At 42.0% G+C, this 72,089-nt stretch overlaps 2 protein-coding genes across 2 annotated transcripts; one reads left to right on the plus strand and one right to left on the minus strand.

Annotated features, from left to right (window-relative positions):
- Positions 1-9,757: 9,757 nt before the first annotated feature.
- On the minus strand, positions 9,758-13,471 carry LOC308366573 (Ig-like V-type domain-containing protein FAM187A; the record flags this gene model as incomplete). The annotated part of the gene is made up of 3 exons (XM_080840289.1): positions 9,758-9,766; positions 11,053-11,609; positions 13,420-13,471. 3 exons carry the CDS (start codon positions 13,469-13,471, stop codon positions 9,758-9,760), a joined length of 618 nt encoding a protein of 205 aa, XP_080696415.1.
- A 2,413-nt stretch (positions 13,472-15,884) lies between these two features.
- Positions 15,885-32,940, plus strand: LOC308367376 (integrin alpha-M-like; the record flags this gene model as incomplete). The annotated part of the gene is made up of 30 exons (XM_080841277.1): positions 15,885-15,921; positions 16,757-16,862; positions 17,092-17,195; positions 19,024-19,094; positions 19,230-19,344; positions 19,494-19,618; positions 19,724-19,866; positions 20,126-20,276; positions 20,532-20,682; positions 21,157-21,236; positions 21,852-21,975; positions 22,108-22,232; positions 22,437-22,583; positions 22,898-23,107; positions 23,956-24,089; positions 24,753-24,898; positions 25,639-25,787; positions 26,105-26,236; positions 26,658-26,731; positions 27,678-27,819; positions 28,147-28,245; positions 29,092-29,171; positions 29,464-29,550; positions 29,638-29,716; positions 30,538-30,636; positions 30,981-31,067; positions 31,931-32,041; positions 32,291-32,404; positions 32,595-32,705; positions 32,845-32,940. 30 exons carry the CDS (start codon positions 15,885-15,887, stop codon positions 32,938-32,940), a joined length of 3,429 nt encoding a protein of 1,142 aa, XP_080697403.1.
- Between the last annotated feature and the right edge of the window lie 39,149 nt (positions 32,941-72,089).

Consider the following 72,089-nt stretch of genomic DNA (forward strand, 5'->3'; position numbering starts at 1 on the left):
TGATACCATATACCAACCGTCACATAGATGTGCATGACAAGGAAGCGCTATACTGGATGCACCATTGCAACAATTTGACGTTAGGTTCTTTCTTGGGCTCTTTGAGTTATCCGTATTGTCAGGTAAGTAAGGCGGTCCTATAATAAGTATTGGGGCCGGTATGATTGAAGGAGGGCCGGCCCTCGCACGCCGAAATGTGGACCGGCCCTTCTGGCAAATGCCCGGTATCACAGATTACCAGTCCGAGCCTGATTAAGACACAGTTATGTACACAGGTTTTTTATTTCTGTGAGTGAGTTAGTTGGAGTGTGTGTGTGTGTGTGTGTGTGTGAGTGTGTGCGATTGAGTGAGAGAGAAAGAGAGAGTGTTGTTACAGTTATTTTAACGCCACCTTTCTCTCCTGTATTTACCCCATATAAACCCCAATGTGCTGCCATCTTATATTCACCAAATACATTTCAACCCCCAAAAAGTGTGACCTCATGATGGCCTGTGTGGCTCTCCACAAACAACACCAGACATGTTTCTCATTGTTTTCCCAAGCAAATGGGTTCTGGGAATAAAGAACCTCTTGTAATAGCGGGTTTTATTTTGTGTCCTAGTTACACTTTGAAATTGACTGTGGAGAGGACAAAGTGAGTACTGACAACATCCATCTCAACTTCAACTTTTCTGGGTAAGCCTTCGGTGCACACCTGTGGTCTGTGCACATCTGTGATGTACTGGTGAGACCCATGGTAATCAAGATGACTGTGTCCAGTCTAATCTTACATCAGAATCGCCCGACCCCCTACCATTTCCTTCTGTGAAGGGCATTGTGTTACCTTGATATGAAATGCGCCGTATGAATACACTTTGATTTCATTTGATTTGATTGATCAGAATCAGAGAGTCTAATGGTCTCGCATCCATCTCCTGCTTCTCCTTCCACTATAGAGGCCTCAATCAATCATGTTGGAATATGAACAAAATCTACTTCTCAGTTAATAATACCCCATGACCACATGATATAGGGGCAGTTAATAATACCCCATGACCTCATGAAATAAGGGCTTAATTCACACTGCCCTGTTTCAGCAAAGTGTCTTCCCTTCCTTCTCTTGCCATTGGCAGGTCCTCTACCCTAGAGGTGGGCATTACACAGGAGATGAGTGTGACGGTGATGGTGGAAAATAGAAAAGAAAACTCCTACACCACCCGTGTGTCTCTGTCCTACCCTCACGGCCTCTCCTACAGGACCTTCACCCAGACCCAGGTGTGTATGTGTTTGTGTGTGTCTCTGTCCTACCCTCACGGCCTCTGCGACAAGACCTTAACCAAGACCCAGGTGTGTGTGTGTGTATGTGTATGTGTATGTGTGTGTATGTGAGCGTGTGACTATATGTGTGTGTGTCTCTTTCCTACCCTCACGCCCTCTCTTACAGGACCTTCAACACGACCCAGGTGGGGAGATGATTAGAAACTATACTTTATTTCAGCGTTATATTGCTGCATCTAGGTTGAATATCTGATTATGATATCGTTCTGACTGCACAACACTTCATATCAACTCAGTCAGTTCATGCTGAAGTTTAACGTGGATGAATTACAAAAATAAAAGGAACAAGTTACAAATTACTCGTAAAACAGAAGTATTTCTGAAATATTTCACTACACAGTAGTTTTACAAAGGTAATGCTCTACAGACAGGCTAGGATATGCTTGTTTGGCAATTACAGGTCTGGAACTAATGCATTAAAGAGCCTTTTTACTGTATGAACTGTGATAGCATGTGAACACCAGTGAGTGGTGCTGTTAGCTTTCTGAAGTCTGTCTTATACTGCGACCACACTGTTCACCATCTATAGAGTAATGAAAATAGAGTAATGTGAAACTCTACTTTAGATGTGTACACACATGTAAACACACACACACACACACCACAGTATGCAGACAAGCACACACCTACACACAAACATGCATAGTTCTAGCGTGTATATATACAAAAACAATCCATAGGAATTTGCTAATGTAAAGACCTGGTCCAGATTGTCTTTATTTTTCTTTATTTCTATATTTTCAGGCTATCTTTGTTGTTCAGTATGGAATTTATGGCAACAGTCAATTTGATGACAGTCACCATACAGGCCCAGGCTTCAAGGTAAATGCTTAAGACTCCAGCTCTACACCCACAAGAAAGGAGCATAATAGCGTATGCGTTTGTTTAATACATCCTCAGATAATTACTTTCAATTTGATTTACATAGTGCCAAAACAATAAAATTGTCTCAAGGTGCTACAGAGCCCTAGGAGCAAGCACAGAGGCAACAGCGAGAAACAGGAAGAAACCTTGAGTCATGGGGGGGTGCGCAGATGGGTAGAGAGGTAGAGATGGGGGGGGGGGGGGGGGGGATTATAGGCTTAACTCTCCCAAAAAAATGTCTTTCATTATGGGACAGCGTCCCCTTGGCAACTTGCCCCTATTATGTTTGGTTCCCTTTTTTAACTACTTCTGCAAATTATGATGGTGTTGTCTGGGTTTATGGTGGTGCAGCTTAAGATGTATGGCCACCATTTTGTGTAATGCTTCTTCACAGTTTTCTTGTTAATGCTTAAGCTTGCAAAATGTCTGATATTAAATGCATGTAGAAACAACATTAAAATAAATACATCAACAGATTAAAGCATCCCACAATGGAGACAGTCTAGACTAGGAGGGGAAGAAAAGAGACAAAGTGAGCGGGGAGAGATCGGCTGCATAATATGCATAGATACAGTATATGTGGTTATGTGCCACGGAATGGCAGACGACACAAGGATTGCAGGGTGATGGAGTTTAATGAACCAGCCAGTACAGGGTTAACAGAGGGAAGCACAGACAAAACACGAAAACAACTCAGGATTCTAACACACACACTGCAAAAATGCTTTTCTAACCTAGTGTTATTACTCTTATATTGAGATGAAAAAATCTAGTTGGTCTTGTTTCTAGCTAAATTGTACTTACCTAGTGCTCTTTGGTAAGGTTATTTTTGCCTATTTCAAGCAAATATTACTTATTTTAAGAAATCTTAACAAGCAAATTTGGCTGCCAGTGCGTTAAGCAAATTTGGCTTAAAACAAGCAAATTTGGCTGCCAGTGCGTTAAGCAAATTTGGCTTGTTAAGATTTCTTAAAATAAGTACTATTTGCTTGAAATAGGCAAAAATAACCTTACCAAAGAGCACTAGGTAAGTACAATTTAGCTAGAAACAAGACCAACTAGATTTTTTCATCTCAATATAAGAGTAACAACACTAGGTTAGAAAAGCATTTTTGCAGTGCAGTAGATAGGTCCAAAAGGAGAATGCACACAAGTCTGACTGGGGACTGAGGGGAAAACGAGAACGCACAAAAGATTGACAGGGGAAAACTGAGAATAGCACTCACTGAGAAACTCAACTGCGTGGTTGCACAGAAGTAAACTAGGACTAATAAGACTGGGAAGTTTTGATAAATACGGAACTTTAACAGTGCCTTAGCGTGGGACTGGACTAGTGCTCGAACGACCTGGAGGTCGTGGTAATCATGAAACTGTGACGGAACGACCTTGAAGTTGCGGTAAACACTGGTGTGACAGCAGAGGTCGGGGATCCAGAACTCGTGTCGCAGGAGTACAACGAGCTTGATGCGAGAGCCGACAGGTAGTGAGGGGAGTGAGGAGGCTATATGGGTGATTAACAGGTGCTGTAGCCCAATGTAGTGTATTATTCCAAAAGCGAAGAAAGGGGGCGTGACCGGAACTTGGTTCAGCATAGACGTGACATTATGGTGATGGGGAACGGAGCTTGGTTCAGCATAGACGTGACATTATGGTGATGGGGAACGGAGCTTGGTTCAGCATAGACGTGACATTATGGTGATGGGGAACGGAGCTTGGTTCAGCATAGACGTGACATTATGGTGATGGGGAACGGAGCTTGGTTCAGCATAGACGTGACATTATGGTGATGGGGAACGGAGCTTGGTTCAGCATAGACGTGACATTATGGTGATGGGGAACGGAGCTTGGTTCAGCATAGACGTGACATTATGGTGATGGGGAACGGAGCTTGGTTCAGCATAGACGTGACATTATGGTGATGGGGAACGGAGCTTGGTTCAGCATAGACGTGACATTATGGTGATGGGGAACAATGTTTTCACAGTCATCAGCATTTGCAATGTGGCCCAGGGTAAAAATGAGTCTGACACCTTTGGTGTTACAGTCACAAGCGGCCCCTTCGAGGCCAACCATAATGCTGATGTGGCCCAGGGTGAACATTTGTTTGACACCACTGGTCTAGAAGAACCAGTAATGAAATGCACCCATGATCAGATGCGATTAGTAGGTCATTCAGAACTTTGGCTGAGGCTGCTTCAATGCTGTGGTGGGCTCTAAAACCAGATTGGATATCGTTTCTATGTAGAAAGGAATTGAGCTGCTTTGCTATTACCTTTTTCAAGTATTTTTGATAAGAAAGGGAGGTTGGATATAGGCCTATAGTGAGAGGTTATCAGTATCAAGGTTTTTGAGAGATGGTTTGATCCCTGCAATTTTGAATGATTCTGCAACCTATCCTTAAATTAGTGAATTGTTTATTACTTTAAGTAGTGTCTCATCTAATAAGGACAGTGCATGTTACCAATGGGTTTGAAGGATTCTAGGAGTACACCAGGTTGTTGGGGAGTTACAAAGGTCATAGTGCATCCTGAAAGGGTTACAGGGTCCTATAGAGAAGACTGAGATTTGGGCTCTGTAAGTCACCAAGAGACATTTTAAGTTGTTTTTGGCGATGTATAAAGTAAATAATAGTACCACAGCAAGGTCTGTGCTTGTTCATGTCATGTCAGAATCAGATTCCTGAATAGAACATTGCTTTAATAAGAACATTCCCTTCACATTACTGTATATAACTATAAACTATAACTATAAACTATGAACTGCATAAACTGTTATCTTTTTCAGTGATAATGATAAACATGTTCCTGAGAACCAGCTGTCCAAGACTGGACATTGGGGTCAAATACAGCATTTATGTTGTACTGAAAAGGTCAGTGTTCTTCAAAAACACTCTTAACATTTGTTTTTTCACAAGTTACAATGATGAATTTCACACCACCATTACTCTTTTTTCTCGTTTCTTGTACTTTCACTTAAAAACAGGTCTGAAGGCACAACAAACTACATTAATTTCACTGCAGGAAATAATCACTTGCAAAAACCAATGGTACAAAATGTAGAGGTAGAGTAGATCCTTTTATGCACACGCAAACACTAATGCTTTTTTCTCTCTCATGCCTTGTGTCATTGGGGAGTATTGTGTGTATACTATGTCTGAAACATAACAAAATGTGGAAAACTTCAAAGGCTCTGAAGATTTTCCAAATGCACTGTGTAAGGTGTGGTCACACATATACATTATACTGCTTGTGGAAACATGCCTGTACAGATTTATGCATCTATCAATCTATCAATCTCTATCTCTATTTTTATATCTAACTGACTCACTCTCTTTCAGGTGACAAATGGTCTTAGAGGACTCAATCTGACTCCAAGGCCAAGACATCTGGACAGATGTGGACAGCTTGCATGTATGTACATTCATCAATATCAACTCTAGAATACAAAACAACAAATGTTGGTAATTGTTAGAAGTAAACTTAGCTGATGTTCAGATATTTTTCAAATAACCCAGATAAGTTCTTCACCTCTTAGATGAATATAAATATTTATAATAATAATAATCAAAATCATGGGTTGAATTCCCTGGAGGCACACTGAGGAACATTTGTTTCTATGCTCCAGTGGCGGCTGGTGATTTTCTTATTTGGTGGGGCTATTTGAGCGGGGGGTCTGGGGGTTCTCCCCCATAATTTTTTGAATTTCGTAGATGTGATTTCCTGCATTCTGGTGCATTTTCGGGTGGCCAGCCGGAGATCCCAAATCATTCACAATGATACATTTGTTGTTCGCTAGGCTATTTCATGTAGGCCAATAAATTAAAAACGAGACGTGAGCTGTTGATGCAGAGAAGTGCTGCTCAGTTTTAAAACAGCCCCTTGCCTATACCAATAAAATAACTCAAACCAGTCAATACCAATGGTCTAAAGACAATATTAATATATCTGCCATGTAGAAATCAACTGTTTCACATGTAATGATAAATACATGTTTATTATGGTCCATGTCCAGATAGAAAGTGCCAACACATAACGATAAATTATACTAGGGAACAACAGTTTTTTGTTACTACAACAATTTAGTTTTTTTAAAGACATGTATACTGCAGCTGTATGAGTATGAGAAGAACGATTATTTTAACTGGTACGAAATAGTAACAGCTCAAAACTTAGAAACATCAAATTGCACTCTTGGCCGCACATGTTTTTAAACGCGTTCTGACCAATGCTTCAGTTCTGTCATTCCTGTCTGTGTCCACGAACTGTCTATCACACGCACCTGTTTTAAACAGCAGGCAAAGAAAACAAAAGATGGCATTGACATACCCACAGCTAGCCATGCCTTTCGATCGAACCAATCTCGGGAAAAGCTTCTGGTGTATGTTTTCCCCTTTTCTCGCGTCTGTTGGGTTATTTTCACTTCTGGCTTGTCTGGTCCGAGTTGTTTAACAATTAGCTTTTCCGCAAAAGTTCTTCTTCCAAAGGGATGCAGATGTAAGGATTTGACTGAATTTGGGGCTAGCTGAGCTCCCACAACTACATCCGACGTCGCCATGCTTAATAACACTTCTCTGCTTGAATGGAAAATACCTGTTAACAAGCAGTGGTGCATCTTGGTAGGGGCTCTAGCCTTCAGCGCCCGTAACCCATAAAATTCCTCGACGATGATTGGCGGATGTGTATTCTTTTTTGCCTAGCAACAGGGGAGCCATTGGCTTAAATACAGCACACACGGGCTGATCGACCAGGAGCCCCGGCAAGACATCCTATTGGCTACTACACCAAAAATGATAAACGTTCACGTTTTAAACGTGGAACTTGAAAGTGAATGTAATGTAAATATAATTTTGGAGAGTTCTAAATCCATTCTAAAGCAAAATCATCAATATCATTGTATTAACACAGGTTATTTTTTCAAAATGAGAGTTTATTTAAAAAAGAAAAGAAAAGAAAAACAGGCAGTCAGGTCAGCGGGGGGGCGGAGCCCCAGCGCACCCTATGGGCGAGCCGCCACTGAGTTAGATTCAGAGATAATCTATTTATGTGTTAAATGGTTTTAATGGGCCATGTATTTTGATCCTCTGTTAGATCCAGGGATGCACTAGAGGGGGTGAGAAGAGCCCAATCATCACAGACCTGCAGCACACCTTCAAAGACAACAAGGAGCCTGATGTGGTGATTAGCAGAACTTTATAACATTTCACAGGACTTCTAGGTCTAGCATTTTATTTAAAGTTTTTCATAAAAATGGTACTTGTAGTGTTAATTGTGATTAGGTGAAACAAGGAGTACAATGTGATGATCACAACATTTCACAGGACTCTCATGATAGATTTCTAGGTGCATTCCTCTGTGTGAACGTTGAAAATTTTACCTTCGCCTGAAGTGTACAGTATTTGTGCTCCCCGCTTCAGTGTTCTCCTAGCCTGGATACCACCCCAAACTCCGCCCACAACATTTTTGGTCTGGGAGATTGGGTCTGGCGTTGAGCTAGTTGGGGAGCGATATCAGAAGGCAGGATTCTGTCGGACCAATCAAATTGTCAGGGCGGGCTTTATACGATGATGGACAGATGATTAAGCGGTAGATTCGAAATCCTCCCAGGATGGCGCCGTATCGAGAGCTTGTAAGTGGGACATATTTTATGTAAATAATGCTATCTACACGACTTTTTATGTCTACATTGACTCGGTTAGTTGTATATGTGCAACACAAATGTTGCCGAGGATTGTATGTCTTAACTGAAGCGCTCTAGACCATTATTGATAGGTTATTGCTAACGCTTAGACAAAAAATCCATTGAAACACATAGTAGCTAGCTAGCCTTGCTGCTAAAAAGTACGTGAGCAGGCATATCTCACAGATATTGACAGCGCATTCATTTTGAAAGAGAAACAGAGAAACGTGATCAAGGCATTTGTCGATCGAAAATATGTTTTTGCCGTCCTTCCTACGGGATCCGGTAAAAGTTTTAATGTATCAGATGGTCATACTATGTTGCTCTGATTAGTTGTAGGTATCCAATTGAGCGGCGAGGAATGTTTTTTTCCTGGTTCGGTTAAACACGTCCCATAATTACAGCCCAATGGCTCAGCATCAGACTCATATTCTGACTAGAATTATGAGTATGACATCGTCAGGCTTCTCCTCCTGATCTCCCTCTCTCTCTTTCCTCCTCATCTCGCCATCAGAACTGCTCCATTGCTGTGTGTCTGGAGTTCAGGTGTAACTCATTCATGATAAGGGATGATAAAAGCCGTTACAACGTCTCAGGGAATGTGCACTCAGGATGGATCGAACAGGTGGTAAATCAGTTCCGTAGCCGTTTTGAAGGGTTTACCTGCCGTCATGCCAGAGCAGTTAACCCTCTTGAGCTCTTTCTCTAACCTGATCATTCACCTTCTTCCTTCTGCTCTCCATATTTCTCTCAGACGGGGCTGCGTTCAGCTTCGTTCCATTTGGTCACCTCCAGCTTCGTTACATTTGGTCACCTCTGCCACGCTGGAGTACTACAACAACAAATACATCTTCTACTCCTCAGACTCCTCACGCCATGCACCTGTTGCCAGGGTAACAGGAGAAACCACATCACATTCTGAAAGAGTTTAAAATGGTGTTACAGAGTTAGGTGTAAAATATAATAGTTTTGATTTAGGTCGGCATTACTACATAGCTTTTTTTTTAAGTTGTGTGTGTTCCCTGTAGATTGAGACTCTTCTGGAGGTCTACGAGGAGCCAAATCTAACTAAGGAGATCATTGGTGGAGTAGTGGCTGGTCTGATCCTATTGGCTCTCATGACAGCTGGCCTGGCCAAGGTAACCAATGAACATTGTTCCAGTGTACACTTGACATGTCTCTTGGTCCTGTGGCTGGCATTTGGTTCTGTTCAGTCGCACGTCCAAACGTCCAAAGGATGTTCGCTACCAAAAATATCACATTCTTTCCTCGCCACTGCTTAAGGTGCTTCATGTTAATCGGGGTTTCGCAAGAATCTGAAAGAATATTTTGTTATGTTGCCAATTTTCACTAGTTGCAGGCAAGCATGATAGCTCCATGATAAATAAATGAATACAAATCTTCTCAATTTCAGTCGGGCTTCTTCAAGAGTCAGTACCAACAGAAACTAGAGGAGGCAGGAGCACAAGGCGGAGAGGAACCACTAGGAGCCGAAGCAGAATAACAGCTGTGTGTGTGTGTGTGTCTGCGTGTGTGTATGTTTGTGTTTGTGTGTGAGTGTGTGTGTGTGTGTGTGTTTGTCTGTGTGTGTGTGTGTGTGTGTGTGTGTGTTTGTGTTTGTCTATGTGTGTGTGTGTGTGTGTGTGTGTGTGTGTGTGTGTGTGTGTGTGTGTGTGTGTGTGTGTCTGTGTGTCTGTGTGTCTGTGTGTGTGTTTGTGTGTTTGTCTGTGTGTGTGTTTGTGTGTTTGTGTGTGTCTGTGTGTGTGCGTAAATGCGTGCGTGTTTGTGCGTAAGAGAGAGAGAGAGAGAGAGAGAGTGAACTGTGACTATGTGTATGATTTTTTTTGCAAGAGGGAATGTATATGAATATAAACATCCAGTTTTTGTAAGAAGAGCATGTCACTGTAACTTAAAACAGTATGGACATAAAATAAATATTAGTATTAGTATTAATACATATTAGTATTTGTCCTGGTCTGAATGTTTATGTCTTGCTTTTCTGTACTGTTAATATTACATCACTCTTGAAATGGAAAAAATGTACAGTACCAAGTAGGCCTAATATACCAAAAAATGATTTGGCACATTTACATTGACATACATTTCCGTTATGTTGTGATGGAAATTGGTAAACATGTTGCATTACAAAGTAGTTTGGTTCTAATGTTTGTAAACCTTAGGGGAAAGGGGTGGGGGTCCCTTGTGTGTTTACATTGAGTACTTCCCATTTGTACTTTCCATATGTACTTCCCATTTATATGTCTTCATTTTATTTGTATACACTTCCTTATAGGTTTTCATCTTTGTTACAGACTTTATTTGTTTTTTTTCTTGTTGTGTCAAATATCTCTAAATGTATGCGGTTCTTGGTGTATGTTTCTGCTTTCAGCTTTTGGGACTGCCTTTGTGTGTGAAAGATACTGTCACTGATACTATTCCATACATTTTTCATTCCGTAAGGGTTGTGGAGAGATGATATAAGGATGGGGAAATGGGGTCTGTGAAGCTGGTGGTTTTATGTTTTTATACGTTTAGCCAAAACATACTTACTTTTATAATGATAGCCTCATTATATGTTCATGGCTTCTGTAATCTCAATAAAATCTTAGTAGTGTGAATAGTTCCAATACATTGTTGAATGACTTTCAGAACATCGACAGCGATTAGAACCACTATCGAAAGTTCACTTTACTTTAAAGGCACCCAGTGCAACTTTCGAGGCTTAAAAATAAACATTCAATTTCTAGTCTTTTTTACACGTAGTAAGTTTCAATAACTCCATACCATTACATACCGACATTCAAGCAGCAAAGATGAGACGTCGTTGTGTGGTGAGAACTGATAGAAAATCGATAACAACAACAATCGCCGCCATTTTCTTTATTTTTTTTTAACCTGCAATAAATAAAGCAGGCTTCCAGTCAATGGAAAAATGGCTTCTCCCCACCGGCGATTGTTGTTGTTTACGATTTTCTATCAGTTCTCACCACACAACGACTTCTCATCTTTGCTCCTTGAATGTCGATATGTAATGGTATGGCGTTATTGAAACTTACTACGTCTAAAAAATAGTAGAAATTGAATGTTTATTTTTCATTGAATGTTTACATAAAGTTGCACTGGGTGCCTTTAACTTTCAGTGTCCTCCAAAAAAACTGCCCCAAAACTATGAGGAGAAACACTGCCGTGAGCACCATGTAGCACATGAGGATGACCTTGAGAGCGTACATGGACTCTGGGTCTGACAAGAGACGCCGTTGACCCAGGCGCAGGTACACTCCCAGCCTTATCTCAGCAGCATACGTTCCCTGCAGCCAGCAGAAGTAGGAGCCCTTATCCTCCAGTTGCACGGGCTGAAAGTGCAGATGATGGCCTGTGTCGATGAAGATGCGTGCACTCTGGTTCAGGCCTTCCATGTACTGAGAGCGATAGAGAGGCATGGAGCCTCTGTCCCAGGCCACTGCATGTTCCGGCCTGGCCCCAGGACAGGACAGGATGAGCAGGGTGTCTGCTGGGTGGTTGTGGTAGTAGACCGGAACAGTGACTGATGGTTCATGCTCACTGTAGCCGAGGAACTCGAGCAGCGCTTGGTGTTCAGGAGAGGAGAGTGTTTTTGGTGGGCATGGGACACTGCAGTTCCTCACCCCCAGCTCAGCTCCATATTTGTCTTTTACCAGGCCCAGACCCTTGGGCACTGCCGAGGACCCACAAGATGCACTGGGTGCCTTTAAGGGGAACTGAAAGCACCAGACTGTGTACAAAGATAACAAAATACATTTAAAGTGTTTCAGATCTGGAAGATAAAAGATAATTATCTTTTGTATCTGTGTATTGTTGGTATGCTATATTAATGTCCAGCTTGTTGTCAAAGTGACAAAGCCAAATTACACTTTATATCTGGAAGTTGTCAGAACATGCACAGGACAGATTTTGTCTTCAGGCTATGGTTCATGGCTATTTTGGTTAAGTTGTTGGCTATGAGTACTTGCGTGTGACAGTGAGAGGACTGGTCGCTGTTGGAAGCCCTCAACCAATAGCACAAGAAATTGAGCATCTTTTCCTGTGCATAACTAAAATGACTTGAGGTAGAAATGAAATACAGTGTGTGAGCACATTTGATTACACAATCATAAACATATAAATGCATTTATTTCATAACCATAGACTTTAATTCAGAATATTATTATACACACGTGGCATTTGCATCGCGATGATAAGCCAACTTTCAGAGCAAAAAACCGATATCATTCTAAATATCCTAGGTTAATAATAATAATAATAATAATAATAATAATAATAGGCCCACGTCAAACAAGTCAAACAAAGTTGTGGACCAAGGACTGAACCTTAATTGAACTGAACTGAACACTGCACATGCATAGGCCTACATTTTGGTAGTCTACAGTTTGACAGTCATTAAACTTGTGAGCATGCACTTCTAGCATCCCTGTATAGGCATTTGTGTAAAACATGAAGATTCCTCCCACGGACTGCAGCAAACACGCCAGTGAACTGGGCTCTTGCTTTTGCTCTTCACCCGCACACGCACTTTTTGCCACCCCGCCACAAACATGAATCCGGCACCACTGGTCGGAACAATGGCATTTCGGAACAGAGGGTTTAATTTTGTGGGAGAAAAGATATTTTGGAACATTTTATCGGAATATTGAGATTTCGGAATATTGGGCTTTCGGAACACTGGGCAGTCCCCGCTCCTTCTGCTAAAGAATCAGAATCAAAGAGGAGTCAGGCTTACGCTAAGTAAGACCAGTCCTCACTGGTTTAATAGTTCACTTAGTAATGTGATAATTTGAGCCATGTTGACTCTGATCCAAAGGCAGTCCTCCAAAAAGAAACCATGAATGGCAAATGAATCAGCACTGAATCAGCATATGTTTATATGGTATATCATGATGGTAATGATGATGATGGTGGTGATGATGATGATGATGACGATGATGATGAACATGTATAGTAAAAGAATAGAGAACTGAGGGTACTACTTTACAGCTGGTATTTCTAGGGTCTGTTTCTCCTTAACCGTGCTCAGTTAAAATTAAGTTGAACTAAATCCAGTGACATTTTAATGAAATGACTGCCAGAGCAGATAAGAGCAATGGAACCAGTCTTGCACTCTCACAGTCTTAGTTCCCACGCCACACTAATGGGAACTGAAGCAAGCGCTTCAGGTCTGGCAGATACAAGATAAGTGGCAAACTTATCAACTTCTCCTTTCTATTTCTGGTATGTTAGATTATTGTTCAAGTGTTCCATCACCAACTTGTGTCCTGCAAAAGCGAGTGTAAAACCCGATGCATCATCAGCTTGATGCCAAGGTGACAAAGCCTAATGACACTTTATTTCTGGAAGTTGTCAGAACATGCTTTGTCATTTTAATTCAGAATATGTAATGACATAAATGTATGCAAAAAAACGGACCTGTTCTTCTGATCAATGTTACCTTAAATAGGCGTAGGTAAGCTTGACATCATTCCAGCTAGCATTACCCAAGTCTTATTAAGCTGTCTCCAGAGTCCAGACTGATAAGAGGGGGATGGTACCCCCTTCTGAGGCGGTACCAATTTTCCCTTCAAAGAGCTGAGACTGCCACATTACACTAAGAACTTACGTCAGGCGTTATAAAGCATTGTTAATGTTTTATAAACCCTGAGAAATTATCACATAATGCATTATCTATACTCGCTTCAGTAATATTCTATATTTCATAAAGAACTGAATGGTAACTTTGGATGAGTTATTGCTAAGATAAAACTACACAGGGGTTTACCATTTTTTAGGTATGCTTTTGTAGGTAAGTACATACTTCAAAGGTAAGGTAGGTGTAAGGGTCCGAGCGGTCACCCCACGTTTTTGGGTTGTGGGCGACTGGAATTGGTGGTGAATATGGGGAAGACCGTGCAGGAGATGGTGGCTTCTTATACACAAAAATATTTCTTCTTTTATTTAAAAAATGAAGGAGGAAGTTATTGTTATTGTCCCCCTCTTTGTTGATCTGTATCTGCCTTCCTATGCATATTCCCCGTTTGTTGTAGTACTTGTAATGTTTGCAAATGCCTCTGTGCCATGAATCAAAGTCATCTGTGTGTAGGAGCAGGTTTGTGGTAGTCGTCTTGCTTCCTATTTGAGCAGTGTCTGACCATAAAGTCTCTGGATTCTGCTTGTAGGTTGCGTTCTTAACTGTTTTTGGCTACATTATGGAATATGGGAGGGGGGCCCTCCACTAGAGGCTGTTGCAAGAAGTTGAACTTTAAAAAAGTGTAAATCTTTTAAGAGCTCTGGGTGAGCATGACTGTACAGAATGTTGTCATAAATGACACCTTAAAAGGAGAGGGAGAATGGGAGGGAGAGAGAGAAAGGGAGAGATAGAAAGAAAGAGGAAGAGCTCTCTCTCTGTCACTTTAACTCTCTCTCTCTCTCTGTCACTCTAACTCTCTCTCAAATTCAAATGGCTTTATTGGCGTGACTTTGTTGGCATGACTGTTTACAAAATATACAATTGAAATTAGCATAAATAAATAAAACAAACAAAAAGCAGTAACAGTACAAAGAGCATGCAAAACAAGAGGAAATATAGATGGTAACATAGGATATAAACATATAACAAGTTAATTCTTAATTTCTCTAAAACTCTAAGACTTCTGTATTGGTTGCAATGAATTAGGAAGTGCAGCTCTGTCTCAACTGGTTACAGTAAGAAGATAACCTTTCCTCTCTGGGCAGCCAGGTCGGTCTGTGCAGGCCGTGGTGGGCGACTGGAATTGGTGGTGAATATGGGGAAGACCGTGCGGGAGATGGTGGCTTCTTATATACAACAATATTTCTTCTTTTATTTAAAAAATGAAGGAGGAAGTTATTGTTATTGTCCCCCTCTTTGTTGATCTGTATCTGCCTTCCTATGCATATTCCCCGTTTCTTGTAGTACTTGTAATGTTTGCAAATTCCTCTGTGCCATGAATCAAAGTCATCTGTGTGTAGGAGCAGGTTTGTGGTAGTGGGCTTGCCTCCTATTTGAGCAGTGTCTGACCATAAAGTCTCTGGATTCTGCTTGGTTGTTGCGTTCTTAACTGTTTTTGGATACATTATGGAATGTGGGAGGGGGGCCCTCCACTAGAGGCTGTTGCAAAAAGTTGAACTTTAAAAAAGTGTTAATCTTTTAAGAGCTCTGGGTGAGCATGACTGTACGAAATGTTGTCATAAACGACACCTTAAAAGGAGAGGGAGAAAGGGAGGGAGGGAGAGAAAGAAGGGGGAGAGAGAGAAAGGGAGAGATAGAAAGAAAGAGAAAGAGCTCTCTCTGCCACTTTAACTGTCTCTCTCTCTCTGTCACTCTAACTGTCTCTCAAATTCAAATGGCTTTATTGGCGTGACTTTGTTGGCATGACTGTTTACAAAATATACAATTGAAATTAGCATAAATAAATAAAACAAACAAAAAGCAGTAACAGTGCATAGAGCATACAGAACAAGAGGAAATATAGATGGTAACATAGGATATAAACATATAACAGGTTAATTCTTAATTTCTCTAAAACTCTAAGACTTCTGTATTGGTTGCAATGAATTAGGAAGTGCAGCTCTGTCTCAACTGTTCCCTGGTTACAGTAAGAAGATAACCTTTCCTCTCTGGGCAGCCAGGTCGGTCTGTGCAGGCCGACTTATGGTCGTGGTGTAATGACCTGAGTGGTTGATGGTTCACCCAGTCTCTCTCTCTCTCTCTCTCTCTCTCTCTCTCTCTCTCTCTCTCTCTCTCTCTCTCTCTCTCTCTCTCTCTCTCTCTCTTTCTGTCACTCTAACTCTCTCTTTTTCACTGTCTCTCTCTCACTCTAACTCTCTCTCTCTCTCTCTGTCACTCTCTCTCTCTCTCTCTCTCTCTCACTCTAACTCTCTCTCTCTCTCTCTCTCTGTATTTCTGCCCTCCCTTTCGTTCTCATTTCCTTACTCTCTGCTATATAAACCACCCAACCATAGCCTTGTCTCACAATTCGCTTCAACTTGATGACAAAGGATGCTTGCCTCATTTTTCAACTTGTGCTTCTTTCCAGGTAAGTTGTGGATATAACCATCATCTCATTTCTTTGTATTGAAAAAATAGATAGGTCTGTTGAAACCACAGCTACCACAGCTACAGCCATTTGTGTGTTTAAAAGGCAGAGAGCCTGTCTCATGTCTTGAATATATACTATTGTTTTCATGACATGTTTCACTATGGAGAAAAAAACGTAGGCTTCTTAAAATCTGACTGAAGATGCCTCAAATGTACTCAATTTGCAGATAAAACTCTGAGCCATACATCCAACTGAAGTGAGAGACAGATGTGTGTCTTGGACTTTTCATTTTTTTTTTTTACTTTGTCTGTTCAAAGTTACAGACTTTAAAGTTGAGAGACTGAACCATATTTAGATAGATAGATAGATAGATAAATACTTTATTAATCACGGGGGAAATTCTGGGAATCTTGCAGCTCTCTCATATTTACAATAATTACAAACAATATATACAGACAATTTGATACAATACAAACAATCCAATTCAGCTATGTAGGATGAAAATGACAGGATGTTGGTGTGGTTGGGCTTTTCTCATCTTTTACTTTATCAAAGACATGTTTCTTCAACTAAGAGCACAACTTCTTCTAAACCATTGATTTACTTTCAAAAGGCTGTGAATAACAGAAAGGAAATGAGGGAGCTTCATAGAGACATAAGACATACAGTTATTTCACAGTCTGTCTCTCATCAATACTTCATATTTTATGTGAATTATTTAAACGCTTACATGAAAACTATTTCACATCAAGACAGCTCTACCAGATACCCATGCCACCTATTTCTTTTTAAAAGTTTTATCCTGATTAATTGTTGTACTGTTTCTTATCAGCATTTCAAATGGTGGCATGTTTCAACATTGAGTCTACTTCTTGGAGACACATCACCCAATCAGCCGAGGGCTTTGGCTACAGAGTGATCCAGGATAGTGCATCGCGGTACGAATGGCAGCAATACCCAGAAGATGCTCATACAGCATAATCAATGACGTTGCTAACATCATTTATACGATCTATAATACTTCCTCTTTATCCTCCTATAATCAATGATTATGCTAACATAATTTATATGATCTATAATACTTACCTCTTTTTCCACCTGTAATCAATGACGTCACTAACATAATTTATACAATCTATAATACTTCCTCTTTATCCTCCTCTATAGTCTGCTGGTAAGCGCCCCTCTTGAGCAGCAAAGTGTGGATAGGAGAGGACAGGTTTACCAATGCCAGGTCTCATCCAGCTCCTGTTCAATGCTACCTATAGACGGTATGAGATATATGTTCATATATATGTGTATGTATCTAATTATCTCAGATACTGATGTGTACTGAAGAATTTTATCAAATTAAATATACTGAACACAACAAGTATTGAAAACAGATTTTTTTTCTCAGCTCATCTAATGAATCAGGGCCTCGTTTCCCGAACGCGCACTTAGCCTAAAAAGGACTTGAAATCGGTCGTAAGAGGGATCCTACGTTGCAGAGCGGTTTCCCGACGCGGCACTTAGCTTAAGTTTATCTTTCGTTGAGAAGAATTCTAAGTGTGGTCAGGACCAGTAGTAACTTCACACTTAGCGATGCAATCCAGTAGTAACTTCACACTTAGCGATGCAATCCACCAGGGGCGTCGTTCGGCCTATTATGGAAGAAATACAAACGATGTTTCTGTGTATAGCACATCATGAGAATGTCATTGTTTCACCTGCATATTCCCATCAAAATAGAAATAAAGAATATTGAGTATTTGAAAATAAAGATAATAATAATAATATGTTATTGAACTAAGGAGATGGCTTTTCTGACTGTGTAGTTAGGCTGCAATATTAGGAAATTGACATGTCATTGAGCGCGGGGGGCAGCTTGCTTCATCAGTGGTAGCGCCTGTGCCTGAGATGAGTAACTTTGAGTTGTTTCCCTGAAGGCACTGAAGCCGTTCAACTTGTACATAAGAAGCCTATGAGTTTTTTGTTTTTGTTTATTTTGTATTTCTACTCTCCTTGGTAACTGTACTAATAGTGCCTAATTGTACTGTGTCTAAAAAGAGAGAGATGACTTTCTTATAACGCGCCCTTTTGTAATTGTTTTTCAATAATGCCCAATTATGCCCTGAGTGATGTTTTTTATTTGATCTTTTCTAGCCTATATATATTTATTGAGGTATTGTTCTTATGTCGACACTTGTTATATTGGAACTTCATTCATGAGCCTATACATGGGTTTCTTATATACAAACATTGAAGGCTGCGCGCGCAAATCCACGGCAGAAAGCCATCTACCCTAATACAAATGAATACAGAAAGCCCAGTTTAAAGGTATTGTTTATTACTTATTTAGCCTACCGTTCCCTATTCTGTTGCCATGAATGCTTGCACACACCCTCAACATATTCCCAAACGTAACCTTGTACATTGTTGAGCCTTTTTCTATATTTGATTTGATATTTTATTTCCTGGCAAACGGATGCTTCCTCCTAGGTATACTAAACATCTTACCAACTCTGTTAGAGCAGTTCACCACACAACAACTCCCTGTCATGTTGCCTTCCTCCACAGCTTTCTCATCCACTTCAATGTTATCTTGCTTCTTTCTGCCGCGAGATTGCGCACGCAACCAGTGATGACGTAGCCGAGAAACCCATGTATACACAAGTGAGAAAATCGACTCGTCTGACATCATCTGCTATACTTTCAGAACCACTGTGATGGACAGCTCCACCCTAAGAGATACTTAAGGACTCGTGCACGGTGCGCTCGTGCACCTGTGCGCTCTTGCACCTGACTTTAAGATGATGTTCGGGAAACGCTCGTAAATAGAAAGTGTTACTGAGTCTACTATGTCGCCAAAATCCACGTAGAACGTTAAGATACGTCCTTATCGGAAAACGAGGCCCAGATCCCTTCATTATTTTCTACAGAATTTTCCAAATTCATTAAATATTAAATAAAATACAATCTTGTTTAGTCTTGAGTTAGATTTACCAAACTTTTGCTAAGCCTAGAGCTTCTCACATCAAAGATTTTTGCATGTCGAGTTGCCTTTGATAGCATTGTTGAGTATTTCCTTGTATGAATCTTGTGTGTGATCTGCAAAAGTTCCCTCAGATGGAGTGAATATGTCCCTTGGCCTGACGATGAGCAAGACTGAGACGTCCCCAAAGACAGTGGTAGGCGACCCCTCCCCTCCCCTCCCCTCCCATCCCATCCCATCTCTCTGTCAGTATTTCTCCTTGCCAACACTCTTTTTCTCCTGTGCTTCACTTTCTTTTTCCTTACTCTTTCTTACTTTTGTTGTCCGTCAGGTTTGTGGTCCGACTATCCCTAAAGAGTGTGACAGCATCAATCTCTATGGCGGGATGTGTTTCAGCATTAGTCCATCACTGCAACTGGATGGACCGCTGCCATCTTCTCTTGAAGGTAGGACTACACACATCCATCTGTAAGTTAGTATCAGGACACTTCGATCAGTTTAATTGTATTTGTATGTTCAGTTTACTATGTCCAGACATATAAGAAAACTTGAATTGAAGTTAAAAAAATATTTAAAAGAAATGTTTCCTCTTCAGAGTGCAAGGCTACAGATATTGCCTTCCTTCTGGATGGATCTGGAAGTGTGAATTATTACCAGTTCATTACTATGAAAACGTTTGTGAAGAATCTTATCAGGAAACTTCTGAAGCAGAACACCAAAGTGAGCCTGACTCATTTCTGACCTTGCATAACCTTATTTAAACAGTTCCATGTAGATTTCCAGTTGACTTCTGGACTGAGCTGTTTTTGTTCTTTTTTCCTGCAGTTCGCCTTTGCCCAGTACTCCTGGGATTGCACCATCCACACACACTTTAAACAGTTTCAGAAAACAGGATGGGAACGTCAGGTGGACAATATCCAGCAGAAAGGAGGAGGCACGTATACTGCCAGAGCCATCGAGACAGTTGTGTAAGTCTTAAATGAACCTGAAACCTTCAACCGTTCAAATTTGCCCCCTGGTCTAGTTCCTAGACTAGACATTCCTCTCAAAATGGTACCACTTTCTCTTCCATATTAATCCTCGATCATTTAAACTGTTAAAAAGGCACTGGGACTTTATGACTCAGTTATAAGCACTAAATAACTGTCTGTTGTTCATGAAGAGCTTATAATAGTATATGATAATCTGAGGTATATATCATAAACCTGTTTATGCTAATTTGCACAGGAACAGTGTGTTTGATTCCTCTGCTGGAGCGCGACCGGTTGCCAACAGGATTCTCATTGTCATCACAGATGGGCAGTCCGCTGACTCCTACCAATATCCCTCTGTCACTGCACTGGCTGACACAAAGAACATTATTAGATACGCTGTTGGGGTATGAGGTGCTATATGATCCCTTTTTACATGTATTCCTTTAGCAGATGCCTGATTCTCATATGACATTTAAAGTCCAGTCCAAATATGCATATGCAGTATATTGTTAATTATATTATTGTTGCCAGCACCTTGCGCTTCTAATTGAGCATCATTTTTAAATACATTTTCAAAAGCTAACTTACTACTTAGGCTCTGGTGTAAGAAGCTAATTCTCCCCTTATGTCAGATGCTAATTCTCTTTCTTATGTGACAGGTTGGCAACGCTTTTAACAGCCAGAGTGCAAAAAACGAACTCATGGGCATAGCATCCTCACCAAAATCAGACCACATGTTTAAAGTTGACAGTTTTGAGGCACTGGACAAAATTAGCAATGCCCTGGAAAAGAGCATCATTGCCATTGAAGGTATGGGTACATTTAGATTTGTCAGCACTTGCAACTTATCTTACAACCAGAGGAAGAAATACTTTTATTAATAATAATACTATTACTACTAATAATAACAATAATGCATTATTCTTTTACCTAATGAGTAATTATTGACTTTTGTTATACAATTAAGGAGTTAATTTAACTGCTGACAAACTAACACAGCCCATTTGGCAGTGATAGAAACTAGTCAACTTGTGTACTGATGATATTCAGTGATATAAAGTAGACACAACTGGTGCATTCATCTTTCTCTCACATGTTAGTTAGCTTGCTATCCTCAAAAACTCCCCCAATGCCTCTGAATTATAAACCTGCATAAAATTGCTTGAAACTCACTCACAAACTTTTCTTTTGTGTCAGTAAGACACTGCAGTGGAAGCAAAGTGGTCAAGTCATATGCAGGAGCATGTTGATGTTATTGTTTTCCTCTCTCTCTTTGTAACCCAGGAACCCAAACCACTGGTGACTCCACCCATATGGAATTTGCCCAAAATGGATTTAGTGCTGCTCTTGTGTCCAGCCCAGATGTACGTTCAGCTTTTTGAAATGATTGTGTTGCTACTTTAGTGAGTTTTTAAATGATTGTGATTATGGGTGATAGTGGTTCAGGAGGTAGAGGAGTCGTTTAGCAAACGGAAGCTTGCTAGTTCGATACTGTCTCCCCTTCACCAAGTGTTAAAGGGTCTTTGAGCAAGACACTGAACCCCCAACCTCTCCCGATGTGCAACTTAGATAGGAGCCACTGACATCGGTGTATGATGTCAGAGACATCCATCTGTAAAGCGCTTTGAGTGCTCTATAATTAGAATCGCTATATAAATGCAGTCCATTTACCATTTATAAACGAGACAATTTCAGATTTTAAAAGACTTCTACGATATTGCTGACAACACTAATGTAATGCTATGCATCATATATAAGGAACACGACGCTTCATTAATATACTATATTTGTAGCTATTTGGGAACATGTTAATGGGAAAAATGTGGACCTAAACAGGAAATATGGTCTAGGTAAAAAAAAAAAATCCTGAAATTTCCTTTTAAGACATTGTTATTAACTAATGAAACAATAAATGTATATGTAAGGCTGGAACTTCCTGTGGTGTGTAAAAGTGAGCTTCTATGGTTTTTCCCTTGCAGGAGAGGTTTCTAGTGAGTGTGATTGGGGCAAATGGGTGGAGGGGGGGTTACCAGAACATCCCTCTGTCCAGCAGGACGCCCAGTTTTAGGAGGGTTCATGAGGTCACTCCTGACAGCTATCTGGGTGAGAGACTACTCACCTTGGCACTGAAATATTTTATACTCTGCCATCTTGAGCTTTGTGTGTCTAATTTACGTAGTGTCATGTTAAAAGTCAGTTATGTTTCTGTTGTCATATTTACTAACCCCTCTCCAGGCTATTCGATGGCGGTAGCAAGCAGAGACAGACAGAACTACATCGTTATGGGGGCCCCCAGGTATAAACACAAGGGGTTGCTCATGGTTTTCTTTCCTGGAGATGACGCAAAGATGCTCAAACAGGTACTGAGGTCACTGTGATTACAACTCATATATTATATAAATGCAAAAACGTGTGGCGCTCATTCAAGCTTGGCACAAGTTTAGACTGTGATATACACAAATATACAAAGAACAAATTAGCAAAGGTGCCAATGTTACCTAGCAACCCTTTAAACGTCACCAGCTTCATCATTATCACCATTAACAACATAATCTCTCTCTCAGTCTCAGATCGGTGCTTACTTTGGAGCAGAGGTGTGTGTGGTGGATTTGGATGGAGACTCCAACACTGATCTGATTCTGGCGTCTGCCCCCATGCACACAGAAGGAGGGAGAGAGGGGAAAGTGTTTGTCTATAAATTCACCAAGGAGGTATGAGAAAAGTCCTCGTGCAAAATCCATCTAATGAATAGTGATGAATTATGAGAGCATCACAGACAGTAGTCAAAGATTTCATAATATAATTCATGTTGTACACCCATACATAAGTGGCCTGTTGGGCATGTTTAGTCATGTTCATGTGTCTTATTTCTACCATAACTAAAAGAATAGTAGTGTCTTTGATGGACTTATTTCATACGTATGCCAAGACCAAAGGTAAAGGAACATGCCCATAACGCTGCCTAAAATCTCACACCATGAGGAGGCAAATACACAGATAGGCTACTTTCCTCTTTTCCATGCAGTATTTTCACATGGTGTCTGACACTGGTGTGTCCCTGCTGGGGATGGAGGGTCAGAGGGGGAGGTTCGGCTCGTCTCTGGCCAGCCTGGCAGACCTGAACGGGGATGGGATCAGGGATGTGGCAGTGGGAGCTCCTCTGGAGGACAATGGACAGGGCAGCGTGTACATCTTCAACGGGCGGAGACAGGGAGTGAACCCCAACTACTCACAGGTGAGAGAGGGAGAGATATTGGGTGAGATAGACAGAAAAACATGAATAATTAACTGGTAGTCATGGTAGTTGTTGGGCCATTATAGATGTATACTGCAGCATGGGCCCGTACAGAATGTCTTTGTGGAAAAAAGGGGCAACAAAATATATTTTTCACCGCCGCTGCCACGCCCCCGTCATGTAATCGCAAATTTTCATAATATAATTTTAAACTCTCACTTGCCGCGGCTGCCACGCCCCCGTCATGTATCGCACATTTTCAAAATATCATTTTAAACTCTCACTTGCCACGGCTGCCACGCCCCCGTCATGTAATCGCAAATTTTCATAATATAATTTTAAACTCTCACTTGCCATGGCTGCCACGCCCCCGTCATGTAATCGCAAATTTTCATAATATAATTTTAAACTCTCACTTGCCGCGGCTGCCACGCCCCCGTCATGTAATCGCAAATTTTCATAATATAATTTTAAACTCTCACTTGCCGCGGCTGCCACGCCCCCGTCATGTAATCGCACATTTTCATAATATAATTTTAAACTCTCACTTACCGCTGCTGCCACGCCCCCATCCCCTGATAGCAAATATATATATTTCCTTCGGAGGGGCAACTTCAGTCGAAGATGGCAAACAGGCAGTTGCCCAAGCAACCTAAGCACACTCCTGTGCACGTCCCTGGTCATAACTGAAGAAAACAGCTAAGTGATGTGTGGTTATATGAGTACTTCTGTTTAACCTTTCAGGGACAGAGGCCTGTTTGACTTTCTTAGGAAGTCTCACATGCCATAACCGGTGGTTAACTGTCCCGGTAGCGTTAACTCTCTTTCTGTCGCGTTGTCCATGACAGAGGATTGCAGGTTCATCTGTGCGGTCCGGTCTGCGGTTCTTTGGCCTGACTGTGGCCCAGTCCACTTTGGATCAGAGTGGAGACGGACTGCCTGACATTGCAGTCGGGTCCAAAGGAGCGGTTCTGCTGCTCAGGTTAATTATATTAACGGCACACTGCTTGAAGACACTAAATACACACACACAGGAGCATGCATACACTATATACACACACACAGGGGCATGCCTACACTACATACACACACAGGGGCATGCATACCCTACATACACACACACAGGGGAATGCATACACTACATACACACACACAGGGGCATGCATACACTACACACACAGACAGGGGCTTGAATACACTACACACACACAGGGGCATGCCTACACTACATACACACATACAGGGCATGCATACACTACATACACACATACAGGGCATGCATACACTACATACACACATACAGGCCATGCATACACTTCATACACACACACACAGGGGCATGCCTGCACTACATACACACTCACAGGGGCATGCATGCACTACATACACACATACAGGGCATGCCTACACTACACACAACCAATGAGCTTTCAAATATCCAAACTAACCTGTAAAACCAATGGTCTTCAGTGTGAGTTTAAAGCACACATGCAGATACGTGCGCTCATACATATTCACCCACACAACCTTACTGTTGCTTGGTGTGACATAAATAATTGTGTGTGTCTGTATGTATGTCAGTGGGTATGCATGTGTGTGTTTCTGTGTTTCTGAGATGATCGTTGTATTGTGTTCTGATGGTCAGGTCCAGGCCCATCGTATCCATGGTGACCAGTGTGACCTTTACCCCACCCAAAATCCCCACCTCTATCTCTGGCTGCAAGGATTCCCAACAGATCACAGCATCAGTGTGTTTCAGCATGACCAAGGCCACTACTGACAACTTCAAAGGTACAGTCATCACATGCTCCGTCAAAGCATCATCTTCAAAACATGCACTGTGTTCAATATTCCTTACTCATTTTGTGCATGTCTGGAAAAACAAACGTTCAATTCAATAAGTAGTTATATAGCGCCAGTATCGATTGAAATTGTCTCTAGGCACTTTATAGAGCCCAGAGCCTGAACTTAGAGCAGGCACTTAGGTGTAATATTCCCTTTTTACAGGAACCTTGAGCAGAACCTCTGCACAAAAAGGGGAACCCATCTGCTTGAGAGGGGACAGAGAGATAGAGATGTAATGGGGAATGGGGGGCAGAAGCGAAGGGAGGAGAGAAGGAGAAGAGAGAATCAGGGGCAAACAGATGGATTCATTCACGTATCAGATTATATAACATATGTATGTGCGATTTAACATATGCACATGATACACACGTGATTACAAGCAACATAGAGAAAATAGAGTCGAATTTAAACACTGTTCAGACAAGCCAAGTTCAGACGGTTCAGACGCAGCAAGTTCAGACCGTTCAGGTGTACTGTTTGAACACACTCTAGAGTTGACTTTATTCTGCAATGAATGCTATCTTATATCCACTTCCAGTTCTTACACTGGAGTTTACTGACTAGTATCCTCACCATGAGATTGGCGATACCAAATCCTCATCAAAAGAAGCCATCGCTGACACCAGAAAATGTGTGACTAAGAGGTGTAAGAGATGGCACTGAATGAGAGCTTGTTCTTCTTTTAGACCTGCAAGCGAAACTCAGCTACACCCTGAAGCTGGATTATGTCCGACAACGGACTCGTGCCTACTTCACGGACAAGGAAAAAGAGAAAACCTTCCAGTCCCAAGTGTCACTACAAAATCACTGTTCCCCGCAGCCTTTCTTCGTGAAGGTTAGTTTGTAGTCCTTATAAAGGGCAACTGCTTTGGGTCTGCTTTGGCTATAACAGTGAAAGGCAAACTACTATGTTAACCATTGTCAGGACAAAGGCCCTCAAACACACTGAACACATTTATGTAAATACATTTGATATGAAGGAATTTTTGATGTGGGTCAAGACAATCACGTTACATGTGGTATACATAGCTATCGCTAAATGTGATATATTTATATGATAAATATCGATTTGCATCCTCTTATTTTCATTGAATCTCACCCACCATGTTTCCCTCCATCCTGCCTCCACCCCCGGTTCCCTGTCTCCTCCAGTGCTTACCTGAGGACGCTCTGAGTCCTGTGGACGTCCAGGTGATCGTCTCCTTTGAGGGGGTTCCTATACAGACTGCAGACGGCCTGGTACCACAGCTGGCCAGCGGCCCCATTAAAGTCACAGACCACAAGGTGATAACAATTGTTTTTTCATAAATAGACATCATTACTTTTTGTTGTTTTTGAAGCTAATCCTACTAACATGGCACTCTTGACTAAGGTTTTTATAATGTTTCGATGTTTTTTAAGAAGCTCTTGAAGACCCAACTCTTCAGAGAGCACCTCCCTTCCTAACTTTACTTGCACTTACAACAGTAACATTAACTGCACTTCATGTCTATTTCTCATGTAAAATAGTATTTATTGTTACACTAGGACTCTATTGCTCGAGGCTTGATTGTTCTCTCCCTTGAACGTCGCTTTGGATAAAAGCGTCTGCTAAATGTAATGTCTTTGCATGTGTGTGTGTCCAAGTAACTTTTTCAAGGCCTGTTTGTTGTCATTTCTAATAGCCTAATAAGTTGTCTGAGCCCAACTGATTTATGTGCCGCAGTTACATTTTGAGATCGACTGTGGAGAAGACAAAGTCTGTGAAGACGACATACGAATTGACATTAACTTTTCTGGGTAAGTCTGCAAAAGATCAAAGAAGGCTCTTCAATAACTGTGTAAACCTTATATACCTTATGTGGATCATCAATCATTGTTGCATCTCATAAATAAGATGTGTACCTCCATCAGATGGTGTTACTGACAGTTACATTCGTATACATTTGTGGAGTGTTCAGTTCAGTTCTATTTATAAAGCGCCAGTAGCACTTGAAATTGTGTGTAGGCGCCTCAGAGACCCCAGAGCCTGAACCTCCCTGGAGCAAGCACTAAGGCGAGAATAAGAAGCAAGCCGATAAGTTCATACATGCATCAGTATAACTAACATTTGCATACATGCTGTATATACTGTATGTATACATACACTCAAGGAAACAACAGATTGATAGTGGATAAAAAAGCGTTGGAAGTATTGAATGTAGAAATGCTCAGTGGGAACATGAAGAGAAACTAAAGTAACAGGTAAAGATCTGGTTCTGTAGCAGCCACTTTTAGCGAATGAATGACCACATTTAGAAAGCGGCGACGCTACCCACTGAACCACCACTAGCAGCCCTAAGCAACACGAAGTAGAGAGAACAGAGACACTGTAGATGTTGCAGCTGTGAAGGGTTTACTGACACACTGCAAACTCCACAATCAGGACGACCAATGATACTCTTACATTATGGGATGTCAAGTGGAGGTATTTTTCCCCCAGATGTAACAAAATCAGTGGCTCAAAATGCAACATGATCATGAAACCAAAATGAATATCATGACGACACTCTCACTGGGGGGTGAAAACATCATTCAAAACTGATTTGAAAGTAATTCATATTGAGGATGTCATAGCCTTGCACCACACACATTTGACCAGCAGGTTAATCTGTTGAGAAGAACCATTTTTTATGCAAGCAGTTCCTTTTTTTGGTAAAGACTCCTCGTAGAAGGGTTCTTGAGCGCTGTTGCCTGGTTCCAACAGGTCCTCTACCATAGAGGTGGGCATTGCACAGGAGATGAATGTGACAGTGATGGTGGAGAATAAGGGAGAAAACTCCTACAACACCCGTGTGTCTCTGTCCTACCCATATGGCCTCTCGTACAGGACCTTCGCCAAGACCCAGGTGTGTGTGTGTGTGTGTGTGTGTGTGTATGTATGTGTGTGTGTGTCTCTGTCCAACCCTCACGTCCTCTCCTACAGGACCTTCACCAAGACCTAGGTGTGTGTGTGTGTGTGTGTGTGTTTGTGTGTGTGTGTATGTCTGTATGATTGCGTGACTATATGTGTTTGTGTCTCTGTCCTACTCTCACATCCTCTCCTACAGGACCTTTGCCAAGAATTGTCTGCTTGTCAAATCCCTTGTCATCCATTATCCTTACATATGATATTACTGGTATTATATTGAACAGTATGTTCACTACTAAGCTTGTGTATGTGTTTGCTGTGACAGGGCAGAGTGGAGTGCAGTTCTCTAGACAGTCCAGATGGATCCACCCAGGGAAAGACTGACTGCAGCATTAACAGACCCATCCTAAGGGCTGGTGAAAAGGTCAGAAAAACTAAGTACATGCTCTAATTTTTACTGTATCAGTGGTGATAACTGGTCAACCCCAGTGGAGGGCGCTGTTCACATCTGAATTGTATTTTCAACTGAGCCAAATGTTTTCATCACAATAGAAAAGACTAAAGGCTGACCTCCATTTCTAGTATATGAATCTATTTTTTATTGATTTTATGGTGACTTCACAAACCATAAAGGAGCTCATACACAGATGGAGACCCCCCCCCCCCACACACACACACACACACACACACACACACACACACACACACACACACACACACACAGACACACACACACACACACATACATACTCATACAGTACACACTGTCCTTTTACATATACAAAATAGACTAAAGGAATGTGTAAATGCAAAAGCCTAGTCCAGATAGTGTTTTTACATTTTATTTTAAAGAAGCATTTTGCAACAATTGTACTTCAGGCTTAGGGTTAGGTTAAGCAGTTTTACCTTAAAATAACAGCTTGAAAAAAATTGGGGCGCTACAATGACTTTTAATATGGAGAATCGCCACCATGGTCCATAGGCATATTACTGCTAAATGTAGGATTGCCTGAAGCCGCCCGGCTTTTTACTGTCGAACTAATAAGTAGCTTATTTGCCGTCTTGCTTTGCGTTGTGTTGCACTTGCTTGATATTTGACTGTGTTAGGACAGTTGTTGACTAACTAGTTTTTCATAATGTCAAAGTCAGCACATTTCAAGAGATTTCATTAGTTTTAGTCGCTAGCATATCGTAAGCGATTAGTAACTATAACAATAATTATTTCATTATATTTTAATTATAATGATAATATTTTAATTATATTTTTCAGGTTGTCTTTGGTGTTCAGTATGGAATTGATGGCAACAGTCAATTTGCTCACAGAGTCACCATACAGGCCCAGGCTTCAAGGTAAATTCTACACCCACAATAACAGGCCCAATGTGACTACCGTTCAAAGGTTAGGGGTCACTTAGGAATTTCCTTTTTTTCGAAAGAAAAGCAAATGGATGATTCTTTGACAAAAGAATATTTTGAAGGACACAATTATTATTTAAATTTAATTTAATTGACCCCAAACTTTTGAACAGTAGTACAGGTTGACCATATATTTTAGTACATCTGTTTTTCACTACCCATGTATTGAGATGTTAGGTTATAGAGCCCATGCTGCCCATTGAGTCAAACTATGATCTGTTTTTAGTGACAACGAGAAACACGCTCCTGACAGCGAACTGTCCAAGTCTCTGGACATTGGGGTCAAATACAGCATCTATGTCATACTGAAAAGGTCAGAGTTCTTTGAAACACTCTTAAAATATATTTCTCTCAGGCTGCAGTTTTGTTTTTAAATCTATTTCATTTCTTGTTCAATCAGATTTGATGACACAACAAACTACATTAATTTTACCGCCGGTAATAACGACCTCCAAAGGCCAGTGATGCAGAATTTAGAGGTAGAGTAAACCACTGATACTTGTACTTGCATAACACTACACTTTGACATTGTAAAATTGTGTTAATCTCTGTTACTTTGTAACCTAATAAGTCGGATTAGATGGACTATATACTTAGTGGTATAGTTGCATTGGATATATAAACATTGGATGTATAAAGAATGGCATGATATATTTATCATCTTTATTTCTATCACATACCTGGCATGATATATTCATCATCTTTATTTCGATCACATTCCTAACCCATTGTTAGCATGGAGGGGGGCCAGGTCTGGGATGCCAAACACTACTGTTGAGCCTTCAGGGGGTGTTATGGGTCTAATTCAGTGAAACACACTACTGTTGAGCCTTCAGGGGGTGTTATGGGTCTAATTCAGTGAAACACACTACTGTTGAGCCTTCAGGGGGTGTCATGGGTCTAATTCAGTGAAACACACTACTGTTGAGCCTTCAGGGGGTGTTGTGGGTGTAATTCAGTGAAACACTGACGAAGGAAGGTGTCCATTGATAACCCCAGTGACATGCTCACGGAGGTGTTGTTGTTGTTGTTGTAAAGTATGGCTATGGGCATGATGGCTGCAGTGCATCCTGTTGGGTTATAAGCCATAGGCTAGGTTGGAGGGTATCAGTGCACCCTGCATCTTTTTAATATCTTTTCCTGTTTATAACAAAACAAAAACATGTACAATCATATCCACAGAGATTGAACCAGCTCTCATCCACACTATTTAGTTCATCTCCCTATTTTCCTTCCTCTGCCTCTCTGTCTCTCCCCATGCCCCCTTCTCTCTGTTTGTCTGTCTCTCTTTCTATCACAGGTGACAAATGGCCTTAGAGGACTCAATCTGACGACCATCATACATGTTCCAGTAAAACTGAAAGGCAAAAACATCTGGACAAATGTGGACAACTTAGATGTGTGTACTAATTAATATTCACACTATTATAATTGTTTTATAATATACATTGCAGTATATAATAATATATATATATATATATATCCTGTAATTATAATATAATATAATATAATATAAAAACATGCAGGCCACTGTGATAAGTAGCTGCAGATGATGTTCATGAAAATTGCATATATATTGAAAGAAAATAAGTATATTGATATTTTTGTGAAGTTTCTGTGTACTGAATGTAATTCCCGGGGAGTACAGGGATGTCTATTTTCATTGCCCATTTGATCCAGAGATAATCCGTTTATGTTTTGAATAATGGTTTTAATGGACTGTGTATTTTGATCCTCTGTTAGATCCAGGGATGCACTAGAGGGGGTGAGAAGAGCCCAATCATCGCAGACCTGCAGCACACCTTCAAAGACAACAAGGAGCCTGATGTGGTGATTAGCAGAACTTTATAACGTTTCACAGGACTTTACTTTACATTACATAGAAACATCTAGTATTTTCTTCAAGTGGCAAAAGTGGCAGTTTCTTGAAGCGTACTCATTACATGCTCACCGGAAGCATACTCATTACATGCTCACCTGAAGCGTCCTCATTACATGCTCACCTGAAGCGTGCTCACCTGAAGCGTACTCATTGCATGCTCACCTGAAGCGTTCTCATTACATGCTCACCTGAAGCGTACCCAGTACATGCTCACCTGAAGCGTTCTCATTACATGCTCACCTGAAGCGTACCCAGTACATGCTCACCTGAAGCGTTCTCATTACATGCTCACCTGAAGCGTACCCAGTACATGCTCACCTGAAGCGTACTCATTACATGCTCACCTGAAGCGTACCCAGTACATGCTCACCTGAAGCGTACTCATTACATGCTCACCTGAAGCGTACTCATTACATGCTCACCTGAAGTGCACCCTAGAACATGCTAACCTGAAGCATACCCTAGAACATGCTTACCTGAAGTGTACTCATTACATGCTTACCTGAAGTGTTCTCATAATATGCTCACCTGAAGCGTAACCCTAGAACATGCTCACCTGAAGTGCACCCTAGAACATGCTTACCTGAAGTGTACTCATTACATGCTTACCTGAAGTGTTCTCATAATATGCTCACCTGAAGCGGAACCCTAGAACATGCTCACTTCTTCACTATCCACCTCTCTGCCCCCCTCTTTTCTTGTTTCTTTTTACATAACATAATGCTTTTTTTTCAACAGTTTTTCCAGTTACATATTGTTGACATTGGATGTGATCTTTGTTACATTGCTGTTCATCTGTCATCTTCATCAGAACTGCTCCATTGCTGCGTGTCTGGAGTTCAGGTGTACGTCATACATGACTAGAGACGCCCGCAGAGTTTACACGATCTCAGGGAACGTGAGCTCAGGATGGATTGAACAGGTGCTGACTCGGTTACTTTAAAGGGTTAAAATGATTTATCTTTGTTTAATAATGTGTGGAAAACAGGCACAGAATTTCATTGCTTATTATTATTATTATAATAATATGCATTATGTTCATTATAATCTCCTTCCTCTCCTCTTTATTATTATCTCCTTCTTGTCCTCATTATCATTATAATCTTCTTCCTCTCCTCATTATTATTATTATAATCTCTTTCCTCTCCTTCTTTCTTGTTGTTTCTCTCAGACTGGACTGCGTTCTGCTTTGTTCCATTTGGTCAGCTCTGCCACGCTGGAGTACGACAACAACAAATACATCTTCTACTCCTCAGACTCCTCACGCCTCGCACCTGTCACCAGGGTAACAGCAGAGCACATAGTCAAAAAGTTGCAGTTGCATAATCAAACAGTTTAAGTTTAGAGATTAAAATGGTGTTGCTGAACAATGTTAAAGAGATATGATTATGTTTACACACAAAAGGGGAACAGTCTTAGTGAATTTGTTTTAGGTTGCCATGAGTACATTGCATTGTTGTGTGTGTTCCCTATAGATTGAGACTCTTGTGGAGGTCTATGATGAGCCAAATCTAACTAAGGAGATCATTGGTGGAGTAGTGGGTGGTCTGATCCTATTGGCTCTCATGACAGCTGGCCTCTCCAAAGTAACCAATGAACAATATGGAATTTTACAATTATTCGATTTAACATAAATCTTCACTATGTCTCTCTTTTATGCCATATATTTACCTGCCTGTTGTCTGTCTGTCCTTTCTTTCCTTCATATTTGTCTTTCAATTTCAGTCAGGTTTCTTCAAGAGTCAGTACCAACAGAAACTAGAGGAGGCAGGAGCTGAAGCACAAGGAGAAGAGGAACCACCAGAAGCTGTAGCAGAATAACAGCTGTGTTTGTGTATGTGTGTGTGTGTTTCTGTGATGTGTGTGTGTGTGTGTGTGTGTGTGCGTGCGTGCATGCCAGTTTTGGCAGGCAGGAGTGTGAAATAGCTTATTCTTGCACAGCCAGATGCATATCTACATACAGCCCATAGTTCCCCCTACTTATGGATGTAGGTATTTTGTGTTTATATGCTCTGGAAAATACAGGCAGCCATGAGAGCTTGCTTCATTATTACTAGCGTCATTATTAATAACGATTTTATTTAGATTTTATTCAGCATTGTTATTTCTGTGAGAGAAACTAAATGTATTTAACATGTGTGTATATTGCATTGTCTTCTGTAACCCTGATCATGAGTGAGACAAAACCACTGTTCATTTTTTGTACCTGTTTGATGGGATCACCACCCATAGAAAAGGAAAAAAAATGGTCAGACATTGACAGTTAAGTGGCGTCAAATACACCATTTTGAGACACCATGTAGATTATCATTCTCATGATCAGTTAATACAGTATTATCAGCCTTCATATTAGTGTTTCAGTACAGAATGTACAGTAGAGTTAAATGGATGCTATAGCTTTTCAAAGGGTAATTTTCCTCTTCTTAGTTTGTATATATCTTGGTGAGTTATGGTGAAATATACAATAACAAATATTAAACAAACATAAACATTAAGTCCTCATCTTGAAACTAGCATTATTCAAATGGGAATTATCAACCCGCTGAAAGACTTGCCGCAAATCAATGGCCAAGGCTTGAGATAATGGTGTCAGGATCACTGTATGAAATGTTCTCCATCAGAACTCCTCCAAGGGTATCATCCTTTTTATTCAGAAATTAAGACTGAATTATACCAGGGCATTATCAGGTCCAAACCATTGATATGACCAAAGTACTGAGGGCCTCATCAAAACTGAAAGAGAAACATTCAGAGAATAAGGACATAACCATAAGGGATGATATACCCGCTTTTGAGGATGCATTGACATTTTACATTTACATTTGCATTGAATAGTTTGGCAGATGAGAGTCAAATAAATTATGACATTGGTGCAGATATTGCAGATGCAACTGATCTAATGGAGACTGATACATGGGAGGAGTGTGACGTGACAGACACAAGAGGACATTCAGGGACGAACAGCGCATGCAATCAGCCAAACAATGAAAATGAGTTAAATGATGACCAGGATTCACCTGACACTGAGCAGGACACTTATCAGCAGAATGGTGGATGCTCAATAGGTTCATGCTAACAGCCATCTGATATTGCGCAGTGTAGCGAAGAGGAGAGAGTCGTCACACCAGCCAGACTCGAACACGGGTCTACAGGGTGCAAAACCTGCACTTTGACTGCAATGTCAAAGAGCTATGCTCGATGGCATGGGAGTCAGAGCGCACACTCATGTGTAGTGACGACACATCATCACACTGCCCTCCCCTTCGGGAAGCGCACCCTTGTGCTTCACGTACAAACCCACCACTGCCACCAAATGTCAAAGGGTTATCGTGTCAAGAGTCTTTTACGGTGCAGATCCATTCAAGCGATCTGGGCAACGCGATCTGGGCGACCCCATGCATTTCAACGGGAGCCAGCTCCATTGTGACGTAGACCAGCGATCTGAGCGACGCGACTGATGAAAATTCGAACATGCTCAAACTTATGCAAATGAGGAGCGATTTTTCTCGTCTTTGACGGTTTGAAAAATCACTAGTCCAGTCTATTTCCACACGCTACACCACGCCCACTCGAAAGACGTGTTCGCATTCTGATTGCATATATATTCTCATTTTGATTGCTGTAGTAGTTGCCAGTGGTAGGCAACTACATACTACAGGTAAAATATTCCTGATATCTGCCATCATAGTGAAACAGCATGCATTTAAATATTTAAAATATGCACCAAAACTCAACCGAAAGATATTTTCTCATTCCGATTACTGTAGTAGTTGCCAATAATAGGCGTTTACTTACTACAGGTGACAAATCAAATAGAGCAGATATATAATTCAGCTATATGCCTCAAGACAGCTCCTTGCTAAATTTTCTCTGGTATACTACAGTATAGTAAAAACACAGTGTGCAGACAATTGTCCTTCCCAGTACAGTAAGTGAAACCACAACACATGATTCTAGCACAAGAAGTGTCCGGCAGCCCTAATGCTTATCCGTGGTGAAGATACTTTAGAGATACCACTTGAGTGTGGCATATTGAACATGTTTGATCAGTGGTTCAGTGGTTAAGTGGTTAGTATTCTTGAACAACAAGTAGTTAACTTGGGTTCAATTCCTGAGCAATACAAGGTGCTATAGAAAGTGACTTTTGATAAGGATAGGTTTGTTGTAGTTGAATTTTTGGGTCTCTTTGTTTAACTGATGGCCCATTACTTACTTATACAGCAGTAATAGTGGAAAAATGTCTTCAGCGACACCTGCATCTATATTTGTCCTTCATACATGCATATTTCAATGCAAATGCTGTACTGCACCACTTTTGTAAAGTTGGTAACAAGGCTGCAAACAGCCACAAAAAAGTAGAAAACTGAATATATTTTCTAGCCTGGATACCAGCCTGAACTCCGCCCACAACATTTTTGGTCTGGGAGATTCAGTCTGGAGTCGAGCTAGTTGGGAGGGATTAAACGTTTCGAAAAAGTTGAGAAAGCAATCTAAACCAATCAAATTGTAAGGGCGGGCTTTATACGTTGATGGACAGATGACCTGATGATAGATAGAATATACATCGAACGAAGATGGCGCCGTCTCGGGAGCTTAGTGGGACATATTTGATATGATTTAAGCTATCTACATGACTTTTTTATGTCTACATTGACTCTGTTAGTTGTGTATGTGCAACACGAATGTTGCCGAGGATAGTAGCTCTTAACTGAAGCACTCTAGACCATTATTGATAGGTTATGCTAACGCGTAGACAAAAAAAACATTGAAACAAATGGTAGCTTCTAGCCTTGAGTGCTAATTAAGTAACGTGAGCAGGCATATCTCAACAGATATTGACAGCGCATTCATTTTGAAAGAGGAACAGAGAAACGCGATCAAGGCATTTGTCGATTGAAAAGATGTTTTTGCCATCCTTCCTACGGGATCAGGTAAAAGTTTAATCTATCAGATGGTAATACTACGTTGCTCTGATTGGTTCTAGGTATCCAATTCAGCGAATAGGCATTTTCTTTCCTGGTTCGTTGAAACACGCCCCATAATCACAGCCCAATGGTTCAGTCTCAGACTCATATTCTGACTAGAATTATGAGTATGACATCGTCAGGCTATATATTTTCAGCAAAAATTATAGAATACTGACATTGACAACTATCATAGAGCTTCCTTTTCTCTGTGGACTATTTTCTTCAGTCTCATGTAACTTTAAACAAGTGTGAAAATGATTGGAAATTACTGTAGCAATGAACATAACAATTTATAAAATGACACCTTTTACAATAATCTGGGCAAATATCTTACCTTAAATGATTCCTTTATGTCCTCAACTCACACTGACATTGACAACTATCAGAGCCTCCTTTTCTCTCTGGACTATTTTATTCAGTGTCATGTGACTTGTGATGAGAAACATGATTTACATGTTAATGGGTCTTATCTTATCTTACCTGGAACACATTTCCAGGTCAAACACTTTGATCCTCATGTTCATTGACCTCGCATGCCAACACAAATAAATGCGTTGGCTCAACATAAAAAAATGTACTCAACAGTTTGCATCAATCTTTTTTGAGTCATGACAACTCCTAATGAAATGATGTTCAACCAACGAGCTAAATTGAGTTAGGGGAACAGAATACACAGAATGACACAGGGTCAGACTGGGAACTGAAATTCTTACGACTAGGGGGGAGAGAGAGAGGGGTGAAAACTATTTTGTTTTGTACACATCTGGACTGACGTTTGTAGTGACAGGGAGGGGATCAGAAGTGAACTAAAAAAAATTGACTTAACCTAAAACCTATGTGTGGCCACCAGATGGAGGCATAGAGGCATAGAGCAGGATCTGGACCAGAAGGAGAGGAGAAGGATGCAGCAGTGATGCTGATGCTGATGATGGGGGTGCTCTACGGGTTATTGCTTTGAGTATCCCATTCGTGTTCTGAATAAAACACTCAGTGTGGTTTTAAAAAGAACAAGTGTATGTGTTCCATCACAAAAGCCTCACGTTATCTGCACTGACTGCAATGTGAGGGGTGGAAAAGAGGTAAGAGCGGGGGAGAAAGAGGGCCTATCTCTACGTACCATCTACGTCGTCAAACTGAGAGACCCTGCAGAGTAGACTAACCGAGCACCCAGCCAGTAACAAGTTCTCAGAATTGGGGTTGCGGAGAAGCCGTGGAGAGCACGAACAAGGAGAGGGAGGAAGTGGAGGACAGGGGAGAGAGAAGATAAGTGCTATTTGTCAGGGATCAAAACCTGGGTCGTTAGATCTGGCGAACCAGCGCTTAGCCCAGTGTGCTGATGAGGACCCAGTAAATGAAGCGTTCTTTGGTTTCTAAATTGCTTTGAACAAGGGTCTCTTCCAAACAGCGGTTTCTCAAAACAGGGAAGAGATTCCCAAAAAACACAGGAGGTATTCCAAAGAACAGAGGATGCGACAAAACAGGTAACTGTCCAAAACACAGGAGATGTTCCAAAACGGTTTAAACACCAAAGGTGTATTATAATGCAAAAATGCAGTGATTCAAGAAGCTACTAACTGCATAGCTATCATAAGTAACTAAGTCCTAACAGCAAGAGGAGAAGCTACATTAGCAACGCGACACAAAAGCGACGAGAGCCGGAGGAGATACACATCTCAATACTCGCGCTAAGCAAAGAGAGGAAACTCTAACAACCCAGTGAGGGCCAGAACAACTAGCCAGGTATTTATACCCCGGCTAATTGGGACTAAGTGGCTTAGTGGTAACCATACAATGTGACACAGGTGAGGGCACATAATATGGAACAGGTGAGAGCACACAACGGGGAACAGGTGAGGGCACACAAAGACAACAAAGGCACACGTGGACACAAATGAGTTCATGATGTCCTTTGGCCACCAGAGACCGCCAATGTGCCATCACTGCCCGAAGTCGTGACACTATTTAATTAATAAATGAGTGAGAAGAGAAAGGGGGGGAGAGATAAAACAGGGGAGGGATGTGACACGGAGCAGACAGAACAGTTGCGCTGATGCTGATAAATGTGTGGGCACACGACATGTATGGGATACTGTTTTTTGTGCTTTTCTAACTGAAGTTAAAATCAGAAGTGTACCTCAGAAAGCCAACTTTCAAAAATACACTGTGCTGTGTTCACTGTCCACTGTATGGCATCCGAGTCCTCCAATTTAAAATACTTTTGTTTGATTTCCGGTAATTATTAAAAGCCTGAATCAATTTAGGTGTCTCATATGGTAGACCTGGTTGGTCATTAATCAGGGCAACAAAACACTCTCGCTACCGGGAACTGGATGTTGGCAGCTCTCAGATGTTAAAATATAACCTTACGTATGGTGGCCTCAGAGTTGGCACGGTTTAGTAAGCCCAACAACAAGATGACTGTAGTCGAACAGGGGTCTGGCTGAGGCGTCTGACTAATGAAGTCTGCCGAATGACGAATGTGCGCACCTGGAAAACTGTCAATTTGCAAATGTATGTCTTGCCTGGAGGGAATTCTGGACAGATTCGAGTCCCCAGGGAAGACAAAGGGTTTGCAGATCTGGATGGACCAGTGTACGAGTCAGTGTGCGAGTGCGAGTACGCTGGGTTTCGCTATGTCTGACCGGTTCCCATTGATTTGGGTCTGAAAATGGATGTTTTTTTCTTTTTCAACAGGCTTAAGGATGCAGCAGTGATCAGGGTTACTCTAAAGGATGGTGAAGTCGTGGAGAGCACGAACAAGGGGGAACGAGGGGTGGAAACAATTGTGTTTTGTACACATCTGGACTGACGTTTGTAGTGACAGGGAGGGGATCAGAAGTGAACTATAAACTATTGACATTAACTAAAACCTATGTGTGGCCACCAGATGGAGGCGGAGAGGCAGCAGGATCTGGACCAGAAGGAGAGGAGAAGGAAGAAGTGGAGGCGTTTTTTTCTTTTTCAACAGGCTTAATCTGTTTCTGCCTACAGGTGGAGATGGAGTGGGGGCTCTGGACTGGTGGGACACAGCGTGAGCTGGAGCTACTGGGGTAGGGGCTACTGCAGGCAGCTAGGGGCTACTGCAGGCTAAGCGGCATGGGAGAGGATGGTGGAGAGGCAGACACATCGCCAGATAAGTGGGGGGGGGAGGAGGAGGAGGAGGAGGGAGGGGGAGCAGGGGTGGGGGCAGAGGGTCTGTGTGGAGGATGGGCTGTCATTGAATGAGATGTAGAGGTGAGAGGGGGGGTAGGGGGTTGAGGTATGATAGCAGTGTGTTCTTTTGCAGCTAACGCTTCATTGCTACCATTGGTGATGGTCTGCTGTTTGGACCCGGTGAGCGCTGTCCCACAGGGGAGCTGGATGACAGAGGTGGAAGGGACTTCAAAGTGGACAGAGCTGAGTCCAGGGAGGAGTGCTCTTGTGAGTGGGCTGTAGGATTTTCCCTGCGCTTAATGCGCTGTGGCAACTCAAGCTCTAGCTCAGAGGGGTTAAAGTGGCTAGACCAATCAGTGTCTGGTAAGGGGCAGGGGTCGGAAGGTAGATGGTTAGGGTTAGGGTTAGGGGCAGGTGGCTGGTAAGGGTTAGGAAAAGAGGTAGGGGTAGGTAGATGGCTAGGGTTAGGGGCAGGAGCAGGTGGCTGGTTAGGGTCAGGAGAAGAAGTAGATGTCCTTATGGTCTCATTCCCACCCATCACTAACTCATGGCCAGGCAATGATACTTTTACCAGTAATGTCACCAGGGGGGGCTCCATCTCATTCTGACTGTAATTGTTTTATATGACCAACATTCATGTTTCCAATATATTATCCAAGATTTCACATTTTTAAAGTAAAACTCTAAGATATGTCAATCACTGAAGACACCATTTTGAGTTACCTGAAGTCACATGAGCAGCTGCCTGTTTATTTTTTAGTTGATAATACCAAGAACCTGAAACTTGACTTGTCTCATGACAGGAGGCAGGTGCTTTGCAGCAATTCCCTTCACCCTCACACAGATCCACATTCTTTTATTAAAGTAACAGCCCTACCCCTGACCTGGCCCACGGCCAACAGCAGCTTAACGTAATCATGACATGTGCACTCAGTAAGTAGTTTTTAGGTGCTTCTGCCGCCTATCCATTGTACGAACATACCACTATGACTGTTATCCCTCTTTCTCATCTTTGCTTTTTCTCACCTTTTCATTTGGATTTTTCCACCTTGGATTATCACAATGGAGCCATTTTTACAAGCTTGAAATAAATACCCCCTTTATCAATTTAGTTCAGAAAGGCAGAAAAACCCTAAGCAATCATATTTCATAGTGTGTATTAGTATTCTCATTAAATAAACCAACCAGTCAGTCAGCTGGTCTCACTGGTTTTCTATCTGTCCATCCATCCATATGTCCTTCCACTATTCCCAATAATGACACTTCACTGGGTGTCACTACATTACGTCATAAAGACACTGAACCCAACCAATCATACTTGACAGGTTTCCCGTAAGAACAATGTTGAATCAAGCATTATATTTTCTATACACACATAGTGTCAGGGGTTCGGCAGGAAAGGATCCAATCGCAGACCAGACGCATAGAGGAACTTCAGGATTTATTTGCAAAAAGGTTAACGCACAGAAGATCCAAGGCAAAAGCAAGAAAATCCAAAAACAAACAGAAACATAGAAGGAGAGTCCAAAACAGGCAGGGCAAAAATATCAGAGCTCAGAAGCACGGTAGAGACAGAACACACTGAAGCACATAGCTAGACAGGACAGAATCTCTCACCATACAAACCAGGAACACTACAAGGACTGAACTGACAACAACTAACGAACCGACCAAGGACACAGGAAACACTGAACTTAAATAGGCAGAGGGGGAGATGGACAACGAGAAACAGGTGAAACAAATCAAGCAAACAGACAGGGTGATATTGGGAACAGGTGAGGGATGGAGAACGACAACAAGGGAGCACATGGCAACATACAAACAGGAGGAAGCACATGGACAAGACACAGGAAGTAAACAAAGGCACATGTACAAAAAAACACAGGAAGCACAAGTAGAAACCCCAGTTGGCGGCCTCTAGAGGCCTGGAGGTCCCAACTGGTGACACAGGGTGTCAAGACGTGACAGTACCCCCCCTCTAAGGGCCGGATCCCAGACGGCCCAAAGTCAATCAAAATGTCCATATAGGGTGGGTGGAGGGGGTCCAGGGCAAGGACGGTGGGCAGGCAGGGACCAGGCTGAACAGGGAACAAGGGTCCGGCAGGTGGGTGGCAGAAGAGGGGTGGAGAGTCTGGTGGTCGACCGGGTGGGCAGCCAAGCAGGGGTAGACCGTCCGGTGGCCGGCCGGTTCGGTGACCAAGCAGGGGCAGAATGTCTGGTGGCTTGCCGGTCTTCCGGCCAAGCAAGGGCAGAGTATCTGGTGGCTGGCCGGGTGGGTGGTCAGACAGGGGCAGAGTCTTTGGCGGTTGGCCAGGTGGACGCCCCGAATGAGGCAGGCGACTGGGAGCCTTGTTGGGGGCGAGGAGGTCACAACACGCCTCCTCGACCAGGACAGGAACACCTGGGACAGGGGCGCCTGGGGGGCTCGGGACAGGAGCGCTCGGGACAGGGGCAGGAGAACCTGGGACAGGGACACAGGTGCCTGGGATAGGGACACCTGGGACAAGGGCAAGAGAACCTGGGACAGGGGCACAGGAGACATGGGCACTCGAGACAGGGGCAGTCAGGGCACTGGAGACAGGGGCAGTCAGGGCATTCGAGACAGGGGCAGTCAGGGCACTGGAGACAGGGGCAGTCAGGGCACTGGAGACATGGGCGCCTGGGACAGGGGTAGTCTGGGCACTCGGGACGCTGCGGACAGGGGCAGCCGGGACGCTGCGGACAGGGGCAGCCGGGACGCTGCGGACAGGGGCAGCCGGGACGCTGCGGACAGGGGCAGCCGGGACGCTGCGGACAGGGGCAGCCGGGACGCTGCGGACAGGGGCAGCCGGGACGCTGCGGACAGGGGCAGCAGCAGCAGGAGCTGTAGGAGAGCGGAATGGCTCAGGGGCTGAAGCCCGACGAGGCGCAGGAGTCAGCCGGGCATCTGGAGCTCGAAGAGGTGCAGGGTTCAGCCGGGGAGCTGGAGCTTGAAGAGGTGCAGGAGTCAGCTGGGGAGCGGACGCTGGACGAGGAGCAGGGGTTAACTGGGGAGCTGGAGCAGGAGTCGTGTCCGCCATCTCCAGCTCATCTGTGTAGATGAAGTGCTGATCACGCATGAAATAACCCCCACCGATCCACCCACCGGGCTCACAGTGGAGTGTTGGAACGGGGGTCCGGCAGGGTGCTGGCACTGGCACTGGTGTGAGAGGTGCAGGAGGTGCTGGAGATGGAGTCTTAGGTGCGGGAGCAACGGAGGCGACAGCGGTCATCTGAGCAGGGGCGGGAGCTGTGTCCATCTCTTCCTCCTCATCCGAGTCATCCTCAGAGCCATAGGCCTCCCAGTCATCAGCACCGGCTGGCTTCTCAAAAAAGCGGTCCCCCAATATAAAGCCCCCATCGATCCACTCGCTGACATCCTCCTCAATATCATAAGGGGGTGCTGGAAGCGGAGGGGACGAGAACAGAGGTGGCGTTCTGAATGGGGTTGGCCGGATGGCCAACCGACTACCCGCAAACAGAGCGTCTCGGCTGGGCCCGGGTTCGGGCTCAATGACGCCGCTCTCAGACCACTCACCCTCTGAGAACTCGTCATCGGTAACCCAGTCCTCTCCACTCGCTGAATCACCATCCCAAAAGATCTCCCACGGGAGCAGATGTATGGCCTCATTAGCTTCAAAATCAAACGATGTGTAATACGGGTCAAAAGGTATCCGGTCTGCTGGGTCCATCTTGGTCGGTTCGTTCTGTCAGGGGTTCGGCAGGAAAGGATCCAATCGCAGACCAGACGCATAGAGGAACTTCAGGATTTATTTGCAAAAAGGTTAACGCACAGAAGATCCAAGGCAAAAGCAAGAAAATCCAAAAACAAACAGAAATATAGAAGGAGAGTCCAAAACAGGCAGGGCAAAAATATCAGCGCTCAGAAGCACGGTAGAGACAGAACACACTGAAGCACATAGCTAGACAGGACAGAATCTCTCACCATACAAACCAGGAACACTACAAGGACTGAACTGACAACAACTAACGAACCGACCAAGGAAACAGGAAACACTGAACTTAAATAGGCAGAGGGGGAGATGGACAACGAGAAACAGGTGAAACAAATCAAGCAAACAGACAGGGTGATATTGGGAACAGGTGAGGGATGGAGAACGACAACAAGGGAGCACATGGCAACATACAAACAGGAGGAAGCACATGGACAAGACACAGGAAGTAAACAAAGGCACATGTACAAAAAACACAGGAAGCACAAGTAGAAACCCCAGTTGGCGGCCTCTAGAGGCCTGGAGGTCCCAACTGGTGACACAGGGTGTCAAGACGTGACACATAGAGCCATAATGTAGACATCAGTGACATGCAAAATTCTTTCTCTACTCTCCACTTTATTTATTTGAAATTTCCCCGAAAAGACAGTTAACACCATAAAAGGATGTAATTTAATCAGCAATAAACCATGCTCAACAAGGAAATAGCATACATCTATAGCTTAGCAAGGAAAAAAATAGAATAGCTCTATAGGGCAGCAAAGAAATAGTATACCTTTATAGCCCGTCAGGAAAATTGTGAATATATAAGAAATATATGAACACAGTTTATGTAGGTCTTTCCCAGACCCAGGTGATTGTCTAGGTATGTTCTCACATCAATGAATATCAATCAGCAGGACACCGTGCTCTCCTGTATGTTACCACAGAAAGGAAATGGTACAGCACTGTCAGATCATATCAGAGATGACCATCATTGAGGCCAATGGTTAATATTTAAAGAAATAGGCCATACATATTTGCACATATACAGTAGGTTCAGATGTAGCCAGTGTGGCTGGAAGAGTTTTTTTTTTTTTCTGGCTGTGTTCTGTGCTACAATGAATGTTGGTTTTTCGGGGCTGGGTGATTGTGTAACTGTGTTCTATGAAAGCTGTGAATGTTGTTTTTTCAGAGCCAGGTGATTGTGTATCTGTGTTCTGGTCTAGACGAGAGGGGTGAGGAACAGGACCATCAGATATGCAGTCAGACAGTCGGGACAATCATGTCTTAACCACCTGGAAAAACACAACAAATGAGATGACAGAATTAATTTGGATTTAAGGGAACAATTTCAGACCAAAGTGAATGTGGGATGGGCAGATCCCTTATCTAGGGTGAGGAAGGTTACAACCCGTAACAACACTAAATATAAACAAAGGATCAAATAGCCTGCGCACACACACACACATTTGACATCTAGCTGGGTGTAGTCAGTGATAAATTATCCATATTTACCTGCTCTGCCACTGGCCCAAACCAGAGGCCCCAGTGAGAGGGAGGCGCTGTCATGGAAATCAACAGAACGGCGCTTCCTCAGGGGGTACCCTGGGTAACAGTGCTGTAAACAGGAAGATAAAAGGAACAGATTTGTTTTCTTTTTAACATTTGCTCCTATTGAAATATTATTATTAGTATTTTATTTAAACACTTAAAGACGAACATATAAGGCTACAACTGCAGCCAAACCTTGACATTAATCTACTAGTCAAATTCCATCCTGGTGTGCTCTAGATGTGGTGAACTTACGGCTGTGCAGTCGTTGCCCGCCACCAAGCACAGGTGGATGCTGCAGTGCAGGTAAACCTTGGAGGTGTTTGCAGTGAAGAAGAACATCTTGAAGGAGAAGTGACCTGATGTGCTGTTGCCATTCTGAAGCATCTCCACTGTGCGGTCATTGGGGTTGGGACACCTAGAGGGGGAATAACATATGGCAAAAGAGACAGTGAGGACAATAGGGACTAATGAAAAAGGGAATCAACCCACATGATGAGCGACAAAAAACAAGGCTGAACAAATGACTCAAATTATGTTTAAGAATCTCAGATAGTGTGCTTGTTGATTGAATAGTTGTTGTTTTATATGAGGAGCTCTACGTCCCTTATTAACTTATGCACGTGTGATAGTCTAGTCTGGTAGAAAGGTATGTAAGAAGTAAGAGTGGGTATGTTGGTGCGTTGGCACAAATTACTCGTTAATGATGAGGTCCCAACGGATGTGGTAGTCTGCCTGATTGACAGGAGTGGCCCAGCAGGAGTCCATCACCATGGCGATCTGGCGGCTGTCCACTCCCTCCACGTTGACTGCCACGTACATCCGCTGGCTTACCCCCAAAGACACATTCCCAGAGAACGCATTGGAGAATCCTGCATCTTCATAGGGAATCATTCGGACACGGTAGGTTCCATGACCTCCTGGTAACTTCTTAGTCACAACACTGTAGAAATAATTCAGTTCATTTTAAGACAGGCAGAAAACGTATGCTTTGATGATAGTGATAGTTCCTCTATGAAAGGCTTTAATTTGGGGGGAGTAGTTGATGCACTGTGTGTGCTGTAAACATATATTTGTTTAAAATATTGTGAAAGACTACTCTCTGGATGTTTTATGAGTGAGAAATAGTAGAATTCGGTCTCCAATGTATTGTGTTTGGTCACTGAAGAAAGGCTGCAAATCAACCAAGAAAAAGTGATAGAAAAGTGCCGACCTCTCCAGGGGGTTGATGTCCATGTCCATGGAGAGTGCCTGAGTGAGGGGGTAGGCACAGCAGAAGAGCAGTTCTATCCGTCTCTCTCTGCTGATGGGGCCACCGGCTGAGTTGGCCTCCCCCTGGATTATGTTCTCATAGATGAAGTGGCTACCATTGCTCTGTTGGGCAACAGACAGCACACACAAGGGTAAATGTCATTGGTAGGAACCAACAACGGTAGCAACCAACAATGGTTTCATCCATCTTCTGCTGTGAATTCTGAGTATCATATTTTAACTGTCTGGGTTTTGCCATGTTTTTGCCGTTCTGATTTGAACTTTACACTTTAAGCAATATCCCTCTAAATAATAGCTGCTTTTGTAAATCTTTGGTGTAGAAGCTGTTATACCCTCAGAGTGGTTCCACAAATGTGGTTCTCATTGTCGAAGAGGAACTCCACTCTGCCATCTTGGAGTGTGCCATTGCAGCTGGGGTCGTTGAGGTGGAGGGTGACAGCAGAGAAGCCTTCTTCAAACAGCTGGCAGCGAGACAGAGACATGGTGCCTGTGCTGCTGGAACATTCCTCCAGGGAGTCTGAGAAACAGGGGAGGAGAGAGAAGGGAGGAAAATATGGTGAGGGGAAGAGTGATATGGGAATATAAAGAAGGAGGAATTTAATAAAAGCAGTAGTACCATTAGTAGTAACAATGGACCTATTTCTCAAACATTTTCTTAAGTGTCTTCTTTAAGATCTTCTTTTGCACTTCGTAAGACCATCACTAAGAAAGATCCCTGCCGGATTCATGAACGCCTGGAAATGTGTTCTTAAACTGACAAGGTGTTCTTAGCGAGGCACTGATTCCTTAATTGAATGCGTGCACCTGAATTAGCATACATAAATGCCCCACCAGCTCCTTGTAAGGGCATGCAAGTATAGAGACGTGTGCAAAATACTCAGAATCCACAGGCAACCAGAAAGCAACTTGAGATCAAAATCATGTCAAAGCGGAAAGCAAATACTGGTTGTTTACCAGCTAGACTCAGACCTATCTTCACTGGTGCAGAGGTGGAGGTACTGTTGCAGAATGTAGTTGTGTCAATTATATTCCACTATGGCAATATCTACGCAGACTTTTTATTTGTTAAATGCCATTTGCATTGTTCGTGTAGTGCTTTTATTTATCACGATGTCCTCATAGAATCATGAATGTAAATGTGAAACGTAATTGTTAATGATACAAATATTCTCGTATGTATTATTATTATAATTCTTTAAATCCGATGATGTCTGTCGAATTGATGTGAACACAATCACCAACAATTTTTCACAAATTCAGAACTAAAGAACATGGGCCACTCCAATCTGGCCAGAGTTAGGGTCGGGTTAGGGCCAGGGTTAGGGTTCGCCACTCCAATCTGGCCAGGGTTAGGGTCGGGGTTATCGCCAGGGTTAGGGTTCGCCACTCCAATCTGGCCAGAGTTAGGGTCGGGGTTAGGGCCAGGGTTAGGGTCGGGGTTAGGGTTCGCCACTCCAATCTGGCCAGGGTTAGGGTCAGGGTTAACCACTCTAATCTGGCCTATCTACGACTGCTTTATCTCTCTCTCTCCCTCTCCCCCTCCTTCTCTCTCCCTGTCCCTCTCCATCCCTCCCTACCTCTCTCTCTCCCTCTCTTTCCCTCTCTCCGTCCCTATCTCCACTCCACTCTGGCTACAACTGCTGTTATGCCCTGTCTCCCTCTCTCTCTGTCCCTCTCCCTCTCCCTCTCCCTCTCCCTCTCCCTCTCCCTCTCCCTCTCCCTCTCTCTCTCCACTCCACTCTGGCCTATCTACAAATTTTCTGGCCTCTCTCCCTCTCACTCTCCCTCTCCCTCTCTCCCTCTTTCTCCTCTCCACTGTACCCTATTTACCACTGCTTTTCCACCCTCTCTCTCTCACCCTCTATCTCTTTCCCTCCCTCTCTCCCTACCTCTCTCTCCCTCTCTCTACGACTGCTTTTCCGCCCTCTCTCTCTCTCTCTCCCTCTCTCTCTCCCTTCCTCTCTTCCTACCTCTCTCTCTCTCTCTCTCCACTCCGATCTGGCCTATCTAGTTTGCTTTTCTGCGTTCTTAAATCCTGTTCTTAGTTAAAAATGAATCTCAGATAAGAAAACTTTCATGAATACCAGAATTGTCCCAGTAACTACATAAGTGGAGGTAGGAAGAAATATGCGTTAACTTTTTCTTAACTGCATTTGAAAATGAGGTCCACTGTATGTAGTCATATTAGACCTTACCAAAGGACTCAGCATAAGGTCTCGGGTGATCCTCATTGCAGAAGCAGCCGTAGATCCCACCTTTCTGGCCACACCACTCATCCTCATTGCAGTCGAGTTCTTCACAGGGGTCAGCAACAGCTGCTCAAAAACATGGCAAATCCAGATGTATTGGTAGAATTAATGGAAATAGGCATTGGCAGAAACAGGTGGGGTGAAATATGATCGGTGGAGGCACCTGGATTTATCAGTAGAACACTAATTGTTACACTACAGTAGGAAAATCATAACAGGCTTTATGCACAGTGTGTATTACTCTGCAGGAGTAAGTACTGCACTGCAGGAGTAAGTACTGCACTGCAGGTCATGCTGATATTGTTATGGCTCAGGCTAAGCAAACAGGGGCTGCAGGAACTTTCTGTGGTAGATGTTAATTTATGCCTGGTTTACATCAGAAGTACTTATGTCGGTTGCCTTATTATAATACATACTGTATATTTCTCTCTGCTATGTGGTTTACCTGCGTACTGGGGCGTATGTAGCCCTATTTTGGAGCCCCCAAAAGTTTCCTTAGCCCAACCAAAAATATATTTAAAAAAATATTTTGAGATCGTCAAATTCACACCTAACAACTGATTAAGTGAACTTATTTTGTTGAATTTTTAGAGTTAGAAATAAAATAGTTTCAAGTAGCACAGGAATCCCGCCTGATTGAGACTGTAGTGGCAAGCGCACGGCTCTGTTTGGTGCAGACAGACGGTGATAACGTCCCATAAATAACTTTACGGCGACTGTCTGACCCCAGCTAGTGAAAGCTGCCACAATCAGCTGCTGGATTTAAAGGTATGGCACATGAAGTTTAAAATAGTAAAAGAAACGACATGGTAAAATCATCATGAGTTAATTACAGATGTCGTTGCTCTCTTTTATCACCTTAATCCTCCTCTCCGAACTACTGAATGCTGTATTGTCTACTGTTTCTTGGACCATAGTTGTTTATTGAGCGAGGTGTATCAAAAATATATTTTCCACTTTCGTCTGATCTGTAGTTTGTAACGGTACAATCGGTCCACCCCCTGAGGCTAATAATCATGTAATTGGACTTAATAGGTCTTTTGCTTTTAAACTTCCAACTAAAATGTAGGCAATGAAAATGATGTACTCACAGCAATGCAGTGCAGAACGCCATTCTGTTGTTTGGAGCCCCAGCACAGTGCAAGCTTCCTCATAGGCCTCCACCGCTGAGCACAGCATGCCATTGGCTGGTGTGTAGGCACAGAGATCATACACGCAGGAAGTGAGGTACGCCTGTGGGTCAACGTACAGGTGGCACTGCTGGAACGGGCCGCTGCTGTTGGTGATGATGCTGCACAGATCTGTGTATTCTGCTCTGAAGAGACACGTCCCGTCTTCAATCCAGTCGCTGGCTCCACATCTAGGGAAGTTCAGGGGAAGAACATGATCCACAATGAGGTTCAGGAGATACTGAACAAAATCAGTGTCAAACATGTTGCCAGTTTGATTGATAAAGGTGCAATAACTTATATTTTATACCTAGAATCTCTTCACTTTTAAATTCTGAATAGTAAACTGGAAATTTGATTAATAATAATAATAATAATAATAATTCATTTTATTTTGAACGACTTTTCATTCCAAAGAATCTCAGAGTGCCTTGTGCAATAGGTGATAGGTAATAGGTGCCGTGTGCCTAAAGGGATGGTCTTTGATATGTTCTGGATATTTCTGAGCATGCAGTTTACATATTTATTGTCTGCCATTTAGTCCCAGTTTGAAAGTCTTGCCCAATATTTTTTTTTACTTCTCACATAAATCATACTCACCCAGAACTGCTTGCATCTGATTTCCAACTTTGACCAAATTGCCTGTCAGTCTGGGCCAGAGTGCCATTGGGCAGAGCCTTGTCATCTGCTGGGTTGTAATTGCGGTTACCACACATCCCACACACAGATTGATTGTAATTTGGACTCAGTCCAACCACAAGTCTACTACGACCATCAAACTGGACCACCAGCTCCCCTGAGGCATTCAAAACCACAGATCCATTCTCCCGAGTCAACTGCGCCAGGGAGCCAACCTGAATGCTGTTTGCATTGTTGTCTTGACCATCAACCTGGTAACAAAAAAGGAGACAGCTGCAGTGAGGTGGGGCAGAAGTGTTTGCATTATGTACTGAACTACAAGAACATCCTCACTGAGGAGACTCTTCATGTGCACTGTCCTGTGAGAGGTACCTTGACTCTCCTGTTCTGCCCAATAGTGATGTGGCTTTGTACTCCTCCACGAGAGAGCCACACATCCACAGTGGACACAAATGACACAATTAAGTTGCCACGGTGATTATTAGCGGCTACTACACGGAAATCCAAGGCATCATCAGGGATGTTGCCACAGGTGTGGGTAATCTCATAGGCACAGGTGTCCTGGAGATGGGAGTGGAAAATCATGATCATGAACGAAGTTCAAACCCTCATCTTGAAAAAATTATCTTAGAATTAGGACCTTTATTTTCGTTTGATTTTTAGATTTCTTTACTCTCCATCCTACCTGAAAGTGAGCCAAAGCCCCATCGAAGGTGAGGTAGTGAGGGTCTCCCCAGACTGTGCAGGTTGACAGACGATCACAACCCCGGATGCCATCTTTGACAGAGCATAGAGTTGGCGGGCAAGATCCATGGGTGCAGCGGAGGTCATTGGGGGCAAAACACTCACAGCGCTGAGAGCAGGCTTGTGTCCAGAACGGTTCCCCGATCTGACAGCACAAGAGAGCAACACTGACATGAAAAATACTTGCTAGAAGTCATAATGTTATATTGTTATGTGCTCCTATAATGTACAGTTCGACCTAGACCCTTGGTCATTTTGTGTTTACCTCAAAGTAGAAGCCGTCATAAACACAGCCACACTGTTCCACGGGGACACAGCGGTCCACGCTCCTCACAAATCCATCATCACAGAAACAGCCCTCAGCACAGGTCCCGTCACAGCTGGCATCAATGCTACTGGCACAGGTGTGCCCACACTCTGTGCCACACAGGTCGTAGTGGCTATTTTCTGGACACTCCATTTCTGTTGACATGAGAAATGGCTTTGTTACTTTTTAAACTTAATAACCAACACTGCGGCTGTAAAGATGAAAGATGAGGTACACGATTCTAACCAACACTGCGGCTAGAAAGCTGGAAGGAGAGGTACATGATTCCAACCAACACTGCGGCTGTAAAGCTGAAGGGTGCAGTCCCTGATTCATATCAAATTCACATTTTGTCAAATTGCTCCTCACGGCCATTTACCTGGCCGTTCCTATATGTGCATTTAAAACAACTCTGGAGTTCACACACAGTCCTGGCTTTGTAAACTGGGAACAAACCTAGTGGCTCAGACCAAGCAATAAACCATTTCAACCAATCAACATGTGGCTTCAGGAGCATGAAAGGGAGGGATGTGATATGATGAACTCAAATATCAACAACCTTTTTGCCAGAATCATAGATTGTACCTTGAATAGTTATTTGAAATGTTTTGATTGCTTCTGGTAAGATGCTAAAGATTCAAACAACAAGTACAGCAGAGTTTGAGCCAGGTCCTGGAAACTTACGGCAGTTGCTAATTTGACGCCAGGGGGGAATAGTGGCATTTGCAGTTTGGCATGCACTGACATATGCTTCCACCGCACGGCAGACGACTTCATTTCTGCCCCCAGACAGGCAAACATCAAAGACACAGTTGTTGAAGAATGACTGGGGGTCAACGTGGGCATGGCAGATGCTCAGTGGTCCATTGCTAGCTCTGAGTAGCTCACACTGGACACGAGCTCTCGAGTCATCTTGGCACACTGGGCAGGAGTTTCCACATCCTCCAGTACAGGGCAAGCCGTCATCAACCTTCCAGTGGTCTCCAAAATCAGAAGCAGGGACGTCCACATAGCCAGAACCATCTTCCTCGATAGTCAAGTCGTCACCCTGGAGGCCGTTAAAGTTTCCACACAGGCCACATGTGGCACCAGTGTAGTTGACTGGCACTGTGATGTCCAACACCCAGTGACCATCATAACTGACAGTTAGACCAAAGTCTGTTTTCAAAAACGTGTGCAGTCCATTGGCATAGACAGACACTCTGCCCCCATCAAGAAGGACTGGCAGGTTTCTTGTCTCCCCATTCACCTGAAGTCAGAGTCAGAGGATAAAGGGTTATTTGAATAGAATTATATGACAAGCAGAGACTAATCTCACCTTATAACTAACTAATGTTACTTCAGCATTAATAACGAATGTTATCACAACAAATAAGAAAGCATGAGAAAATATAATGACTTATCATTTTAATATTGATTGGTTAACAAACTAGTTCTTGACAGATCTTTTAAAAGTGACTTCAAGCATGATAAACAGTCACTTGAGAAAAGATGACAGGTTGATTAACTGGTTCCACCATGATGAAATGAGAATGAAGATGACTTTGAACTTAACCCTTACCTGCACAGTCGCCCGATTCTCTTTTGAGATGTACACCAGATGTCCAGACACATTGACGTAAACTGCCGCAGTGATGGAGACCTGCAGACCATTCCATGCCTCATTCCTGGCTTCCACCTGAAAGTGAGTCAGGCCTTTTGTTCTATCGCAAACTGATGCCAGGACATAACGACATGTGCCCTGGAAGTCATAGGTGCGTCTGTCAAAGGAGGTGTAGTGTGGGTCTCCAGAGGCAGAGCAGGTAGCCCAATATAGGTCTATGGGAGAATTTGTATTAGTTTTTCTTTAATATCTTAAAAAGTATAAAGTTTAAAAAAAAAATGTATAGAACATTGTAAAAAGAATAATAAGAATAAGACAAGTTTTGATAACAATACAGGGCATTTCATGCACTGTAATAAGAACTAGAAAATGCATTTCCTGAAAGAAATAACAGCGCATGAAATGCAAAAGAATGAAGAGTGAAAGAAGGACAGAAGAGTGGAAGAAGGAAAGAAGAAAGGAAAGAAGAGTGGAAGCAGGAAAGAAGAAAGGAAAGAAGAGTGAAGAAAGGAAAGAAGAGTGGAAGAAGGAAAGAAGAGTGAAAGAAGAGAGGAATCAGGAAAGATGAGTGAAGAAAGGAAAGAAGAGTGGAAGAAGGAAAGAAGAAAAGAAAGAAGGAAAGAAGAAATGAAAGAAGGAAAGAAGAAAAGAAAGAAGGAAAGAAGAAATTAAAGAAGGAAAGAAGAAAAGAAAGAAGAGTAGAAGAAGAAAGGAAAGAAGAGTGAAAGAAGGAAAGTAGAGTGGAAGAAGGAAAGTAGAGTGGAAGAAGGAAAGTAGAGTGGAAGAAGGAAAGAAGAGTGGAAGACGGAAAGAAGAGTGAACAAGAGAAAAGAAAGAAGAAAAAAAGAGTGAAGACATGAAAGAAGAGTGAAGAAAAGAAAGAAGAGTAAAAGAAGTAAAGAAGAAAGAAAAAAAGAGTGGAAGAAGGAAAGAAGAGTGAACAAGAGTGGCTATGGATAAAACAGTGAAGTGAAGCAGAGAGATGGCTATGAAAGAATGTAAAGTGAGAGGCATAGAGAGAAAAATTGAGGAAAAAAAAGTAGAGTTTGGAAGGTGTCTCTTAATATTCCTAGTTATACGGTTGAATGGAGAGGGACAGAGAGAAGAGGAGCCTTGGAACCTTGGCGCAGGTGTCAGTAGGTGCGTTTCCATCACAATTTTTAATGCGCATTTTCTTTATGCGAATATTTAATCCTGGTTGGAAACACGTGCGATGCTCATTAACTTCCCCAATGCGTATAGAAATTTGATTCGCCAGAGGGAGGTGGTTTAACTAGTTATTCGAAATTGAGTTTATGCGCCTAACGTAAATGGAAACAGTTCATTCGAGCGATTCGCGTCATTTGGTCTATATTTATGTTCGGAGTTGGACTGTAGACGTCCTGTTTGCAGTGAGAGACAACCGTGCTACTGGCTGCCCCGAATTTGATGTTCCTCTACTGTTTCTCGGACTGCCAGCTAATACACCACACCTCAGGCAGCATATGCAGTTGCTGTTATACTAGTATAATATATCTATGGTTTCTGTGTGTTGTTTCCCCTCATTGTCCATGGACACCTAGTTTATTGTAGGCTAACTGATTAACTTGATTTACGTGCAAACTTTGAAGGTATATTGTTTAACTGTAGTCTACCTTTATTATTAGGATATCATTATAATTATTATTAATACTATCATATCAAATTAAACAAATGGTTCCAACAACTTTAGTCTAACTGAAAAGCAAGGAGGAGGTGAACCAAAAGTTTCTCCCAAAACACGGTATTCTGCACGTTTCGAGTTTATAAAGCGCTATAGCAGTGTGCTCGTCTGTGGGGACAGGCTTTCGGCAGCAAACACTTGCAGGCGACACAGCAGGGCCTATCAGTTGGAACAATTATTCGAATCCTCCCTAGACCACGCTCGCTCCCATATGTACGGAGGTCTGTATGGGTATGGAATCCGCTGATATCGGAGTGCGTAAAATATGTAAAATTATTCTACCCCTTCTCCTTCTAGCACCTATTAAAGTAAATAACTCAATAGCTACAGCATTGATAATTCTGACTGCGGAGAGGAGGGTGTACATTTTAGCCTATCAAAAACTCTTCCTCCAAATTCGACTGAGAACTCAGGTGATTGGATAACGGTCGCTAATGCGCATTTTGTTTGTGTGAATCACTGTGAATGCACATAGCTAATGTGAATGAGCTGAATGGAAACGCACCTAGTGAAAAACAGGTGCAAACCAGTTTAAATGACCCTATTATGATGTCACAATGGCCCAATATAAGTCAATGGGACATTTTTTATAAAGGGTAGAAAACAGGGTAGAAAAATGAAAATTACATAGCTGAAGTGTCCTTTACAAGACATACACAACAAAGTTTGAACGAAGTTTCTACTTTAAGCGGCTCGAGCTGAATTAAGCGCAAAAAAAAAGAATAATACTCTTCTTTCTTATGTTTTTCCTTTCTTAACTTTTGCATTTCCTGCACTGGTATTTCCTTCAGGAAATGCATTTTCTAGTTTATTATGAGCTAGCTGACACAGGTTTTCAAGTGTTGTGGAGAAAAAAAGCAACTTCCTTAAAATTTTGCAATAAAAAAAGAGACATACCTGTAACTGCTGAGAACACATATCCTGTGCTTCTCGCTTCCTCAATCACCGTGAAGAGAGTGAACGAGTATTCTGTTCCAGCAAAGAGAGGTGACACTGTGTGTGTCACTTTATTCCCAGCTGATCCAGTGATGGGGGTTTCAGTGCCATCGCTCGACTTCAGTATGTAAGTGTTGATGTCGTTGACTTTGGTCCACTCTAGCTCTATGTGGGTATCAGAGCGGGTTGTCACAATCACCTGGGTAACAGCAGCGGGAGCTGAAGGGGAGGGGGTGGACAAGAAAGAAACACAGACAGATGGAAGGTCATAGAAAAAGAGAGGTATACATTTCGAATGCAGACTGCAAGAGGACTCTAGAATTCAAATAAATAAATATTGCCCAGGTTGAAAAAAGGTGCTCTTAAAAAGTGTATTTAAAGTGTGCTAGAAAATGCATGTAGTTTATGTATACAGTATATTTGCATTTCTTAAATACTTCTAGTGCTTACAGCCCCAGAAAAATTGGTCTTTTTTCTTGTGAGCTCAATTTAATTTACACAAATATGACTATTTTAAAAATAGTTAAATGTATTGTGACATCGGAGATGAACGCTAACATAATCGAATAATACGAAAAAAGACAATTTTTTATTTAGCTGAACTACTGTTCACGTTTTCAGCCCGTATACATTGTTTTCAAAGCGTTTGAATGCAGAGTATGAGTAATCTAATACAATTGTATTGGCGACATGCTTGATATTCATTAGACAGTGTAATTTATTATGTGCTAGCTGACACAGTTTTTCAAGTGTTGCAGAAAAAAAAAGCAGTATTGCAGTTTCACACCATTACATGAGATAAACTTAACCCTCGGTGACAAAGCTGGTTGTGTATTGGTGTTTAACTAACTGAATAACTGAACCAGGAGCTCAGTGAGGCCAGTACAAGGAGAGGAAATGGAGTGAAGCAGAGAGATGGAGTTTGAGAGAAAGTAGATTGAGAGGGATAGAGAGAAAGATGGAGAAAAAAAAAGTAGAGTATGGAAGGTGTCTCTTAATATTCCTAGTTATACAGTTGAATGGAGAGGGACAGAGAGAAAATGAGCCTTGGAACCTTGGCACAGGTGTCAAGCCAGTTTAAATACCCTATTATGATGTCATAATGGCCCAATATAAGTCAATAGGAGAAATTGTATTAGTTTTTCTTTACAGTTTTTCACAATTGTGAACTCACGTTTTTCAAAACAATAACGGCTTTCTCAAAACTGCACACAGAAAACTGAAAACCTCACACACAAAATGCTAAACCTGACACTCCATTTGCAAGATGACTCTTTGCCATCAAATCTCTTAACTGTTCACAAAATGGAACTTGTGTTTTCATTTGGTACACACAGCCATATTTTCAAAACACACACACATACATTCATTGAGTACACACAACCATATGTACGTAGCAGTGCATGAGCCAAGGGCCCCAAAATAGGGTTTTCACTACCACAGAGGGGGATACTCTCTATTTTTCTGAAAGCCATGTATCCCTGGAGTACACAAATCCCAATGAAATGTGCCAAACTCACCAGAGCCTTGTAGACCACATATGTTACCCCCTAAGCAAAATAATAGGTATACAACCTTTCCAATGAGCTTTATGTATCTTGCCCTCTGGTAAAATACACCTGGAGGAGTTGGAAACTTAGAGATCCACACTCCTACAGCACTACAGCAGTACAGACATACTCCAGAGATAAAGTAAAATAAAGTTAACATTGCACCCCCTACTGGTGGTAGTGGTGACTTCTTCTGGCTCATACACTATATCTTTATATAGGAAACCATTATTTCATCTTCAGATTGTAAAATTAATTTTGATATTTTAACTTCATTCAAAATAAGTTAAAATAGAGATAGAGAGAAAAATTGAGAAAAAAAAGTAGAGTTTGGAAGGTGTCTCTTAATATTCCTAGTTATACGGTTGAATGGAGAGGGACAGAGAGAAGAGGAGCCTTGGAACCTTGGCGCAGGTGTCAGTAGGTGCGTTTCCATCACAATTTTTAATGCGCATTTTCTTTATGCGAATATTTAATCCTGGTTGGAAACACGTGCGATGCTCATTAACTTCCCCAATGCGTAAAGAAATTTGATTCGCCAGAGGGAGGTGGTTTAACTAGTTATTCGAAATTGAGTTCATGCGCCTAACGTGAATGGAAACAGTTCATTCGAGCAATTCGCGTCATTTGTGTCTATATTTATGTTCGGAGTTGGACTGTAGACGTCCTGTTTGCAGTGAGAGACAACCGTGCTACTGGCTGCCCCGAATTTGATGTTCCTCTACTGTTTCTCGGACTGCCAGCTATTACACCACACTTCAGGCAGCATATGCAGTTGCTGTTATACTAGTATAATATATCTATGGTTTCTGTGTGTTGTTTCCCCTCATTGTCCATGGACACCTAGTTTATTGTAGGCTAACTGATTAACTTGATTTACGTGCAAACTTTGAAGGTATATTGTTTAACTGTAGTCTACCTTTATTATTAGGATATCATTATAATTATTATTAATACTATCATATCAAATTAAACAAATGGTTCCAACAACTTTAGTCTAACTGAAAAGCAAGGAGGAGGTGAACCAAAAGTTTCTCCCAAAACACGGTATTCTGCACGTTTCGAGTTTATAAAGCGCTATAGCAGTGTGCTCGTCTGTGGGGACAGGCTTTCGGCAGCAAACACTTGCAGGCGACACAGCAGGGCCTATCAGTTGGAACAATTATTCGAATCCTCATCTGGTTAGCCTGAAGTTTTCGACCCACATCTGAACAGTGAAGTGGGCCTTCACCAAATGAAAAAACTCCCTAGACCACGCTCGCTCCCATATGTACGGAGGTCTGTATGGGTATGGAATCCGCTGATATCGGAGTGCGTAAAATATGTAAAATTATTCTACCCCTTCTCCTTCTAGCACCTATTAAAGTAAATAGCTCAATAGCTACAGCATTGATAATTCTGACTGCGGAGAGGAGGGCGTACATTTTAGCCTATCAAAAACTCTTCCTCCAAATTCGACTGAGAACTCAGGTGATTGGATAACAGTCGCTAATGCGCATTTTGTTTGTGTGAATCACTGTGAATGCACATAGCTAATGTGAATGAGCTGAATGGAAACGCACCTAGTGAAAAACAGGTGCAAACCAGTTTAAATGACCCTATTATGATGTCACAATGGCCCAATATAAGTCAATGGGACATTTTTTATAAAGGGTAGAAAACAGGGTAGAAAAATGAAAATTACATAGCTGAAGTATCCTTTACAAGACATACACAACAAAGTTTGAACGAAGTTTCTAATTTAAGCGGCTCAAGCTGAATTAAGCGCAAAAAAAAAGAATAATACTCTTCTTTCTTATGTTTTTCCTTTCTTAACTTTTGCATTTCCTGCACTGGTATTTCCTTCAGGAAATGCATTTTCTAGTTTATTATGAGCTAGCTGACACAGGTTTTCAAGTGTTGTGGAGAAAAAAAGCAACTTCCTTAAAATTTTGCAATAAAAAAAGAGACATACCTGTAACTGCTGAGAACACATATCCTGTGCTTCTCGCTTCCTCAACCGCCGTGAAGAGAGTGAACGAGTATTCTGTTTCAGCAAAGAGAGGTGACACTGTGTGTGTCACTTTATTCCCAGCTGATCCAGTGATGGGGGTTTCAGTGCCATCGCTCGACTTCAGTATGTAAGTGTTGATGTCGTTGACTTTGGTCCACTCTAGCTCTATGTGGGTATCAGAGCGGGTTGTCACAATCACCTGGGTAACAGCAGCGGGAGCTGAAGGGGAGGGGGTGGACAAGAAAGAAACACAGACAGATGGAAGGTCATAGAAAAAGAGAGATATACATTTCGAATGCAGACTGCAAGAGGACTCTAGAATTCAAATAAATAAATATTGCCCAGGTTGAAAAAAGGTGCTCTTAAAAAGTGTATTTAAAGTGTGCTAGAAAATGCATGTAGTTTATGTATACAGTATATTTGCATTTCTTAAATACTTCTAGTGCTTACAGCCCCAGAAAAATTGGTCTTTTTTCTTGTGAGCTCAATTTAATTTACACAAATATGACTATTTTAAAAATAGTTAAATGTATTGTGACATCGGAGATGAACGCTAACATAATCGAATAATACGAAAAAAGACAATTTTTTATTTAGCTGAACTACTGTTCACGTTTTCAGCCCGTATACATTGTTTTCAAAGCGTTTGAATGCAGAGTATGAGTAATCTAATACAATTGTATTGGCGACATGCTTGATATTCATTAGACAGTGTAATTTATTATGTGCTAGCTGACACAGTTTTTCAAGTGTTGCAGAAAAAAAAAAGCAGTATTGCAGTTTCACACCATTACATGAGATAAACTTAACCCTCGGTGACAAAGCTGGTTGTGTATTGGTGTTTAACTAACTGAATAACTGAACCAGGAGCTCAGTGAGGCCAGTACAAGGAGAGGAAATGGAGTGAAGCAGAGAGATGGAGTTTGAGAGAAAGTAGAGGGATAGAGAGAAAGATGGAGAAAAAAAAAGTAGAGTATGGAAGGTGTCTCTTAATATTCCTAGTTATACAGTTGAATGGAGAGGGACAGAGAGAAAATGAGCCTTGGAACCTTGGCACAGGTGTCAAGCCAGTTTAAATACCCTATTATGATGTCATAATGGCCCAATATAAGTCAATAGGAGAAATTGTATTAGTTTTTCTTTACAGTTTTTCACAATTGTGAACTCACGTTTTTCAAAACAATAACGGCTTTCTCAAAACTGCACACAGAAAACTGAAAACCTCACACACAAAATGCTAAACCTGACACTCCATTTGCAAGATGACTCTTTGCCATCAAATCTCTTAACTGTTCACAAAATGGAACTTGTGTTTTCATTTGGTACACACAGCCATATTTTCAAAACACACACACATACATTCATTGAGTACACACAACCATATGTACGTAGCAGTGCATGAGCCAAGGGCCCCAAAATAGGGTTTTCACTACCACAGAGGGGGATGCTCTCTATTTTTCTGAAAGCCATGTATCCCTGGAGTACACAAATCCCAATGAAATGTGCCAAACTCACCAGAGCCTTGTAGACCACATATGTTACCCCCTAAGCAAAATAATAGGTATACAACCTTTCCAATGAGCTTTATGTATCTTGCCCTCTGGTAAAATACACCTGGAGGAGTTGGAAACTTAGAGATCCACACTCCTACAGCACTACAGCAGTACAGATATACTCCAGAGATAAAGTAAAATAAAGTTAACATTGCACCCCCTACTGGTGGTAGTGGTGACTTCTTCTGGCTCATACACTATATCTTTATATAGGAAACCATTATTTCATCTTCAGATTGTAAAATTAATTTTGATATTTTAACTTAATTCATTGACAGGGATCACTCTCATGAGCTGATGTGTTTTGAGGGGTGTGTAGAACTAATGTTGGATTCAGATATGTGCATGTGAGTAACATCGGCCTCTATGGCAAAGGGGTCTTTGAACTACCTCTTACAAGTTTAACAGAGGAGTACAAGTGCTCTAAAGTAAGACTTCAGATGACAATGAAGGACTCCAAAGACCAGACCATTGGCAAGGCTGCACCTCCCCTACAAACTGGACGGAAATGGACATCATCCAAGGCTGTGCAGCAAGCAACATCAGCCCTGAGACACCAAGACATTGTGGGGAATACCCAGCATGGAAGAGGAGGCTTTGGCCTGGCAGCAAGCAAACCAACATTCCATAAGGCAACAACATCTGAACGCAGGAAGCTGGTGGTCGAGGAGGTGCGCAGACAGGAGGAGACTGCAAGAAGTGCAAACGCTGTCTCTCTTGCTAAACAAGGGCAATGGACGCAGTGGGAAGGCCTGGAGAAATGAAAGATCAACTGGAGTGAGCTTTGGCAAATGGAGGCAAGCAACATCAGCTTCATCATAAGAGCTGTTTATGATGTGCTTCCATCACCAAAAAATCTACATCAGTGGTATGGCGAGGACCCGACCTGCCCCCTCTGCCCAGCTCCAGCGACACTCAGGCATATAATGACCGGTTGCAAGACCAGCCTCTCACAAGGCCGCTACACCTGGAGGCACAATCAGGTTCTCAAGAGCCTGGCTGCAGCACTTGAGACCAAGAGGAGTGCAACCAATTCATTACCTCCAAGCAATCCTGTCAAAACCACAACTTTCATTCGGGAGGGACAGAAAAGGTCCAAGCATCCTCCTACAAAGCCAGACACTGGACACCTAGCCATGGCCCGGGACTGGAAGATGCTTGTCGATATTGGCCAGCAACTCATTTTTCCACATGAGATTGCTTCTACCAACCTTAGGCCAGACATGGTACTCTGGTCCCCTTCACGTAAGACTGTGTACATCATAGAGCTCACAGTCCCATGGGAAAACTCTGTTGAAGAGGCCTACGAGCGGAAGAAACCGCGTTACACAGAACTGGCAGCAGACGCAACTCAGCGTGGCTGGAATGCAAAAGTCTGGCCAGTTGAAGTGGGATGCAGAGGATTCGTGGCTTCTTCCACCATCAGGTTGCTGAAAGAACTCGGAATCCATGGACAGGCTCTGCGGCAGACCGTCAGAGCAGTTTCTCAAGCAGCTGAAAGAGGCAGCCAGTGGATCTGGGTGAAACAGAAGGACCCTTGCTGGGCTATAACTTCATGACCCCCCACCCCCAGCTGATAACCCATTTCAGATCCCTCCAACTTGAGGAGGGCATATGAGGTATGCGGTCAGCTGTAGGGCTGGCTCAGGGAAGAGGACGCCCCTGCCTTGTATAGTCCCTTGGGAAATCTCAATTGGGCATGGCACACAAGCTAAGGCTTGATCACCCTTTAGCTGGCCACCTTTGATGAGGGTGGTTAGTGAGTAAAGGCCGAAACACCCACTGATTCGAAGGCACACTACTGAGGATGTGTTCCAAATTGACATCTTAACCCAATCTAAGAAATACACCTCCCATGCCACTCTGTCAACATCACGGCAACTCTCATGTGAGTGCATACCATCTATTGGCACAATGGACCGTTTTAACATCTCGTCCCATGTTTTATGATTCACACACACACACACACACAATCACACACACACACACACACACACACACACGCATGCACGCACGCACACACGCACACACGCACACACACACACATGTTGCAGGTGTTGGAGATATGTTTTAGATAATAGATATGAGAGATGAAAATCTTTTCCCCGGAGAAACGGTGAATGTAACATGGACACAAACACATTATAGTGCATATCAGAAAAGAGCATTTTACCTGTACAATATGCCACGTTGCAATAATAAGGTCTCACTGGTTTGTAAACAGTGTAGTTTCCTGGACACGATTTGACCTGGATGGATGGTGTTCTTCTCCAGCAGCAGTTGCCCCTCCAGGATATGCACACCTCTCTGGTCACGATGCCATCTTCCGGGTGAGGGGTTGCACCATTCAGCCAGAGAGTTGCTTGGGTACCGCAGCGATATGCAGGCACACACACGTCAGATATCAGAACGCTCGCCCCCTGGTGGTACATGCGGTACCAACCCTGCCACTGGACGTAACTGTCGCACTTCCCTGAAAATACCCGGTTGGTGGTGGCCCTCCAGGTGTCACTCAGCACAGTGTAGCTGTTACAAGGGTCAAACGCCGAACCTGTGTTTGAAATATTAATATCCCTTATTCAGATTAGTTGTATAAGCAAAAGAAACATTTATTTGTACTTTATACAATATATGTGTAATATAAGGCTTAAGCAGCAGTAAAAAATAAACTAGCAAGCTAACATAAAAGGCATGCAAAACCCTTTAAAACAAAAAAAACAGCACTAATGGCACTGAAAAGATCTTGCTAGCAAGTTAATTGGTGTCTTTTTACAAAACAGTTTGACATGTCGTGCTGTGAAAGCTTTTCTAACATTTTTGCAGGGTGAGCCATTCTCGACTGAAAAACTACAAAGTGCACAGCCTGGGGGACTACTGGGAATGACAGGTGTGTCTCTGTCCCTCACTTCATCATAAATCAACAAAATAAAATCATACCAAAACTGAAATCCCTCATACCTCATTGCAAAATGTTGCATGCTGTTGTTTTCTAATGATAATTCTTTATCATGTCTAAACAAATGTATTCACTATTATAGTGTTTTATGAGCTTGGTTTGCCTGTGTACCATAATATTTCAGTTAGCTACACTTCAACATGTGTGACCATATTGTGGCCATTAACCTAACAGGTATAATTTTATCTTCCATAATTTTGATCAAATGTATAATTATTTCAATACATTTTGAATGTATTGTTTGAATACATTAAACAAGATAGAGGTATTAGTTGAAAGGCAGGAAATTGTCAGCTATGTGGAGTACAGAAATCCCTATGAAATGTGCCAGACTGCCAAATCAAGACATGTTTTGGACAGTGCACCGTTCACTGTATCCTATGTATATAAGCTGCATTGGTTGAGCTTTCTTTTCTTTTCTTTTTTTGGAGCTGATGGGTGTGTGACAAATTGCAAGGCACTTTTATGGACAAACTATAATGAACTAACCCCTGTGTTTCAAGTTGCAGCCTGAAATAAATTCTGTATATAAGCCAACATTTTATGTATCAATGAAATCTGCAAGGACATCGACTTTTAACAAAGTGTTGTTCATTTAGCAGCATGATTAGCTGCTGTAATTTGTTTCAGTTATGCTATTCGCTTTATGTTGCATGCTTAGGCTAAGTTGATATTCACATCAAAAGAGTTAATGATTTCTGCTACTACGCTTTTGTGATGGTGACATGATGACGTCATACAAAATTGCCTCACTAGAAATTTCAGGCTAAAATCGCTACTGAGCGGATCCAAAACAAAGGTAATTGCTTTCTGGATTTACAGTTTACTGTTTAGACTGCATCCATCTCATAAAACAAGTTCATCTACAAAGAATTATTGATGGCCAGTTCATATGCTAGATAGATAATTTACTTTAAAACTACCTTTCCTGATTCATCTATTCTCTGGTATTACAATGAAGTCTGTCAGAAGAAAATGTCCCCTGAAATGCCAATAGAGTTTGCACACTATCAGTGGGGGAGAGAAACTAGCGGGGTGAGTGTGTCTTCCCCTTTCAAACGTCCTTTCAAACGTCTTTCCAATTTTAAGGATAACATTATGTGTAGAGTGATCACAAGACATTTATAATGTAGTATGGTTCAAGTCTTAAGATGATCTGAAGATGACTTAAAGCTTTGCCCATGTATTTACCCAAAGCTGGGGCCTAAGGCCTAAGTCAAAAAAACAGTAAAAAGTTGAAAGTGTGGCTTCATTCCATTCATTGCTGAATAATTCTGAATTCATTGCCTACCTTGTGCCATTGTGAATTCACCTGTCAAAGAAAAAGAATAGAATATTAGTTCCAGGAGAACGGCACAAAGCACTGGAAGTGATATTACATCCAGTGTGTGTGGAAGAATCTGCCTGAACCGGCTTTAGGAGGTCTTACCCATCATCAGCATCGCTGCGGATAGGGCACACACATAGATGGCAAAGCCCATTGTGACTGTTTCACCTGGTCTCTTTCACAAGCCGGACAGGATCCACTCCTTTCAGCTGCTGATTTCTACACAGCATGCAGCATCACATCCACAAAGACAAAAGCATGCTTAGAGTAGCCATACACTACTTTAGGAACGCTAACAAGGACCCACTGGGAGGCATGTACATTAACATGAGGAATTGTATGGTGTTTGGGTCTGTGGGACCCGTTTTAAATTTGTATAAAACCAAAATAACACGATCTTTCATACTGTACATATTTCATGTATCAGACCACATTTTCACAGTAATCCCCCCCCCCCAGGGGCGGACTGGCCATCGGGAATACCGGGGAAATCCCCGGTGGGCAGATGGCTCAAAACACCAGCCCATTGTCATCATCAACCGGCCCACCGCTATCAGGTTCTCTCGCAGCGCATATCAGTACAACAGATTTTAAAACTTCTGAAGACAACTTTAACTAAGTTTTCTCTAAGACAGACAATTAATGTAAAGCACTGACTGAAATTTATACTCCTACTTGCAATCTGTCTTCACACCTATGATGACTATTTTTCGATTTTTTTTTTTTTTTACGTTACTTCTTAAATGTGTTTTACGGACTTCGGAAGTTCAACGTAAGAACATATCTCTACGTTATTAATGAACACCTGAAAATTGGTTCTTACACAGCCGAAGTGTTCTCAGCTGCACCGATTGAGGTAGAGGATTCTGGGATTCTTACATTTGGATTTGCATACAAACCCAGCCAGGGCACGCAACCGTATTCACGTGTGCAGTCAGCCCTAGCCCTTAACACGGATGAGGCACAGCTTGCTGCTGCCTCTGTCAATCTCTTCCGTCAGTCTGATTTAGTTTTAGGGGTTATTAAATGTCAATTACTCTAGCCTACATTTAATTTGGATTTCATTTTATTTGGAAAACCACTGACTGGTGATAGTGATAAGGTAAGATGTGGCGTTGACCTTGCCAAATGTTAGCTTGCTATTCACAGATAAGGTAACGTTCCCAGCAAGCCTAGCTAACGGTATGTCTTAAATTGAGACGATTATGATCTGGTAAAATAAGCAAGCTGTTGTCAACATCGAGATTATCTATTTTAACATGTTAGCCGTAGTCATTTGCTTACAATCAAGCAAGCTATCCATGGTGGTTGTTGTAAATAGGGCAATCTTTTCATTTCTAATACTGTAACTAAATAAGTTAACCAGCTAGTTTGTTATGCTAAAATCAGTGTGTTACACCAACACTTACATTATAAACAATGTTAATATGTTATCTAGATTGTTAATATGTTATCTAAAGGTGTTGAATTGGCCAAGTAAAGCTTGCGTTTCACAACACTTAGTTATAAACAATGTTAATATGTTATCTAGATAGATGATTCTGGAATAAAACATGGATAAATGGATACAAAATAAATGAAGGGACATTTATAATAGACAAAAAATTGCGATTAAATATTGTAATAATTTGACAGCACTAATTTCAAGTATATTTATCCAATACGCTTTGAGTGTACTAACCAATAGGCTGTAGTTATACGTATAACCATCTGACCTGATAACCATCTGATCTGATCTGATACTATTCATCTTGCAAACTATACCTACCTTGGAGTGTTACAATAGCCAGTATCATTTTATTCCATGTGTCCATCCAGGCAAATTGGTGGATCCAAATGTTATTAAAAAACAAGCATATATGATGTCATTTCTTTGTAATCAACCAAAATAATGTTAAGTGTATGGGTATTTTTCCCAGTAGGCCACTGACCGATACGTGCGGTCCATTGAGTGGGCAATGCGGTGTGTACTGAGTGGCAAGCGCGCTGTGTATTTAGTGGGCCGCGCGCCGTGTATTGAGTGGGCCGGTCTGACAGGAACTCCCGGGCCACTTTTTCCCCCCAGTCCGCAATAGTTTGGTTGTGTTGAATTAAAAACCCAAAAATACAGCAGGTCCACCAGACCCACAACACTGGCTGAGTAACCAAAAGATGAACACCATACAAGGGTTAATAGCAAGATGGTTAAAAATAATGAGATAATTCCACTTGCCAATACCACTGGACAGGCCCAGGTAAGTATAACCACTTTATTATAACTGTAAGCATCAATTATGTCTGTATTTCTGTCTATATCTCTACTTTTATCTCCTACAACTCCTATAAAAACTTTTTATAAACCATTTGTCAAGTACTTGATGCCGACTTGCTAATGGTATTTTGATCTATTCACAGTGTTATTAGCATTGAATTAAAACATGCAAATCCAAATTGTGAGATATTGTCACCAACGATTTCACCTCTGTAGTCATGAGATGTACAATAAAAGAAATGCACCTTACCAGTATTCAGGCTGAGGATGTACAGAATAGGACTGTAGCTCTCTGTAGCTGAGTTCCCTCTGGATCTGTGAAGTCCAATGGCTTTATATAAGCTGGAGGTTGAGTAATACTAACCAAGGTGTGTACTTAACTAAACCTGTTCTTCTGCAAGGTCAAAAGTAAATGGCAGGGTCATCAGGTGAAGCCTTGAGGGAGGAATTTGAAGGTGAGGTCGATGTTGAAGGTGATAGTGAGGAATTAAGTAAACAGGCCTTTAACCTTTTTACTTTACATTTACATTTAGTCATATAGCAGATGCTTTTATCCAAAGCGACTTATAAGGGAGAGAAAAATCAAGCTACGAGCAATAGAGACCTACTATAACAATACATACTACTTTACATAAGAAATAAAAAAGTGCAGGAATGTAACTACTGCAAGTGCGAATTAAGTTCTACTTAGAGGAGATAGCTTTAGAGGAAAGATAAGGAGAGGTAGAGGAAGGGAGAGGAAGTGCAAGTTAGGAAAGGAGTTGGGTTTTCAAAAGCTTCTTAAAGGTAGAGAGGGACGCCCCTGCTCTGGTAGTGCTAGACAGCTCGTTCAACCAACTTAGAACAACTGTACTGTTTTGGTATATAAAAAGAATAGAAATGAATTGAATTGAGTTGAATTAAACCAGGTAGGCTCCTGTGCGTTGAGCAAAAGGAATAGTGTAGATTAGTATACTGAGTGGAAAATCGCATTTCAAACAGAAAGGTGACAGTGGAATGATGTTGGACCACTTTGACACTTCAGGTCATATGCAACCTGATACACATCCAGTTCATTCTGCAGGTGACAGTTCTAAGAACTTCTTATGTATGTTTTCAATGATTGACTGTAGTTCTTATATATTTCTGTTGTAAATACCACTATTACTCTGTGTTATCCCTCTTCCTCATCTTTTAAAAAGCTTGAAATCCCCCCCCCCCCCCTTTATCTATTTAATTTAGAAAGGCAGAAAAACCCTTAGGTATCATCAGCAAGTCTCCTGTAAGAACACTGTCGAATCAAACATGATATTTTCTAAACACACATAGGACAATAATTTACATCAGTGACATGAAAAACATTTTCTTGTCTCTCCACTTTATTTTTTTGAATTTTCCCCCAAAAGAATAACACCATACAAGGATGTATTTAAATCAGCAATACACCATGCTCGTCAGTATGTCACCATAGCAAGGGAGTGGTATAGGTCTATAGCTCAGGAAAGTCAGGAAAATTGTTAATATTTTTATTTAGATAGATACGTAGATGGATACTTTATTAATCCCGAGGGGAATTTAGGTCATCCAGTACATCCATATTGACTTAGCTCACAAACATACATACATGAATCACAGTTAAACAATACACATAGGGAGAACATGTTCACGGGGAGTGGGGTGTTTACAGATAGAGGATAGATCTGGCCCTACATTACAGCAAATATATTTGCAAGCGCAGATCTTTTTAAATGTAGGTGGTATGGCTAGAAGTGTTCATGTAGGTCCTTCCCAGACTCAGGTGATTGTCTAGGTATGTTCTCACATCAATGAATATCAATCAGCAGGACACCGTGCTCTCCTGTATGTTACCACAGAAGAGAAATGGTACAGCACTGTCAAATCATCTCAGAGATGACCGTCATTGAGGCAAATGGTTAATATTGTAAGAAATAGGCCATATTTGCACGTATAGGTTCAGATCCAGCCAGTGTGGCTGGAAGTGTTTTTTTGCAGTTTTTTGATGATGTACTCAATTTTAATCAGTCCGTCAAACACAAAAGCAGTCAAAAGATATCAATGTGGCTGCACAGATGAACTTCAGTTACCTCTGTTGCCCTGCTATGTCACTCTTCCCCCTAATGGTGGCCCTTTATTGGTAACAGGTGAGACCTTTTGTGGGTGTGTGGAGCCTGACCTTTAAAACCTCCTCAGCCCTGGCTGTCAGGTAAGATGGAGCTGGATGGCTACCATGTCCATTTGTGTCTTGGTCATGTAAGTTGTGTTCAGCTTGTTTGGCCGTAACATGCCCCTGCTACCATGCTCATTTGGTCTTGGACATGTAAGTTGTGTTCAGCTTGTTTGGCCGTAACATGCCCCTTCTGGCCTGGTCCTGGTTTGTTTTGTGGTTCGGCGTGGTTTGTGTTGGAATGAGACGTTTCAGATTTGAACTAACCAAAGTCCAATCAAAAGGCAACAAATACAAATGGATATAAGATTAATTTGATTATTAATTTTTGTCAACCCTTTATTATCTCTGATCTGTTAATTCCGATCCGTGACTCCTTCAATTGCTGTAACTTCCAAACGACTATACAGTGTAATACAATGGGACATGCATCTGCGTAAAAGTAAACCACTTGTTTGTGCTGCTGACAGGCTCAAAGTAGTATTATAAGCACCTGGCAATATGGAAACAGTGTGTGCACACTTATTTGTTTCAAGTTGTGTGTTTGTGCATTTTGGGTATTTATTAGTGTATGTGTGTGTGTGTGTGTGTGTGTGTGTGTGTGTGTGTGTGTGTGTGTGTGTGTGTGTGTGTGTGTGTGTGTGTGTGTGTGTGTGTGTGTGTGTGTGTGTGTGTGTGCATGTGTGTGTTCATGTTTGTGTATGTGCAGGTACACATTAGTCAGCTAGCCAGTTAGTCCTTTTAAGTCCCATTCTAATTATTGTGACAGATGGAATGTTAGTGAGTGAGATTCCATAGAGGTTAGAGGGAGGATGGTATGGTGACAAGAAAGACGGGGATTGGACCCTAACCCTTCACACAGTCTGAAGCTGGAATGGTGACATTAAGGATATGGATGGTAGCCTTTTCAAAGACTGAGGCTGGTATGGGGACATGACAGGACTTTGAATTTAGTGTTCCTTCCTGTCAACATTATTTGCATACAGTAGGTCTGTTTCATTCTGTTTGAGCGTCAAGTCACATAAACTGGTGAAAGGCCATTCTCAGTTTTTGTGTGTACCATTTAAATGCCGGTAGAGTGATAGCCTTTTAATGCCATGTGAACTAGACAGCAGTTGTGCTGCAGAAGGATTCAGATATCAGATACGTGATACATTCACACTGCTATCAGCATTTCATCTGCGTATGTGCGGCTCAAAATAAATATATCACTGTCTCACATTATGGAAAGGATCTCTGCAGAGAGAGACGAGTCTGTTTACCTCATAACTGTAAAGAAAGTGCGCAAAATAACTGTTGAAGGTGGAAATCCCCTTCCCTTTTAACCACAATTTAAAATAAGACGTAGCGGTTTATCAGTCAAACCAAAAAAAAACATTTTCACGTTTCTTGTATTGACACCAAATATACCAACAGAAAAAAAAGCGTTACAAAATATGACCGCCGAACTGTTCGGTAGGTTTTGGCACAGAATGAGTCATGGTTGTCAGTGTGTTTGTGTGTTTTTATGTGTTTCGTTTGTGTATGACTTGTTTATTTCACGATATGAAAAGGCGTAATAATCCAGCACATTCTTTCAACAGAAATAAATCACATTTTGTTATATGTAAATGAATATGTCCATAGTGTTGTTTCTGTGTGTGTCTGTATGTGTTTGTTATGTGTGTGCAGGGCCATATAGTGCACCCATTTAATTCGCATAAGCTAATAAATATTTCGGCATGAGAATGAGGAAAACAAAACCTGGCGATCTGATACAAAACCATAGCATTACATCACGATCATCATTTTACAAGCAAGTTATCGCTTCAGTGACTATGAAATACTTTCAGCAACATGCACACACATCCCTTAAACAATAACGTTACTGGGATAGCAGCTATCTTGCTCCACACTGCTACGTTACTGTTATCTAGATTGTCACCATCCTAGCTAGCTAGCTAGATACCTCTCCACAGTCTCTCGCCAGAGACGGAATAAAAAATAAGAATAAAGAATCTTTGTAGGTTATTACCTAGCCTCAAATATTGTATACAGATATTACCCAGTGGTAAAAGAACATGACTAGTCTACAATGTTGTGCTGGTTGCATTTAATGGAGGTCTTGGGGTTTTTCATTTTTAGATTGAGACCTGCTTTTGCTTCGATTATTGTTGTGTCCCCTTCGTCGAGTTGAGCGAAGAGGCATTTCGTTTGAAACACGCCCCATAATCACAGCCCAATGGAGCAGTATCAGACTCATATTCTGACTAGAATTATGAGTACGACATGGTCAGGCTACTGTTCATATTCATTACATTTAAAAAGCAGACATAAAAGTAACTTCAAAGTTAGCTTCCCTAGTAACTAATTACTTTTGATACAGTAACTGGTGAATTCAATTACCTTTAAAAGAAGTAAATAGTAACTGTAACTAATTACTAATTTTCAGTACCTTGCCCAACACTGATTATTTCATATAACATTTAACAGTTTGAAATACAAGAAGGGCTAGCAGCAGTTTCCAGGGTGGAGAAGTGGAAATATTACATTAAATTAAAAATATGTGCATATGTAGCAAGTGTTTTTGTATGAGTGGGGGAGCAGAAAGTGATGGTGACTGTTCAGTGCTGCTGATTCAGAAGCCTTACAGCCTGGGGGTAAAAACTGTTCTGGTAGTCCGTGCTCTGATAGTCCAGTAACGTCTACCACAGGTGGACTCCATTCAAGTTGTAGAAGCATTTCAAGGACTATTGATAGAAGCAGGATACACTGCTTGCTTTTTAGAACATGGGGTGATTGTCATGTCCCTTATTTCCCTTCATCCTCCAATCATTTCTTCCCTCCAACTTCAAAATTCTCTGTGTGTACATCAAGGATGACCTTACCTTGTCCATGCAAGCGGACTCAGTGATCAAAACAGCCCAAAAGAAGCTACACTTCCTGAGGAGACTCAAGAAGATTGGTATTTCTACAAAAACTTTTATAAATGTACCATCGAGAGCATCCTCTCAAGCTGAATCACTGCCTGGTATGGTAGCCTCTCCGCTGCCGATTGCAAGGCCCTGCAATGGGTGGTGAAGACAGCAGAGCGTATCATCCACTCATACAACTACACTTACTACATATAAATGCACATGTTTTTTATTTAATTTAATATTCCTCACACTC

This window comes from Sprattus sprattus (genome assembly GCF_963457725.1).
Source record: "Sprattus sprattus genome assembly, chromosome: 6".
Lineage (NCBI taxonomy): Eukaryota > Metazoa > Chordata > Actinopteri > Clupeiformes > Clupeidae > Sprattus > Sprattus sprattus.